This window comes from Homo sapiens, chromosome 13 (assembly GCF_000001405.40).
Source record: "Homo sapiens chromosome 13, GRCh38.p14 Primary Assembly".
In the NCBI taxonomy this organism is placed as follows: Eukaryota; Metazoa; Chordata; class Mammalia; order Primates; family Hominidae; genus Homo; species Homo sapiens.
In genome coordinates this window covers 59411472-59483560 of record NC_000013.11, presented here as the reverse complement: position 1 = coordinate 59483560, position 72089 = coordinate 59411472, and the positions used below count along the sequence as shown (strand labels likewise).

The 72089-nt window shown below is 39.6% G+C and overlaps 1 pseudogene, besides 3 other annotated features; it reads right to left on the bottom strand.

The window, feature by feature from the left end:
• RNU7-88P (RNA, U7 small nuclear 88 pseudogene) lies at nucleotides 3429–3491 on the bottom strand (annotated as a pseudogene).
• Nucleotides 4213–5030: an enhancer, noted in NCBI's record as "OCT4-NANOG-H3K27ac-H3K4me1 hESC enhancer chr13:60052665-60053482 (GRCh37/hg19 assembly coordinates)". NCBI's record gives its function as "activates a minimal SCP1, AML or CMV promoter by ChIP-STARR-seq in naive H9 embryonic stem cells {active_cell/tissue: H9 hESC(naive)}" and the evidence as "EXISTENCE:reporter gene assay evidence [ECO:0000049][PMID:30033119]".
• Nucleotides 34527–35040: an enhancer, noted in NCBI's record as "OCT4-NANOG-H3K27ac hESC enhancer chr13:60022655-60023168 (GRCh37/hg19 assembly coordinates)". NCBI's record gives its function as "activates a minimal SCP1, AML or CMV promoter by ChIP-STARR-seq in naive and primed H9 embryonic stem cells {active_cell/tissue: H9 hESC(naive and primed)}" and the evidence as "EXISTENCE:reporter gene assay evidence [ECO:0000049][PMID:30033119]".
• Nucleotides 35041–35554: an enhancer, noted in NCBI's record as "OCT4-NANOG-H3K27ac hESC enhancer chr13:60022141-60022654 (GRCh37/hg19 assembly coordinates)". NCBI's record gives its function as "activates a minimal SCP1, AML or CMV promoter by ChIP-STARR-seq in naive and primed H9 embryonic stem cells {active_cell/tissue: H9 hESC(naive and primed)}" and the evidence as "EXISTENCE:reporter gene assay evidence [ECO:0000049][PMID:30033119]".

Genomic DNA, 72089 nt, shown 5'->3' with positions numbered 1-72089 from the left:
GTAATGTGTATGCTTAAGTGAAATTTTTTTGTAATGTTCTAGAGAAGGAGGGTTGTTTGCTAACTTTTGTGGACAATAGAGAAAGCTGAAGATTTATGAAAATTAATTTTATAATCTGAGACAAGACAAAAAATCCAATCAATGTAATTAAATTTGATGCTGAATTTACGAAAAGAGACATATGAAAAGATATATGTCAGAGTTATAATGCTAATTTGTTATCACATCCTGGGATCTCTGCTCCTTTAATATGAGACTGCCTCTTGCTTTTGCTTGAATATCTATTGTTAATTCAGGAGAAGAGATGATAGGTACCACCATGCCAAGAGTCTTTTGGGAAAACGTGTCCCATTCATTATGACATATCTGGAGGGAAGGGGACCCTAGAGCTATTTTTTATTTGAATATGGTCAGTGTATTAGGGTTCTATAGAGGGACAGAACTAATAGGACACACACACACACACACACACACATATATATATAGAGAGAGAGGGGGGAGTTTATTAAGTTGTATTAACTCACACAATCACAAGGTCCTACAATAAGTCACCTGCAAGCTTAGGAGCAAGGAAACCAGTCCGAGTCCCAAAGATGAAGAATTTGGAGTCTGATGTTTGAAGGCAGGAAGCATCCAGCATGAGGGAAAGATGTAGGCTGGGAGGCTAAACTGGTCTCTCTTTTCACATTTTTCTGCCTGCTTTCTAGCTGCACTGACAGCTGATTAGATTGTGACCACCCAGATTAAAGGTGTGTCTGCCTTTCCAAGCCCACTGACTCAAATGTTAATTATCTTTGGCAATACCCTCACAGACACACCCAGGATCAATACTTTGCATCTTTCAATCCAATCAGGTTGATGCTCAGTATTAACTAACAGTCACAGTAGGTCTTTTTGGTTGAGACGGAGGCTACATCAGACATTTTTTTCACCCCCATAGGGAGGTCATCTCATCCTTAGAAAAAGTAGGTATTACCTAGAATAAATGCTTCAGCCACCCTGTCTTGAGAGACATTGAATTAGGGGCCTGCTGACACTGACATTTACCTAACATAACCCGTTCAAAGCACTTACCAAGGGCCAAGCACTATTCTAAATACTATAAAAATATTAACTTATTTCTTTCTCATAACAACCCTATGAGGTAGATGTGATTATTATCCCCATTTTTCAGATAAGGAAACTGCGATATAGAGAGGTTGAGCTGAAAGTCAAATATCCAGTAAATGGGAGAACCAGGCTTCAAACCTAGTCAGTCCAGCTCTGGAGTCCTTGCTTGTTCCAAGCTGCTTGATGGTGATGCATTCCTGACTAGTAAGACTTCCCCAATAAACCAACTACAGATTGCCTACAATGTACTTAGTACATGAGGATTTTCTAAGGGGGCCAATGAGTTCGTCTTCATGTCAGATTTTAAGCTTCTTTGAATTTGGTAATGTGGTTCCATAATAACTTGTTTTGTGTGTGTCCCTCATCATTCTACTTAAATTCCTTAGTCAAACTATAAACTCTTAAAGCTGGTTAACCCTGACTAAGCATATCCAGGTCTACCAAAACCTGCATCCGAAATAACTTCTAAGAATGAACTCTTGGAGGGACATTTTCCCCTAGTTGGTCAGGAAGCCATTCCTGACCCTCAGTAGGTAGCTGCCCCTGTTATATTAATAAATCTGTATTATGATTATTCTTTCTTTAATTGTCTCCCTCGTAAATACATCAGCTGTGTGAGATAGAGTTTATGCCTTATTTGTCCTCTTGTAGCCACTACCTAGCAAGGTGCATGATAGGTAGTAGCTGTGCAAAGGTAGTCAGAGAGGTCTGTTGATTGAGTGAGGCCGGTTGACCTTTGCTGCCTACTTTCTGTAGATCTCCAGGCTGTGTTGATGGACAAAGACTCTGTCTCCTCTCTACCTTGGAAGAGAGTTTTGTGACTGGTTTTATGAAGTGATAAAATAGCTTTACTTGAACTTGTCCAACAAAATTTAATGATTATTGGAAATTCTGAAATAGAAATGGGGAAAGATGGGATTTTTATTGGGAGAAACTCCCCAAATAGCTATTAAACACCAATTTCACAAAAGAAACTAGAGGGACTTTAATTGCCTCTGGATCCATTTTGCCAACTCTAAGGTGCCTTAAAAAATTAAAATTGTACCAAATGAGAGGTTATTATGAAAGCAGAAGCAGCCATGTTAAGAGTAGGAAAGCTTCCTTCATATTTATCCTGTTTGTGATTTGCAATATCTAAATTATAGGACATGGTATAGTAACAGACCTTCCTTGATCTAATACCCCACATTTCCCAAATAGTCTAACCTCTTAGCCTTCACACGACACTCCTACTCACTCTAATCATTGCTGCTCCCTGGAGTCTTCTGTCTCTTCTATTTTATTGTCATCTGGGGTAATTTTCAATTTTTATGTGATTGTCTCTGTCTCCCTCCCACAGAGCTACACACATACACACACACCCTCTTACATGCACACACACTCACACAGTGTGGAGAGATTTTAATCTCGTTTTGCTCTCCTCTCCCCAGTTTTATAGTAAAGATCATTAGATAGCAGGGCTGTTTTTATGGATGTGGAGGGAGGAGATAATTGAGGATGAAAATCTGCTACTCTTCACCTTCTAGATGTGCTGCATTTTCCTATCGGCTTGTAGGAGAGGGTTAAGGTTTACTCAGCCAGGAAGGAGTTATTTTCAGGAGTCCAGAGGATTTTCCAACACGAGTGGGTTGGACTGTTTGCTGAAGCAGTGAGATTACAGGCAACCTGGTGAGGGTATTTGTAGCACTGACCTCTAAGCAGGGATGCGTATGTTAGATCCAGCCTCCCTTTGAGGTTTCTCAGGCTTGACTATTTCTACATTTGGTGGGTACATCACTGTTTAAAAAATAAACTCAAAATTTGAGAATAACCGTATCCTTGACAAGATGTATCCTTTTCTAAGGAGGATTGCTGCAGCTGCCTAACAATGAATTACAACATTCCACAGCTGTCTGGGCAGGAAATGAAGAAAATTATCCTGGCTATCTCAAAATGGGTGTTTGGGGAATGGGGGAGAGTGTATGAGTTGCTAGAGAGTATTTTGGAATTAGGGCGCTGGGCCAGCCTGATCAATCTTATCTTGGATTACAGGGTCCTTGGCCATCAGATTTCAGAGAGTATTAAAAAAATTGAACAATCTAAAATCAAACAGTATGGTTACATAGATTCCAGATAGTGAACTAAAGTGAAAACTGTTATTTTTGGCCACAACCTGATTTTACTTCCTTATCCTCCCATCTGATGAATAAATTGCATTTAAAAATTAATATCCTAATTACCTTACAGTCAAATATGATGGAGCTATGAGTACAGGGGTATCATTTATTAATCATCCTTCCAATAGAGGACTATTCATATTATTTTCTATTTTCACTTTCTATGGTTTTTCTAGTGCAAACCAGAAAACCTGCTAGACCAATTCTAAAAGAGCTGTAACACTTAACATTCATATTTTCAAAAGACTTTGTTGGTTGAATAACTGTTCATTCATTTGGTCATTCTGTGTGCCCTCTACTGTGCTTCCTAAAGTTGCATTTCCCAAGCACATTTAAGAAGAGATTACTCCTCTCACCCAGGGACCTCCAATGGCTCCCCATTGTCTGCAGCAATGTTTCTCAAACATTCATGTGCATATGAGTCACCTGGGGATCTTGTAAAAATGCAGATTCTGATGCATTTGGTCCAGGGTGGCGCCTGGGCTTTTTGTATGTTGAAGTTTCCAGGTGTTTCCGAGGATGCTCTGGCTTTGACCTCACTTTGAGTGGCGTGGGTCTACAGGATGGGCCTGTCCCTCTACTCTCTGGCCTTCCCAGGACATTATTGTTTTTCCAGATACCTGCACAACCTCTGCTTCTATGCTTTTGGGATGCTAGTATTCATCCACATCTTACTTGCCTCTATCCACAGAGCCCATACTCTCCACAAGCTTTTCTCAGATTTGTCTCTACCCTGCCCAACAATCAGAAACACTGTCTCCCTCTCTTGTTCTCCTCTTGCATTTTGGTTGGAAATCAATTTTCCAACTTAGTACTGTCTGCTGGACTGTACATATTGGATGTGTATCTGTCTCTACCAATGAACTGTGAACCTCCGGTGGAGAACATCCCATTCTGTACATTTTACCTTCTTCTGCCGCATTCTGCACAATTCCTACATAGAGCAACTATAAATAAAAGTTGAATTGAATAAAATTCACAAATTGTATAAAATCTCTTTTCTAGATGGATTTCTCTTGACTGGGTGAAACTTGCTGACATTCAGATAAATCTCTTCAACGTTCTTTCCTGAAAGGATGTCTTACTCCTTGGTAGTTAGGGATCGCTCCTGGGTGTTTTTAAAAGAGATTTTGACTTAGAAGATCTGTGAATGTGACTATGTGGGCTAAGCTTCTTAAAGGGGCAACCCAGCTGAGAATCACAAAAGAAAGCGGAGGCTGCTACTTTTGCCGACCGACCGTACAAGCTGGGTTTTTATTGTTGCTAATGAGAGCCACTCGTGTTGACTGTCTAACAGGAAGTACCTTAATCCTTTCTCATTAGACTTCTAAAATTAGCCTTGCTTTGCCCTGCTGGAAGAATCATGAAATGTGCTACCTTTTCAGATTTAGGTGGGATGATAGAATTGAAGGTCCATTCCTAGAAGCTGGACAGATATTCCTAGCTGGGCAGTATTAATGAATAAGCTTTTTGAATCAGAGTGACCTGGGCTCTAATTTTAGTGCTGCAATGTGGTAACTTTGTCATCTTGAACAAATTAGTTAGCCAGTTTGATTCTCGGTTTTCTCATCTTTTAATGGGGTAATCATACCGCTTTGAAGGAGTATTAAGATTAAATGGAAGAATGTGTATCAACAAATAATGGTGAATGTTATTGCAATCAGAGCTCTCGCATGTCACCAGCCAATCTTTCAGGGCTGTAAGGGAAAACTATTTCCTTCTCTCCACCAACTAAAGGAAAACTGTTTTTTTTTTTTCCTCTACTCTCTACTACCCTCAATACTTTACTTCTGACACCAGATGTGTGGGTTTTCCACACCAGGCAATTCTCCAATTCTCTGTAGACACCAACTGTGTGTCCTACAATTTAAGTCAATTCTGACACGATCTACTTGGAGATAGCATCAAATCCCACAGGTTACGGGATCAGTCCCATAAGACTGGCCAGGTGTGGTGGCTCACGCCTGTAATCCCAGCAGTTTGGGAGGCCGAGGCGGACAGATCACAGGGTCAGGAGATGGAGACCATCCTGGCTAACACGGTGAAACCCCATCTCTACTAAAAATACAAAAAATTACCTGGGCGTGGTGGTGGGCGCCTGTAGTCCCAGCTACTCGGGAGGCTGAGGCAGGAGAATGGCGTGAACCTGGGAGGTGGAGCTTGCTGTGAGCCGAGATTGTGCCACTGCGCTCCAGCCTGGGCGACAGAGCGAAACTCCGTCTCAAAAAAACAAACAAAACAAAACAAAACAAAAAAAACGGCCTCTACTTCAGGCCGCTGACAGGTCCAGGTTGTCACCTGTGTTTCTGACTGGCTGGTTATAAATCAGAGGGTCCTGTGACATCCTCCTTGGGTTTGATAATTTGCTAGAATGGCTCACAAAACTCAGGAAAACATTTATTTACATTTACCAGTTAACTCAAGAACAGCTAAATGGAAGAGATGCAAAGGACAAGGCATGAAGGAAGGAACACAGAGCTTCCATGCCCACTCTGGGCATGTCATCCTCCTTAATCACCAACCCAGAAGTTCTCTAAACCCTGTCCTTTTGAGTTTTCATAGACATTTCATTCTGTAGGCATGATTGATGAAATTATTGACCAGTGATGATCAATTCAGGCTTCAGCTCCTTGCCCCTCGGAGGTTAGGGGTAAAGTTCCAACCTTCTAATCACATGATTAATTCCTCTGGCATCTAGCCCCCATCCAGTGATTTTCTAGGGGCTTTTGAAAAATCACCTCATTAATATAAACTTGGGTGTGGTTGAAAGGGGCTTGGTATGCATAACAAGAAACACTCTGGAGCTATTTTAGGAACCTGGGACAAAAGACCAAATATTATAACCAAAGATACTTCCGTAACTCTTATCACTTAGGAAATTACTAGGATTTTAGGAGCTGTGTGTCAGAAATGAGAATACGGACCAAATATGTATTTCTCATTATAAATCACAGTATCACGGGACTTAAAGTCTATCATCAGTGTTTGTTGATCGCATCTCAACTATTAAAAGCTGGGATGAGAGAAGGGCTCTTGACACACAGGTTCTGGCTGCTGTGTTGTACCCACTCACTGCCCCCACTAGTGGCAGAGGCAGTAACTTCATCAGTGACTTGATTCTATTCCAAATCCATCAAAATTGAGACTTTTTAATCTTTTCTGGATCATGGACTTCTTTCAAAATCTAATGAAAACTATTAACCTTCTCCCAAGAAAAGAAATGCAGGTATTTATATAATTTTGCTTTTATTTTCTGGAGGTTGATGAGCCCCAAGGTAAAAACCACTGCTTCCTCTATGTGCTTACAAACTTCTGGTCCCTCATGAGGCGAGAAGCCAAGAATAACACAACGAAGTTGAATTGGCACAATTAAAGATTAGGAAAGTTAGTGCAAGGATGGAGAGAAGCACTCACTTCTCCCCCAATTCATTTTTCCTGCTCAGGAAAACCTAGAGCCAAGATTAAGACTTGAAGGGTAGAGGGAGAGTGGTTTGATAATCTTTCCTGTTATATTTTGCATTGGGAATTATGGTCATTTAATTGTATCTGTGCATTTTAGATGGTTTCTGATATAATACGTTAATCTCCACAAGGTTTGTGATAAAAATGAGTAATATCCCAATTTAGGAAAGTTACTCTGTTTTAGACATGGAAGGAAAGCTGCCCAAGCAGCAAAGTATACTGCTCTTGGTCCAGGTGGTAGATCTCTGTGCAGGGCTGACTTGCATTAACAAACATGAACACAGTAGATGTGGAAACATGTCCAGGCCTTGCTCATCAGTTCCCATTTTCATACTTCCTGAGTAGTCTGGGAAACGTGGAAGGACAGCATGAATTCAATTTAACAGTCCAATAAGTGCCAAAGAAATGATCACATCTCTGAAAATAAGTGTTTTAGACAAAATTTTTCAGATGGTAAAAAAAGACAAATCCTTTGTTTAGTAAACAGCAAACACTTGATACATTAATCATCCAGCTGACATTAAGTGTAATCAAAGGTTCCGTTTTAGTTCAAATACAACTTATGTTCCCCAATTAATTACTTACAGGACTACGTAGTTTGCATTTTAAAATAAATGTTCTGCTTCCCAGATGTCTTCTTATAGGCATGCTGTGACCCTTCTTAGAGAGGCAGATTCTCTTATCACAGTGATTTCAAGGCCTGCTGGGGTGTGAAAAAACTGATATGGTTTAAGTACCACCTGCCATATTGGACCTAATAAGGAATTTGTGGAGCTGGAATGCAGTTCCTACACTTAAGTAGGTTATATTCTTGGCAAAGAAGCTGTGAATTGAGATGATGTCATTCAAGTTTGATTTTTTCCAGAGAAACATTATTATAATGGAGTTGTCTTCCTGACCAAGGGTTAAGTTTTAGTGGATTCACAAAAATGAGGCTATCATACTGGTAAGGAACCTCAAAGGAAATGTGGGTCAGTCCTCTTTCCTGAGTCAAAAAAGTGTTATCCTCACTTTTTCAGATGAGACAAGTGAGATTTCTTTAGAGGCTGTGTTCTGCTAATATGCTAATTATGAGTAGGGATTTTGGAGGGTAAGGGTAGGATCTAGTACAGAGCCATCCAATAGAACTTTTTGCAATGATAAAAATGTTCTCTATCTGTCCTGTCCAATACAGTAATGTAGCCACATGTGGCTGTTGAGTGCTTTAAATGTGGCTAATGTGACTAGGATACTAACATTTAGATTTTATATAATTCTAATTAAATTTAAATATGTGTAGTTACATGTGAAGAGAAGAGGTAAATTGAATATAATTCCTGGCATTTGAAAGGCAAGGCCTACGTAACAAAGTGAAAAGTATAACCAAGAAAATAAAATCAGATGAGATAACTACCTTGCTGGCTGCATTGGTTATTTTAAAATGAAGTTTGTTTTTGTTTGTTTGCTTGTTTGTTTGTTTTAGACAGGGTCTCCCTCTGTTTTCCAGGCTGGAGTGCAGTGGTATGATCTTGGCTCACTGAACTTCCCCTCCTGGGTTCAAGTGATCCTCCTGCCTCGGCATCCTGAGTAGCTGGGATTATAGGCATAAGCCACCATGCTGGGCTAACTTTTGTATTTTTAGTAGAGATGGGGTTTTGCCATGTTGCTCAGGCTGGTCTTGAACTTCTGGCCTCAAGTGCATAATGAAGTTTAAGGATCATCAATCTGCTGGACAATACCAAGGAAAGTCTCAGAGGCATTTAAAAAAAATATTTATGGTATAAGGAAGGAAAAGCACACACACACAAATCCCAGGGATATGGACAAGTACTAAATAAAATATTTAAACTTAAACAAATGCTGTATTTAATGACAGAGTTAGGACACATTTAAAGAAAAATTTCCTAAGGGTAATGGAGGAAGTTGCCATGGAAAATTGTGGAATATACTTTGAAAAACAAAACCAAAAGCAGTTTTGGACTGTGGCTGGCCATAGGTCTAGAAGCAAAATTTATACTACTGTAATTCTTTCCACTTATTTGGTTCTTACTTTCAATTTTAACATATCTACTTTCTCTTAATTTTGATACAAAATACTTAACACGAGATCTGTCTTAGCAAATATTTAAGCATACATGACAATATTGTTAATTATAAGCACAATGTTGTTCAGCAGACCTCTAGAAGTTTTTTCATCTTGCATGATTGAAACTTTGCTCATCAAAAAGCAGCTCCCCATTTCTTGTCAGCTCAGCTCCTGACAGCCACCATTCTATTTTCTGCTTTGATGAGCTAGACTCCTCATATAAGTGGAATGATACAGTATTTGTCCTTTTGTGACTGGCTTATTTTGCTTAGCATAGTGTCCTGAAGGTTCATCCATGTTGTAGTATATAACAAGATTTCCTTCCTTAAGGCCAAATAAAATTCAGTTATATGTATATGTCACTTTTTTGTCCATTTATTCATTGATGAACATTTAGTTGTTTGTACATCTTGGCTATTGTGAACAATGCTGCAGTGAACATGGGACGGCAAATATCTCTTTGAGATCCTGATTTCAGTTCTTTTGGATTAAAACTCAGAAAGCTGGATCATATAGTAATTCTATTTTTAGATTTTCGTCATAGTGGCTTCCACCATTTTACATTCCTCAGAGTGCACTAGGGTTCCAATTAATTTTTCCACATCTTTGTTTACCCTTATATTCCTTTTTTTTTTTTTTGAGACAGAGTGTCGCCCAGGCTGGAGTGCAGTGGCATGATCTCAGCTCACTGCAACCTCCACCTCCTGAGTTCAAGTGATTCTTCTGCCTCAGCCTCCCGCATAGCTGGGATTACAGGCGCCTACCACCGCGCCCAGCAATTTTTGTATTTTTGGTAGAGACGGGGTTTCACCACATTGGCCAGGCTGGTATCGAACTCCTCACCTCAGGTGATCTGCCCGCCTCGGCCTGTATTCTTTTTTAAAATTTATTTTTTACAGATGTGAGATGATATGTCATTGTAGTTTTGCATTTCTTTGATGATTGGTGATGCTGAACACCTTTTCATATTCCTGTTGGCTATTTGTATGTCTTCTTTGGAGAAATGTCCATTCAACTCTTTTTCTTATTTTTTAATAGGATTGGTTTTTGCTATTGAGTTGTTGGTCTTCCTTATATATTTTGGATATTAACCCTTTGTTAGATATATGGTTTGCAAATATTTTCTCCCATTCCATAAGCTGCCTTTTCACTCTATTTAGATTGTTTCCTTTGCTGTACAGAAGCTTTGTAAATTTGATGTGGTCTCACTTGTCAATTTTTGCTTTTGTTGCCTGTGTTATTGGTGTCACATGCGAGAAACATTGCCAAGACTAATGTCATAAGTCTTCCTCTCTGTGTTTTCTTTTAGGAGTTTATAGTTGCAGGTCTTACATTAAATCTTTAAACCATTTTGAGTTGGTTTTGTGTATGGTGTAAGATACAGGTACAATTTATTTTTGCATGGGGATATCCAGTTTTCCTGACACCATTTGCTGAGGAAATAATCCTTTCCCCATTGTGTATTCTTTGTGTTCTTATTGAAGATCAGTTGACCATATGAGTGTGGATTTATTTCTGTGCTCTATTCTGTTCCATTGGTCTATATGTCTGTCTCTGTGCTAGTACTATATCATTTAAATTTCTGTAACTCACAAAATGCTTTGAAATCAAGGTAGTGTGAGGCCTTTAGCTATGTTTCTTTTTTCCTCAAGATTGTTTTGGCTCTTCAGGATTCTTTGTGGTTTCATATAAATCTTAGGATTATTGTTTCTACTTCCGTAAAAAATGCCAGTGGGATTTTGATACAGATTGCACTGAATCTGTAGATACCTTTGGGTAGTATGGACATTTTAACAATATTGTCTTTTAACCCATGAACACGGGATGTCTTCCAATTTATTTGTATCTTTTTAAGTTCTTTCAGCAATGTTTTATAGTTTTCAGTATATAGGTTTTTCCTCTCCTTCATTAAGCTTGTTTCTAAATATTTTATTCTCTTTGATGCTTTTATAAATGGTATTGTTTTCTTAATTTCCTTCTCGAGTTGGACATTGTTAGTGTATAGTAACACAGCTGATTTATATACGTTGATTTTGAATCTTGTAATCTTACTGAATTAATTTATTTAATAGATTTTTGTGGGATCCTCAGCATTTTCTACATATAAGATCATGTCATCTGTGAACAGAGATAATTTTACTTCTTCCTTTTGGATTTGGTTGCCTTTTGCTTCTTTCTTTTGCCTAATTGCTTTGGCCAGGACTTCCAGTACTAGCCAAATTATTCTATGTTAAAAAGAAGTGGCAAGAGTAGGAATCCTGGCTGTGTTCTTAATCTTAGAGGGAAAAATTTCAGTTTTTCACCATTGAATATGATGTTAACTGACAGTTTGTCATATATGGTCTTCATTATGTTGAAATATATTCCTTCTGTGGCTAATTTGTTGAGAGCTTTTATCATAAAGGAATGTGGAATTTTATCAGTGCTTTTTCTGAGTCTATTGAGATGATTTCATGGTTTTTGTCCTTCATTCTGTTGCTATGATGTGTCACATTTATTGATCTGTGTAAGTTGAATCATCCTTGCATCCTTGGAATAAATCCCAGTTGGTCATGGCATATGATGCCTTTAATGTGCTGTTTAATTCTGTTTGCTGGTGTTTTGTTGAGGATTTTTGCATATACATTTATCAGAGTATTGGCCTGTAGTTTTATTTTCTTGTGATGTCTTTATCTGAGTAATGCTGGCCTCATAAATTGAGTTTGAAAGTGTTCCTTCTCTTTAATGTTTTTGAAGACTGTGAGTAGAATTGGTATTAGTTCTTTAAGTGTTTGGGAGAATTCAACAGTAAAGCCACCAGGGCTTTTCTCTGATGAGCAACTTTTTATTAAAGCTTTAATCTCATTATTCATTATTGGTTTATTGAGGTTTTCTGTTTCTTCATGATTCATTCTTGGTAAGTTTTATGTGTCCAGGAATTTATGCATTTGTTGGACTATAGTTGATTGTAATAGTCTGTAATGATGTCTGTGGTCTCAGTTGTTATGTCCCCTTTTTTGTTTCTGATTTTATTTATTTAGGTCACCTCTTTTTTTTAGTTTGTCTAGCTAAAGTTTTGTCAATTTTGTTGGTCTTTTCAAAAAACAACTCTTAGTTTCATTGATTTTTTTCTATTATGTTTCTATTGTTATTTTATTTATTTCTGCTCTAATCTTTATTGTTTCCTTCCATCTGGTAACTTTGTGCTTAGTTTGTTTTTCTTTTTTTTATTTCCTTCAGATCTAGAATTATGTTGTTCATTTGAAATACTTCTTGATTTCTAGTATAGGCATTTATTATGATAAACTTTCCTCTTAGTCTTGCTTTTGCTACATCTCATAAGTTTTGGGAATGCTATGTTTCCATTTTCATTTGTTTAAAGATATTTTCTAATTTCCCTTTTGACTTTGTTTTTCCACCTATGGGTTGTTCAGTAGTGTGTTAACTTCCACATATTTGTGAATTTTCCAGTTTTACTTCTGCTTTTGATTTCTAGCTTCATTACATTGCGGCTGGAAAATAAACTTGGTATGATTTCAGTGTTCTTACATTTGTTAAGACTTCTTTCTTGACCTAATGTGTGATCTATCTTGGAGAATGTTCTGTGTGTGCTTGAGAAGGATGTGTATTCTGCTGCTGTTGGGAGGAATGTTCTGTATATGTATGTTTGGTCAATTTGTTCCTTACTGTTATTCAAGTCCTGTGTTTCTTTATTGATCTTCTGTTTTGATGTTCTATTTGTTATTTAAATTGGGGTATTGACATCTCCTACTATTATTGTGTTGTTGTATATTTCTCCCTTCAGTTATGTCAATGTTTGCTTCATAGTTTAGGTGCTGTAATGTTGGCTGCATTATATATTTACAATGTTTTTATTTTCCTGGTAAATTGACACTTTGCCATTATATAATGTCTTTCTTTGTCTCTTGTGACAGTTTTTGACTTGCAGTATATTTTGCCTAGATAAATATGGCCAGCTGTGCTCTCTTTTGGTTACTATTTGCAGGAAATGTCCTTTTTAAAAATCTTTTAAAAATCCTTTTACTTTCAGCCTATTTGTGTCTTTAAATATAAAGTGAGTCTTTTGTAGACAGCATATAGTTGCATCTTGTTTGTTTGATTTTTATTCATTAAACTACCTTATGTTTTCTGATTGGGGAATTTGATCCATTTACATGTGAAGTAATTAATGATAAAGAAAGCCATACTACCACATGTTATTATTTTGTATGTGTCTGATAGCTCTTTTGTCCTTTTTTTCTCTCTTGCAATATTTTGCGTTTTGTTGATATTTTTGTGATAAATTTTTCATTCCTTTTTCATTTTATTTTCTGCCTTTTTATAGGTATTTTCTGTGTGGTTACCATAGGGCTTACATAAAACATCTTATAGTTATAACAGTCTAGTTAAAGCTGAAACAAATTAAGTTTAATCACATACAAAAACTCTGCACTTCACTCCTTCCTCTCAACCTTGTGATATTGATATCACATATTATTTTTTATATTGTGTATCCATTAGCATATTTTAGTATAGTTATTTTTTATACTGTTGTCTTATAACTTCCACCAGAATCAAAAGTCATTTATGTACCACTATTACAGTATTACAAAATTCAATATTTATTTATATATTGGCCTTTACCAGCATGCTTTATATTTTCATATGCATTTGTGTTGTTGTTTAGCATCTTTTTGTTTAAATTTGAAGGATTCCCTTTAGTGTTTCTTGTTAGGCAAGTCTAGTGGTGATGAACTTCCACAGCTTTCACTTATCTGGGAAAGTCTTCATCTCTCCATTTTTGAAGGACAGTTTTGCTGGATATAGTGTATTTTATTGTCAGTTTGTTTTCTTTCAGCACTTTGAATACATAACCCTACTTCTTTCTGGCCTGTGATGTTTTTGCTAAGAAATCTGCTAATAGTCTAATGGAGTTTTTTTGTATGTGATGAGTTGTTATTCTCTTGTTGCTTTTGAAATTCTCCCTTTGTTTTTGAATTTCGACAATTTGATTATAATGTATCTCAGTGTTAACTTCTTTGGATTCATCTTATTTGGAATTCACTGGGATTTTTAAACCTGGATGTCCATTTTCTTCCCCAAATTCAGGAAGTTCCCAACCATTATTTCTTTACATAAGTTTTCTGCTCCTTTATCTCTCTCTCTCCTCTTATGGAACTCCTATAATGTATTTGTTGGTCTGCTTGGTGGTATCCCATAAGTTCCTTAGGCTTTCTTTAATCTTTGTCATTCTTTTTTCTTTTTGCTTCTCTGACTGAATAATTTCAAATCACCTGTCTTTTAGTTTACTGATTTTTCTCTTGTACCTGATCAAGACTGCTGTTGAACTCTTCAAATAAATTTTTCACTTCAATAACTGCATTCTTCTGCTCCAAATTTTTTATTTGCTTCTTTCTGTAAAAAAATGTATATTTTTGTTGAAATTCTCATTTTGTTTATGTGTCTTTTTTATCTTATTGAACATTTTATTGACAGTTATTTTGAATACCTGTCAGGTAATTTATGTATCTCCATTTCTTTAGGGTTGGTGTCTAGAGATTTATTTTGTCCCTTTAATTGGGACTTTTCACCTTGTTTCTTCATTGGTTTTGTAACTTTTTGTGGGTATCCTACACTTGAAAAATAGCAGCTCTCCCAGTCTTTATGGACTGGCTTCATAAAGGGAACAACCTTCACCAATCAGCCTGGCTAGAGATTTTGGGACCCCCTCAAATCTTTTTTTGCGTTTTTGTCTTCTCTGAACTTGTGCATGTAGATTCCCAATTAGAGAGATCAGCTGGTTGTTGTTTCTTCTTTTCCTTCTCCTTCTTTTTCTTCTTCTTTCTTCCTTCTTCTTTCTTCTTTTTTTTCAGAAGCTCATACTTTCTGGCTTCCTCTGGTATCTGTCTGCTGTAGCATGTGTTCTTTGAAATTGAAACATGCCTCCTCACTCTTTCTTGTCCTCAGTGGCATCTAGACTATGTTGGGTCCCCTAAGTACCCCAAGGCAGGCTAGACAGAAACCAGTCCCTTAGGTAGCCCCCTGAAAAGCTGGAACATTAGACCTATGTTTTACTCTTCTCTTTCTCCCTAAAGGAGAGGTCACAGAGCTGTATCAACCTCTGTCTGCTATACTGTGGGTTCTCTGGAGCAGCAGCTGACTACCCAGCTCTTTTGTTATCAGTGTTTCCCAGGCATCTAGAATATGCTGGGTTTCATCAGCACTTCCAGACAGGCGAAACCAAAACTGGTCTCTTCTGCAGTCCCCTGACAAAAGTCAGAACATTGGATGTATGGTTCAGTCTTTCCTTTCTCTACCCAGGAAGAAGCCAGGAGATAGGAGTTTCACCGTGCAAAGGGGAAGGAACTATAGTGAGATGATGCCACCATTTTTAGTTCTTCCTTCAATATGGGCTGGTTTAACACTCACCTGAGTTTCAAGAGCCTCTTAGCTCATTTCTGGATTTTACATAGAGAAAATTTGTCAAGTATTGTTGAATAAGTGTTTTTATGGGAAAAAGGAGGCTCTGGGGCTTCCTGTTCCACCATCTTAATGAGGTTGCTTCAATATACCTACTTTTGATTGTGTTTAGTGCTCTAATATAGGCCTAATGATTGCAAAACACCATATTCAAAATCTATAAATGATTTTACTTCATACTTACATTAGTCAGGGTTCTCTGGAGAAACAGAACAAATAGTATGTATATATATCTACATTTAAAGGAATTGCTGCTGGCAAGTCTAACATCTGTAGGGTTGGCATATTGGAATCTCAGTTAAGAGCTGAGGCAAAATTGCTTTTTCTCTGTGAAACCTCAGGTTTTGCTCTTAAGTCCTTTGACTGAATGAGGCCCACCCATATTAACAAGGATATTCTCCTTTACTTAAAGTCAACTGAATATAAATGTGAATCACATCTAAGAATTATCTTTATCACATAATCTAGACTAATATTTGACTAAATAACTGGGCACCATAGCTTAGGTTAGCCAAATTGACCCATAACATTTATCATCACGTTACTCTATACAACTAACCTAAGGTCACAGAGAATCAAAGATTGTCAGGGCTAGAAAGGACATGGGAGATGATCTAGATAAGGTCTTTATTTTACAAATGAGAAGGCTGAGAATGCAGTTAGGCAGGACGACTTCGCAGAGGCAGTGTTAATTAGTGAAAAGGACTTTGTGGTTTGAAAGATGTAAATATGATGGCTAGGTTCATCTTTTATCACCTATCAATTTTATAGAAGTGGAAATTTTATATACCACCCTTATGGCAACATTTTGTAATAACAGTCTCCCACAGAGAGTAATTACTCAATAAATGGAAATTAATTATTAGATTATCATCATTGACAACATTATGGGCACTTAAAATGCAGCTTGTAACTCACTCAAGAACTCACTGGTAAAATGGGAGAGTTCCCTTACCCCCCTTGCAGAGGATGTGAGACAGGGGTGTGGCTCGTCTATTCAGCTGCCATTGGCATTCAAACCCTCTACAGGAGGGGGAGCATGTAGATGGGCAGGTGCAGGAACTGGAGTGAGCACCGCTGGGCTCCAGCCCCATAGGAGTATCTAGGGGTGGGAGCCTGAGACTCCTGAAGCCCAAGTGGGCATGTGTTACAGTGTTCTCTTTTAGCCTTGCCATACATGGACAGCTTAAGTGTTAACCAGCTCAATGCCCTCTTGGTACCTGGGTCCTTGTCCAGGTGTCCAGGAAGAATCAGGTCAAACATGGACTCGAAGGATGAATATGAGGATTTTCTTGAGTGGTGGAAGTGGCTCTCAGTGGGATGGATGGAAAGCTGAAAGGCAGATGGAGTGGGAAGATGATCTTCCCTGGAGTTTGGCCATCCAGCGGCCAATCTCTTCTTCGACTGTCCCCAGCCAAACTCCTCTTGACATTCAGATGCTCCTCCTCTTCTCTCCTTCTCTGCTGCTCTTCTGCTCCTCCGTTTGCCTGGTTATCTGCTTGTGGAGCCTGGAGTTTGGGGTTTGTATGGGTGTAGGATGGGGGCAGCGTGGCAAGCCAAAAGGCAACATTTGGGCATGAAACCAGGAATGCCTATTCCCATTTAGGGTTGTGTGTTTCCAGGCTTGAAGGTTGGGGCCTTTAACAGAGAACTGCCCTCTTCTACCCGGTATTTCCTTGCTTCCTATCTGTATCACCGGGAAGTTATTAAGACTGTCACCATTCTTGTTATTTAGTCTCTTTTACAGTGGTGCTATCACTAATAACCTAAAATTACATTACTTGTAATATAGTATTCAATCAACTGCATATACTTTTTAATCTACATATTTCTCACTTACTTATACTGAAATAAAATCAGAGGATATTCTGTCAGTTGCTGATTCTTATCAGGGTTAGTGGATTCAGTAGGATAGTCCCAGAAAGATTTTGAAAAATATTTTGAGGACTGTTGTGGGTAGACCTAGGTCCATGTTGGATAGACTTTTGAGGTGTTGATCCAGGGCTGTTCATTTTGTGGCTCTCGCTTTCTTATTATGAATGCCCCTTCGCAGGCATAGGCCTTAGAGATCATCCTGCTGTCCTCTCTGTGCTTGGAATCAGAATGTCTGTTTTTGCTGCCTTGAGCCGCCAGCTCACCAGCTTAGTAGTTTCTCTGTGCTTGCTGATGTTATGCAGAGAATACCTGTGTTGGCAGAGGCCAAGCTAACCCCGACATGCAGAGAATTCTCCATCCTTTGATCTTTGACTATGTTGTTGCTTCATAATGTCAAGAGCCTAAAAGCTTTGGTTTGAATGGTGGCCAAATGCAAAGGCATTCAGAACCGAGTTTGATCCTTAATCCACGAAATCAAAGGTTCTTCTCTCTCAGCCACAGGTCCTGATTGTTGCCTTATAAAATTGGATTACTACTGTCACTAGAGCACTGCATTTTCCTTTTATCCATCATTTTAAAAGCTTGACTATGGGCGTGCTGATAAAATAATGAGATGTCCCCACCCCCCACAAACACAGCAGAGAAACTGCCAACTAAATGTGTCTTTGGAAATCATTTTTCTTCAAACATTTCTGTAACTCACATTTTAGAACTATTTTAAAAATGCCTTCTTGTGACAATTTTACTGAAAGAAAAAAATTACTTTTTCATATTATACTCATAAGGCATTCTTCTGGGCTCTACTATATTTTTTCCCTTCATTTTTTCTCTTTCTTTCATTTTTTTCTTGAGGGTGAGAAGTGGGGTAAGGAAAGGTAGCGTTAAGGCTAGAAGTCAGGGAGAAGCCGGGGGACCTGGATGGGGAGCATTCTAGAAGGATTGCATAGGGTAATACTTCCCAAATTTTAATGTGCAGAAATTTGGGGGGATAATGTCCAAATGCACATTCAGATTCAGTGGGTCTGGGGTGGGGCCTGGGAATCTACGTTTCCAACATGTTTCCAGGTCATGATGCCACTGCTGCTCCATCCACCATGATTTGAGTAAGAGGACTTAGGAGGAGGAGGAGGAAGCCAAGGTATCAGGAGCGCTCTGAATGAGGCATTTTACAAGTTTGCTCAGTCACATCTCAAAACAGCCCTGTAAGATTATTCTTCCTGTGTTACAAATGAGTTTACAGATTTAAAGAGGTTAAGGAAATGGAACCAAGCTGGAGTATAAATGCGGTTTGGGGTGACATCAGGGGCCACAGGTGGCTTCCCCTCTGCATTCCCTCTTGTTGATATGAGTGCTTCCCTCCTTCCTGCTGTTGCTCAGTGTCCTGGCAAGGTGCACACGTTCTGCTCCAGGGATGTTTCTCACGGCAACTGCCCCTTTCCACTTTCACTTGTTCAGGGTCTTTGGTTTGACTATTGCCCTCTTCCCTGTCCACAGACTTTTTTTCTCTTCCAAGCACCCTAAATGGTGCTGCCAGAGTGAGTTTAAAGTGCAGCTCTAACTAAATGCTCTTTAGTTCCCAAACCTTCTGAATCTATGACATGCTTCTTGGCTTCACATTCAAGGCTCACCATAATATCATCTCCCCTTTGCAGGTTTCTCCTGCATATTTCTTTGGCCACAGTGAACCAAAACCAACCAAATGGAGCTTAACTGTTTGTTTGAATAGACCCTGAACTTCCTGACCTCCCTACCTTTGCTTATGTGAGCTTTTCCCTGCAGTGCTCAACTTTCCATCTCAGCACAGTGAGATCCTTTCCTATACCTTGCCTGTCCCCTCAGCCAGATACCAGTGCTTCCTTCTTTGGAAACTCCCCAGGCTCTTTCCTAACAGCATATTTTTTATTCCATCTCACATGATATGAACACATTTATTTGTACTCATCTTATTATTAATAGCCTATGAAAAATGTGAGACAGTCTTCCCAGGCTATTATCATTTAGTGATGTATAGTCTTCCCTCACCCTACATATCAATAGCCCAAATAGCAAAACAAACAGTAAATAATGTTTCATGAATTAAGTTGCATGACACTGTAAGGTTAAGAATAATAAATGAGATTCAATGTTAAGTGAATTGTAACTTAGGTACTCTTAGAGTATTAATTTTTAGGGTTTTTATTTTATTTTTTTTGAGATTCTAATGAGCGAAATGGACCCCAGAATAAAACCTATGCAAAAAACATTAAGTAATGTGTCCAACAGTAATTCTCATCATCATCTAGAAAATGCAACAAATAAACTTTGCCTGCTAGAACTGCAGTGGAAACTTTCTGAATCAGTAGCAATAGAATAACTGGAACAGTGACCAGTATGAGGAGAGGCTCACTAAGTGTTGAATTCCATCATTTTGCTCCTTAACTTAATTTTATAGGACTGCTGAAGGGATTTCTTTGATCTAGAAAGCTTGCACAGCAGTAAGAAAAAAGCATTTGGTTTTCAGCATTTCATTTAACTGCCAGGTGTAGAAACATCTTGTGAAGGAGAAGTGGAAAGCCACATCTCCTTGGAAACCTTTTTGATATTCTTAGACAAATCAGAAGAGCAATGAATAGCCACTGATAGTACAATAACCCACTAGGCACCATGCTCCTTTGTCTTGGATGAATAGTTTAAAATGATTGCCAGTCTTGGTAGTTCTCCTATAAAGCAATCCTCTTGTTATGATTCAGTTTAAGGAAAGGCTATAACTTCTTCATCTATGATGGAGGTTAAAGACAGAAGACAAAATATAGCACAAATGTCAACTTAGAGATTGTTCCAATTACTGCTCCTCTTTTTGGCATTGCTAGAACTGACGCACACATCACTAGCACTGACGTTGACATAGAAAAGACTGTTCCTTACATTTATTGACGACAGTGATTCAAATGAAAATGTACCTAAGCATCACCTGGGAAGCTTGTTAAAAATGTAAACCTCTGAGAAATTCTGATTCAGTAATTATAGGGTAGGACTTAAGAATGTGATGCAAGTGACTCTTGGATCACTTTACACTTTTCATATACAGTTGAGGGAATTGAGGGTCAGAAATGCAAAGTGATTTTCCAAAGGTCACCCAAGTAGAAATAGAGCAGAGCCAGCCTAGGTCTTTTGATGCCAATCCATGCCTATTTCCTCTATCTCACAGCTGTTTCCAATTATCTGGAGATGTGCATCTCAAATTAATGTACATGTGAATTAACCATAAGACTTGTCATAATGTGGATTCTGCGACAGTAAGTCTAAGGACAGGGCAGAGATTCTGCATTTCGAACAGGCGCCTAGGTAATGCTGCTGCTGGTCTGTGGACTGCATTTTGAATAACCAGAATCTAGGACATCACTGGGCATGGATTAAAACATTTAAGGAAACAAGAGCTGGCCATGGAACTCAAATACATTGGCCTTTTGTGACATTGTAGCCTCTACTGTGGATAACACAGGACTGAGCAGATGAAAGGCTATTAGAAACATAAAAATAAAATTTAGCTGTTGAAAGTCCCATGGGAGTAAGTAAGACCCAGATCAGGTGGTGGTCTCAAATTAGTCTTGCCTTGACTGTTTTTCCTCTTTGGTATAGTTTTCACGGTGATCTGTTTCCTTGGGGAGTTATTGAGATAGTCTAATGAAGGCAAATGCTTGTTCCTAGAGTTATAGACAAGGTAGGAAGAAATGGAGAAGATGCACAGGAGAAAATAGAATCAAAAGCATGGCTAGGGTTCATGTGGATTTTTTAGCTTATGAGATGACCTAAAACCAAAAATAAAATGGTAAATATTTAAGTGTGTTCATTAGTATAGTTAACATAGTTAACTATAGTTTAAATATAGTTAAAATTGTTTATGCTATTTTAAAAATAGCATAAAATTGCCAGGCGTGGTGGCTCACGCCTGTAATCCCAGCACTTTGGGAGGCCCAGGCGGGCGGATCACGAGGTCAGATCGAGACCATCCTGGCTAACATGGTGAAAACCCCGTCTGTACTAAAAATACAAAAAATTCCGCCAGGTGTGGTTGCGGGTGCCTGTGGTCCCAGCTACTCGGGAGGCTGAGGCAGGAGAATGGCGTGAACCTGGGAGGTGGAGCTTGCAGTGAGCTGAGATGGCACCACTGCACTCCAGCCTGGGCGACAGAGTGAGACTCTGTCCCAAAAAAAAAAAAAAAAAAAAAAGTTTGAGGTCAGCCTGACCAACATGGTAAAACCCCGTTTCTACTACAAATACAAAAATTAGCTGGGCATGGTGGCTGGCACCTGTAGTTCCAGCTACTCGGGAAGCAGAGGCACAAGAATCACTTGTGCCTGGGAGGTGGAGGTTGCAGTGAGCCGAGATCACACCACTGCACTCCAGCCTGGGTGACAGAGCAAAACCCTGTCTCAAAAAAACAAAAAAACAAAAACAAAAACAAAAAACCCCAGAAAATTAGATTATCAATTGAGTTATTTAACCAGGAAAAGAAAAATGGACACATACAATTACCTGATATTTTTTTGGAAATTTTCAAAACCAGTTGTATACATCCTCAGAAAAGAGAAAAGAAATAAGAATTTGCATTGAAGTAGCAGTATTTTATTTGGTATAAAGAAGAGTTTGGAGTCTCTAAAGTCTGAGAATTGTGTATGGGGGAAGGTTACAGAATAACATATCTAGACATTTTTATAAAATGAAGCACCTTCTTTGAAGGACTTTAATCAGTCAAGATTTGAGTTCCTATTATGTTCAAGGCACTGGGTGGGTGGGTACTGGGACTGCTGCAGTGGCAAGATATGGTAGCTACACATAAGACAGGAAACAGATGTGCAAATAGATAACATAATACAATGGAATGAGGACAAGAGTGGAATTGTGATCTCAATGTGGGAGATCAGAGGAATTCACTTTGTCCTGGGCAGTTAGGGGAATCTTCAGAGAAGACTTAATATGAGCGTCGAAGGATAAGTAAGAGATGGCCTGAAGAAGTTTGCTAGCATTCACTTTAGCGAGTGTTATTTACCGTTACATGATAAGGGTAATAAAAGAACATGCCCTGTGGAATCTAACACTCCTGAGTTCAGTTCCTTGCTCCACCACTTTCTTCTTCTTCTTCTTTTTTTTTCCCTTGAGAGACAGTCGCCCAGGCTGGAGTGCAGTGGCATGATCTCGGCTCACTGAAACCACCACCTCCAGCGTTCAAGCGATTCTCATGCCTCAGCCTGCAGCGTAGCTGGGATTACAGGCGCGCACCACCATGTCTGGCTAATTTTTGTATTTTTTCGGTAGAGACGGGGTTTCACCAAGTTGGCCAGGCTGGTCTCAAACTCCTGAGCTCATGTGATCCACCTGCCTCAGCTTCCCAGAGTGCTGAGATTACAGGCGTGAGACACCGTGCTCGGCCGACTTTCTGATGGCATAGTTTGGGCATACTATTTAATCTCTCTCTGAGCCTATACTTTCTCTTTTGAATAACAACATGGTATGCTCCATGAGAAAATAAATGAGATAAATGAGAAAACAGTAAACACATGCCTTTGAGTCTTATAGATATTTCTGTACATAATGTCAACAAATTTAGGGTCTAACTGATATCATAATTACACTCCTGAACACATTATTTGGAACAAAGCCGCTCCTTTTATAAGCGCCCACATTCTTTGCTTGATCCCACTGTTCAAAGATTTTTGTTCATTTTCTGTTCTAGATTTTCCCTTACAACACTTGTACTGGATTGAATTCTGTCCCCTACAAAATTCATGTCCATACAGAACCTCAGAATATGACTTACTTTAGAAATAGCGTCTTTGCAGATATAATTAATTATATTAAGATGAAGTCATGCAGAATTAGTGTGGGCTCTAAATCTAGTATGACTTGTGCCCTTATAAGAGAGGGGAAGACACACAGGGTCACAGGGAAGAAGGCCATTTAAAGAGAGTAGCAGAGAAAGGACCCAGGCTGCCACAAGTCACAGAATGCCAAGGATTGCTGACAACCACCAGAAACTTCAAGAGGCAAGGAAGGACTCTTCCCTAGGCTCTGAAGGGCCTTTGGAGGTAGCATGCCCTTGCTGATGCTTTGATTTTGGATTTCTAGCCTCTAATACTATAAGAGAATAAATTTCTTTTTTAGGCTACCCAGTTTTTGTTACTTTGTTATAGCAGCCCTTGGAAACTAATACAACATCTATACGCCATCTACCTTCCATTTAAAGTCATGACTTAATTCTGAAGGCATGTAGTGGCTTTGTAACATGTTGAACTGACAGGGCTGTGCTGCATTTCCTAGAACCCCCTTCTCTGTCTGTTTCTAATTAAGCTGTGCCACAAGATACATTTTTGTGCAAGCTTTGGGGGCACAAACTCTAACAGCAGCCATATTTTTTTTATGCTTAGAATATTGAGGTAGGGCCACCGGGTGCTTTTGTGGTTCAAATACCTTGCTCCTCATCTGCCTGCTCACCTCATTGGTGTTTAAGGCAGCAGCCTCACCTGCAATTGCTGTGCCTTCCCCTGCATCCTTTTTCAGCTTCTTTGACTCCTGGCCCAGGTGTGTATTTACCTCAGTGAAGAAGAGTCCATCTTCTCCTGCAGGAGACAGTGAGAAACTGACATGGTTTGAGCTTTTCCTTGTTCTCTCTACTTGATTTACATCCACCCATTCCTTCCAGACTGCCTGCCCAGCAGACATCAAGCTCCAGCATCAAATGCAAAGACAATGGCCTTGCAGACACTGTTTTACCAGCTCCCTCAATTTTCTAAAGTCAAATCTCTATAATAAATTGCTTCTCTAATTAGACCCTCACAGATGTAGGTACTCAGGGCCCCATAGCTTGGTCCTAAGTTTTCAGACAAGATCATTTCTCCCTGTCTACAGATGAGACAGCTATAATTTAAAAATCCTTGCACCCAAAGTTCTCAAACATACCAGGTGAAATGCCAAGTGGTGTTTTATGTGAACTTACTTTTGTGGTTTTCAGCCTCCAGTGAATTTAGTGGCTCAGCATAAAGATCTCTCACTTCCTCTCCCTCATGTTTGTGACACTTCTTTCCCTTGCTCTGCTGCCACAGACAAAGAAAATTACAGGCAGCTCCTACTGTTCCCTTCTTCGACTCCCACCAGGAGCAGTAGGCTCCAGGGTTCACATTCTGTTTTACAAAGGCTTTTTCAGCCATCGTTCGGGAAGACCTTGGCTCGACTGTCAGCAGGAACCGTGGCTATCTGCAGCTGGAGCCTCAGAGGAGAGGCCCTGACTCCACAGTGGCAACCCTTCCCTTCAACCTTGTCGTAGTTCTCTTTCCCGAGAGCCAGACAATGTAATCTGAGACATCCTGGTGCTGATGGGAAGAAGATGAATCACAATGCAATGGGCGTTGGATTTTTTTTTTTTTTAAAGCTCTCATTTCCTTTGTGCGTAAAAGCTGGACATGACATTTGCAACTGGCTCTACCAGGCAGTTCTCCTTGTGCCAGCACCAAGTATACTCTCATAATATGGCCCACAGTGAAAGCTTCATGCAATTGTAATGAAGATCCTGTAGCCAGAATGAATGACTCCATTCACTGCAAACATAGAACTTGCTATGGATGTTCAATTACATTTGATGTCTCCTGGATAGCGTAGAAGGGGAGGTGAACAGTGATGTCAGCTTGGACGAAGACAGGTTAGAATAAGCAAAAAGGGGACTTGCTGTTCTCATTTCTAGTCAGCATGCCAGTAGAATGGTGTCTGTAACCTGGCACTCTGTTCTTAATAGGTTATTGATAATGGTCTTTATTCATTTTTAGAGGACTCTTCCATAGCTCCAGTTGTCCCCCAACCCAGCCCCAACTCAATGTCTCTAAGTTGCCATATTTCTGTGACTTGATTTACCCTATTCTTTCTGCAAGGATATTTCTTGCCTTTTCTGTACTTCAAGAACTCCTGCTCATGTTTTGAGAACTAGCTGAAACATTCTATCATTGACATCTTCAGAGAAACGGAACTTTTTCTACTGTGTTCCCAGCATCTTTTAAGAATCTTTATTATAATCCACAGTCCAAATCACATAATTATTTACTTACCTGTCTAGTATCTAAACTTCTTGTGGACTTGACTGATTCATCAGAACCTAGAACAGTTCCTGGAACTAATGTGGAACTAATAGCTTTTCTTTTTTGAAGAGAATTGGATAATATTGAGAAGAGAGTGATTGGCTTGGCTAAAGAACATTAAATTAGCATTTTGAGTATCTGGATTGTAATCCCCAATTCTGTTACTATCCATATGACCTTAAGGGTTTTAAATGGCTGGTCAGGGTTGAGTGACACTGACTAGTGAAGCAAGTCTCAATTTCTTTTGCCTTGATGTCTTCATTTGCTAATTGGTGGATATGATAATCACCCTTGCTAACTCATGGGTTTGTCTTAAGAATCAAATGAAACACAAAATATAAAAATGTCCCTGTTCCCCCCATCAATAGAGCATAGAGCAATGCCAGTTATTTTCGTTAACGCTTTTATAAGATCTTCAGAGGTTCAGGGATGGACAGGCTCCTTGTAACCTGGGGCTCTTCTCTCTGATGCTGGGCTGTTAGAACAGGCTGACCTGGACTAAGGACTTGTTCCTCTGACCTGTGATTGGTGGAAAGAGTCCCAGTGAAGGCCATTGGCTTCTGAGATTTAGGTGAATGAACTTTGTTATGTGGCTTGTTTGTTGTGGGCTTTCTGCCTGCCTCCCCAGGCTCCTAACAGGTGATATACACAGTAAAAATACTAGTGACCACTTGGAAGACACGAGTTTGAAATCACGAGTTAGTGAATGGGCTGAATTCCCTGGGAACAGTCATTCAATCAATAAATATTTCTTAGGCAGCTATGGAAAGAGCTATTGAGGGACATTATAGATTTTTCAGAGATCTTTACAAGGAAAGAGATTCTCATTGGTCTGGGATGGACCAGGGCTTCTCTTATTTGAGGCTGTTTTTACCTCCTCCTCAGGTATGAGCTGGCCTAACTCTTTTCTTTGGCAGTTATGTTCGCTATAAGCTGGGCAAAACCAAAAGCCAAGTAAAAATGGCCTCTGGTGTCTTCACATCTCCCTTATGTACTCGCTCCGACTTCCTAACCAGCTCTTTTCCTTACCTCTAAGGGTGCAGGGGCCTCATTTTGTCCCTTAGCTGTCCAAAAATCACTGCTTCCTTTTTGCCTTTCCCCAAACGTAGAAAAAGATTTAGTAGCTTATCATTCTAATTATTAAAAAAGAGCTCTTCCTTTATAGATTGATATATCTTTCTTCCCTGTGTCTTCAGATGTTTATTGGGGATAATATAGTACAATTTCAAAACAGAATATAGTGATACAAACTACAGAGGGACATTTTTCTCTGATAAACTCAGCACCTTTGCTAAGTAATAGTTGTGGACATCTGCACATTTGATTATGATGTGCATTGTCAGAGTTTTAGTGATTTTCCCCATGTCTATGAAGGAAAGGTGAGTTTCAACAGCTCTCGAAATGGGGATTCTTAAAATCAGCAAACAGTTCACACTGTTTAGAGAAGTCACGATAAGACTAGATTTTGGAGGGGCAAGACAGTGGAAGTAAGAATAAAAGCAGATTTTGTTTTGCTTTTGTATTAATAACACAGATGGTCACACTACTGAAGACAATCACATCTTAATAAATTATAGTTACACCAGCAGCAGCGAAGACACCAGCAATGTATACAAAGTGAAGATACCACACTTCTTAATGAAGTTCAGTGATAAGAATTGTCATTAATGTGATGTGTGTTTACTGGTCAGGTAAAAATAAAATTTGTTAATGAGATACAATGGCCTTAAATAAGACACAGAGAAAGGATTTACATATTAGTATAGAAAAAAAAAGAATTTTCTGGTTGTAAACATAAGATATTTGTATCTCATTAGCAAAAAATAAATCGAATAGGTGATAGCCTTGTTGTATCAGGGACATCAAGAGTGCCTTAATAGTTGTAATTCTGCAGAAGTGCCTTCTATGCATGTTAGCAACGTACACTAAAAATATCCCCTGTGAAAATGAATGATTTATTGCTGTTCCTGAGACAGGAATGGTTTCATTTAGAGCAGTAATAAATACCTGGCATTTGCTCATCTCTGTCTTCTCTTTTTGTCCAGCTTTTCTCTCCATTTCATAGACTCTTAGTTGGGAAGAAACAGGAAATGTCACCTTGTTCATCCACTCATCTGATGCTTGGATCTTTTCCAAAGAAGAACAAACAGAAGGGCTTGAACTGCTCTAGTGAGTGACCTCCTGAGGTCACCTGTTCTGTCTTTGGATGCACCTAACTGCTCAGAAGTCTCTCCTCTGTGCGTCTTCTTCACACTGGCCCTGGCTCTGCTCTCTGGACCTACACAGAATAGTGCCAACTGCTCCCAAAAATGACACAGTCATAGGGTCATGTGAGGGCTTTTCTTTTTTCTCAGGTTAAACATTCCACGTCCTATCATTCCTCACATGGCGAGGTTCAAAATCCCCTTCACTCTTCTGGTCACTTTCTTCTGAGCATATTTCTCATTGTCCACATGCATCTTAAATGTGGCTTCAAAACTGAATGCAACACTCCAGGTGTGGTCTAACAAAACAGGACAGGACTATAATTGTCCTTGCTCTGTGTTAAAGTCAACGTATATAAATACTGCTTGAACTCAAATTAACCCTTTCAAGTCATATAAGACTTTAATTGGAGTCAGTGATTGTTGTTTAATCATACAGTTGCTAAGTCTTATCTTCACCCCATCCTGTTCTTGTTCGGTTTATATGAATCCACATGTTGGACCTTTCATTTATTCCTTTGTTTTAGGTTTGATTCATTATTCCCACCTATCACAATTTTTCAAATAACTTTCAGAATATGAGAGAAACTAGAGATCATCTAGTTCAATCTGAGTCAAAGGCATAGAATTGTTGACCCCAGTGAGAAACTGAGTTAGATCTCCTGAGGTTTTACTGCATCTCCTTTATAGCATCTCTCGGTTCTTCTTCCCTTGCAGTAAACTCTGTGCTTTCAGCAATATTGTCTTTCCCCTTTGGGTTGTTGAATTTAAGAGCCCATTTACTTTCGGCCAGCCATGGTGGCTCATGCCTGTAATCCCAGCACTTTGGGAGGATGAGGAGGGCAGATCACTGAAGCTTAGGAATTCTAGACCTGCCCAGGCCACATGATGAAACCCCATCTCTACAAAAAAATACAAAAATTAGCTGGGCATGGTGGTGCATGCCTGTAGTCCCAGCTACTTGGGAGGCTGGGGTGGGAGGATTGCTTGAGCCCAGGAGATTGAGGCTACAGTGAGCCATGAAGACGCCACTGCACTCCAGCCTGGGCAACAGAACCCAACCTTATCTCAGAAAAAAAGAAGAAAAAAGCCCATTAACTTTAGCTTGGATAACTGCAATAAAGCATTATTGTGGAATATACTTTCTCTTTTCCTTTATGGAAGAAACCTTGAAGTGCTGTCCATCTGCTGTCTGAGATCTGGTCTGCCCTTGCCTCTTTTTGGGAGACAAAGTTAATCATCATGTCGATTGGTCAGCACTTACCTCAAACCGCAGCAGCCTTCATAATAAGAAGAATAAGAAAGATGAAGCTGCTTGCAATGTTGAGATTTGAGAAATACTAGTTCTAATTCTAGCGGCATCTTCTTGGGCAAGTGAGTTAATCTCTCTGGGCCTCAGTTGCTGAAATGAAAAGAGTGGGATTGTGCTTTGTGGGCTATTTATAGAAATGCCACAGTTCCCTTATTAGGAAAACAAGCTTAAAATTTCATCGTTAGAAATTGAGGCTGGGCATAGTGACTCATACCTGTAATCTCAACATTTTAAGAGGCCGAGGCAGTTGGATCACCTGAGGTCAGGAGTTTGAGACCATCCTGGGCAACATGATGAAACCCCATCTCTACTAAAAATACAAAAATTAGCCAGGCATGGTGGCATGCACCTGTAGTCCCAGCTACTTGGGAGGCTGAAGCATGAGAATCACTTGAACCCAGGAAGCAGAGGTTGCAGTGAGCTAAGATCGTGCCACTGCACTCCAGGCTGGGTGACAGAGTGAGGCTCCATCTTGAAAGAAAGAAAAAAAGAAACTGAGTCCTCTGTGCTAAGGAAAGACTTTCCCATTCAAATCCAAAAACTCCATGGGAAGGTTAATGCATTTAAATTAGTTGCTAGTACTTTAGGGCACTTCTTTCTGGAAGGTTGCCAAAGGGATGGCTCGCTGAAGCAGGCTCTGAATCTGATGAGATTCATGGTAGAAAACTGCAGGTAGGAGAGAGCTGGGAAGTCCCACCCTGGGGAGCTGCCTGAAATCAGAAGGTCTAAAAATATACTTTATGGAGGTACCTCGCTGCTGGACATGGACTTAGAGGCCAAGAGCCCAAGTGTGGAAGGATGATGACAAATTATTGTAGGAACTGGAAGGGAATTAGAAAAGAGTCCAATTCAGTCCCCTCATTTTAGGGATGAGGAGATTGAGGCTTAAGTGCCTTGCCGCAGGTCACATAGCTGGTTAGTCGTGGAGTCAGAGCCCCATTTCCTGTGCGGTACTTTTCCTCTACATCATGAAGACAAATGACAAAATTTTGCCTAAAATGGCACTGCTCTCCGGTTCCGGCACCATGCAAAGTGAACAAGATTGATGAAGTGCTTGAAGCAGTCTATTTGGGAGTAGACAATGCCTGTTCCTAAGGCTGCATAGCCGTCCTCTCGGTAATGTTTGAGTAAATGGATCAATGTGGTCTGTCTCTGCAGAGATTGGCAGAGACCACAAAATAGAGTCCTCGCATACTGTTATTCCATGGAGGCAGACTGGACTGATTAATAGGACTCAAAGTTCTGGTTGAGGACATTCGCAGAATAATCTGATGCTGAACATGTAGTCACAGGTGAAGATAAATACCACAAGTCAAACAGATCCTAAATGGATGGAGAATGTTCCTGCAATGATGTGTGAAAGATGAGTTTATGGAGGAACCCAGCCACATCATCTCTGCTGTCTCCCAGGGCACATGCTGGGTACTTTGAGTATTAACATTTTAGGATTCGTTCCTGAAGGGTTGACTGCTTGGGATTTCTCTTAAAGCATCCAGTTTGCTCATTATGGCTGAGTAACTGGTGGTCATCTTTTGGATACCAGATTTGTTCTCATTTTCAAGGAGAGCTTGGAAGGGCAGTCCCCACACAGACTTAGCTTACTTAGCATAAGTTGGCACCAAGGGTAGCCTTCTATCTTGAGCAGGCTTGTATTTGAATACAAAGGTACATATGAATCACTTGGGTACCTTATCATGATACAAATTCTAATTTAGTAGGTCTGGGGTAGGGCCCAAGATTCTGCCTTCCAAACAAACTCCCAGAGGAAGCCCATGCTGCTGGTCCACAGGCCACACTTTGAGTAGCAAGGCAAAGTTCCAGATTAGCCTTCAGCCTGGCACGGGGGAGGCTGGTGAGGTTCGCTTAGGCAGGGCTTTCCCCACTCTAATCCTAGAAAAGTGCTTAACCAGGACCTTCCTGGGCCCAGAGGGAAGATTATTGAACCTATTAGGCATTAGCAATGAACATGGATCTTTGCACCTAAGCCTTCTTAATCAAATCTGCAATATTTGTGGGTGGGACTGTTTGCTTGCACAAACACCCTACACTTGCCCACAGTAATTAGGTAATTGAATTGCACACAGTAATTAGCTGCCTAACTGCCTGCTTGTTCATGCAGGTATCCAATTTGCTTTTGAAATGTGGGCTTATACTGGTGAAAATGGAAGCTGCTGTTAAAGACTGCAGACACAATTAAGAAGGCCCATTGAAAACCTGGCCCCTGAGTGAGCGGCTGGTGTATACTTCTCCCTGATATATTTTCTTTCCTCCTATTTTAGCTACTCTGATTACATTTTCTTTGTGACTGGGAGAATCTCAGTTCTATTACGCTACTTAAGAGAAATGAGAGGTGGTATTGGACTTCTGCTTTCCTGTCTTTGGAATAAAATTAAAAACTAAGTGTTGTGCAATAGAGTGACAGCTGGTCTGCCGCTTCCTTAGTGAACTGACAAGCTTGTTTGCTTCCCGAGAGCTTGTCTGCCTGCGCCGCCCATCATGAAAACAGGTGAGGGCTTCTGCTGCCGTCTCTCCCATTACACTGGCATGCACGCTCAAAATTGTGGCCCAACACATGCAGTTCTCTTTTAACCTGTGATCATTTTCATAACAAAGAAAAAAACAGAAATCGTGAATATCTGCTTCTCTGGTGAAGGAAATTTGTGTCCAAGCTTCCCAAGAAGCTTCAGTGAGAATATTAGATTATTTCCCTCACTCTTTAGGAAACTGTTAATTCTTTCAAAACATGTCTCACAGTTTCACAGTTTCCTCTTCCTACCTATCTCAGATACGTAACATCTTGACTCTCCTGTATCCCTGGCTTTGGGTCCCAGAGCACCAGGGCACCAAGCTCTGCTGAGGTCAGTACATATATCTAATTCACATCACACCCTGGGCTCTTCTGAAGCCACTTCTAAAGGATGACCTTGAACCTGCTGACCTACAAAACAGTGCTCCACTGAGCTACCTCATCCTTTCTAACAGGTAAAAATCTTTGGAACACACAATTATCTTGAGCACGGATCAATGGAGATTTTTTGTTAGCACAGTGCAATCTTTGTAAATTATGATGATAGCGTTCATTTGTTAATCCTGCATGCTGCATGGATCCTTTAAGTTCTTGCACATGACAATAGTTTTGACTGGATTTTAACATTAGAGCTACATTTTTAGGGAAAAAAGTATCTTGCAAAATCTCCCTCCCCCTTTTTTTTTTTTTTTTCATAACAGGCACAAAGACCATTGTGTAGTCTCCAACTTTAAAGGATGTCTATACAAGAGGACTTGGAAACATATAAACCCAATCATTGAAATCCATTTAGTTTTAATTTCATTATGAAATGTACTAAAGGGCTGGTGGTCAAGTCTGTTACTGGAGCTTTCAGAGGCAGAAATCTGAGTCATGATTGGGGAAAAAAAAGGAACAAAAATTAGGGCATTTTTATGTTCAGCATATAGGAATACATTAGGATGCAGAAAACTATGGCTTTTTAAAATAATAGGGAAGCAACCTCCATGTAAAGATGAGAAATTATAATATTAAAGACTGTTGTCCTATAAGATAAAGAAGTCAGGGGTATAATTTTAAGACCTTTTAAAAGAGCAATCTTCAACAAGCATATTTCAAGTCTCCTTAATATTGTTCCTCATATATAAGGGGCTGCAAAAATCCAGAAAGGGGTTTCTCAGGGAGTTTACTCTTGCATTGTTTCCTTGAAGTGAAGGGAGTCATTTTTCCCATTGTATAAATCTAACCACAAAATTGAACTGGGTCCTTGCTCTCCACCCCTCTCAGAGTCTGGCCTTCATTGTCTCTCTGCCAGACCATGGCAATCTCACCCAATTAGTCCCCCTCTCATCCTTTTTTTTTTTTTTCTTCTTGTGCATACTGTTCATTCTATCACCAGAATTATTTCTTTAAAACAAAATTCATCACATTATTCTCAAGGCTTCCTGATGCTCAGAAGATAAAATTCATACCATAGCATGCAAGGCCGTTCACACTCTGCCTCCTGTCTCTTTAGGCAGATCTCTCAGCAGCCCCTGCCTGACCATGCACCCAGCACCCTTGTCACATTAAACTTCTCAATATTCCCTGAATGTCATGTCTTCTCACTACACTATCACTTGGTCCTGTGGATGGGGAATTAGAATGGGGTAGAAACAGGGATCAGTTGGAGGATATGGTGAAAACTCAGATAGAAAGGGAAGAACAGATAATTGGGAGTGATTGTACTTTAATCCTTTCAAAGGTTTATTGAGTAGAAAGAACACTTGTCTAAATAAGCTCAGTGCATAGCAGTCATCCATATCACATTGCTTTATAACCAACATTCAAGGAATTATATTAGCCTCTGGGCTACAGAGCATATGGAAGTCCAGATGGGTGTGTAGATTTTTTTCTCTTTTCATTTTGTTCCACTTGTGCTGACAGTATCAGATTTTCCACCTCCACAGTCATAGCTTGTACTTGTAAACATAGTGGGTTCAGTGGAGGAGTGAGGGGGAAAGACAAAAATGTGTTTTATGAAGACAGAACGGAGTTCACCTTCCTTCTTAATGTCTAGCAATAGACAGGTGTCCTTGAAGATTAGTTCCTCTCTAGCAGGAAAAATTTCAGGTTTGGTGCTCTTTAGGAAAGAGTCAGTTTATAGCATCTTTAGCTTCATGGAGCTGAACGAATTTTTTGGTTGAGTTAAATTTTCCCTTTAGATAATCTATAATCCAAGAATGAGAACAAAACTTTTGAAAACAGCATCCAATTTTTCGTTTTGCTGCTTATTCCACTCTCTCCACCCTGGTGCTCCACAGATCAGGTCAGGGACCCTTAGTCTTCTAACAAAGAGGAATGACCTTCAGTTGCAGGAAGCTGGGGAGGGAAGGAAGAGAAAGAACAATATTAGATGATGCTGATATGGAGATTCCACTTGTAGTTGGGCGCTATCTCTAATGACTGTTACATGCTTCCTTCCTGGGAATCTTGGCAAATGAGAGGATAGAGGAATCCTTGCACTAGGAAATTGAACCGTGCAAGTAGACAGACTTTACATTTGCATAGACCACAATAAAGATACACCTGGACACAATCTCCTTTCAGTCACATGATGGAGATGAGCACATGTTCATTCACCATCTAGGAGGACACTTTGTGTTTGGATCACTCTATTGAGAAATGTAATACAATGAATAATGTCAGATATTTGATTAGAGGAAACAAAAATTACTCCATACTATGTAAAAATATAAAAAGCAGCAAGATTTCAGTACATGTGCCCTTGCTGACAGATGCCATCTTGTGAAGGCTCTTCCCTGATTGGGACGCACATGAATCAAACCAAAAGTAAATGCTATCAAGGGAAGGTTATTCATATTCAGAGTTATCTCCTTCAGCTAGGTAAAAAAGTATTGTAACTAGATTGTATAGAGTGGTAGAAAAAAAGTGCAATACCCATGATTTATGATAACATCAAACTGCCTTTCTCTTAGCTAGAATGGGCAGAAAATCTGAAGCAAATTACTCAGAAAACCCAAAGGCAGTGATTTTTGAAATCATACGACTTATCTCACCTATGACTGTGCTTGCTCTAGAACTTCTCTCTTTTTTTTTTTTTGAGACAGAGTCTCGCTCTGTCACCCAGATTGGAGTGCAGTGGCGCGATCTTGGCTCACTGCAATCTCTACCTCCCGGTTCAAGCGATTCTTCTGCCTTAGCGTCCGGGTAGCTGCGACTAAAGGTGCCCGCCACCATGCCCGGCTAATTTTTTTGTATTTTTAGTAGAGACGGGGTTTCACCATATTAGCCAGGATGGTCCCAATCTCCTGACCTCATGATCTGCCTGCCTCAGCCGCCCAAAGTGCTGGGATTACAGGTGTGAGCCACCATGCCTGGCCACTCTAAAACTTCTCTAAAGGAGAAGGTAAGCTCCTTCAGCAGGTTCTAACTGAATGATTGCTGTGTGTCTGCTACCGTGCTGGGAATGGGGAAACCATGTACATGTGGCAAATCCCTGCTCTTATAGGAGTCACTGATGAGAGGTGCAAACAAGAAAGGGGTATGATGGCAGCCAATATTCTAAGAGATGTACTACTCAGATAGCTCCTAATTGTTCTAGACCCTGTACTAGGCAGGGCTTTGAAATCTGCTAGTAGATCCCATGTTCTAGCTTGAGATTTCTAAAGTTTTGACACTTATAATCCACACTGCACTGAGGTATGTAGTCATTTCTTCTCTATTCCCAGGGTAGAAGGGCGAGACCAGAAACCTTACGAGGGGTTAGGCTACCTTAGCAGTCCACATTGTTTTGCTAATTTTTCCTCCATTCAGGCAAATAACAGAATTCAAGCTTTTACAGCTGAATAAGACAAAGCCTCCATTCATCCTTTGAGCAGGAAGAATGTGAAAAACTTTAGGAATGGAAGAGTCATTACCACTGAACCCAACAGACGATTCCCACATTGCTTGCTGGTATGGGCAGAATTGTCCTCCCCTCCCCTCCAATTCATATGTCAACACCCTAATCCACAGAATGTGACTGTTTTTGGAGATAGGGACTTTAAAGAAGTCATTGAGTTAAAATGAGGGCATTAGGGTAAGCTCTATCCAATCTGACTGGTGTCCTTGTTATAAGAAGAGATCAGGAAACACTGATACACATTAGAAACAGAGATACAAGGGATGCTCATGCACAGAGCAAGACCACGTGAAGACACAGCAAGACGGTGGCCATCTGCAAGCCAGGAGGAGAGGCCTGGAAAAGATCATTTCTTTATGGCCTTCAGAGGAAACCAACTCTGCTAGCACCTTGATATTGAACTTCTGGCCTCCAGGACTGTGAGAAATAAGATTCTGCTGTTTAAGCCATTCAGTCTGTGGTATTTTGTTTTGGCAACACAAGCAAACCAACACATATGCCTTTGCATCTTTCAGATATTCTGTGGCTTAGTAAGTTGATGGACTAACCTCCGAAAGGAGAAGAACCTCACCCTTTCCTAGTTCACATTCAGACAAGGAAAGGTGCTTGGATTATTCTGCTACCACTTTCCATGGCCACCAAATTGGACACCTTATGAATACTTTCTTTGCTATTCGGTCATCTCTCAAGTCCACAGAGGCTCTATTCACTTTGTGGATTAAGACTCTTTAAGAGTAGAACCTGAAAAGTCTCCCAATATTTGATATTTTAATATTGACATGCTTGAAGAGAGTGCTCAGAAATAAATGACCACTTCAGATCTGTTCTGGCTCAGTGATCCACAAGCATACCTTGAAAGGACTTTGGTCTTCTCTAAGGCTTTATAGAAATTCAAAGTAGTTAGTGTTTCGAAGATATTATCTGCGATTGAAATTTTTTTTCTATTGGATGCAGTTGAAAATCACATAGATAATATTTAATAATCAAGAGATTGACATGTAAATCACCATTGTTTGAAAAAGCTCACTGATGCAAAGATGTAATTTTCTCTCTCCTCCCCAAACCAGTAAGGAAGCAAATAACAACCTTCTTATAGTCCTGTGGTTAATAGATTGAGGATTTGTGTTGGGAGATAACAGAAATGCTTTTTTCTAGAGCTTCCTGGTTGATAAAGTGCTAGATAAAGCAGGCTTTTTACTGAAATTCATTTCCTCTGCTTAATGACTAATTGCAGCAAAATAGACATGGCTTCAAAATCATGTCTTTCCTATTTGCATTTTTTTCTTCTGATTCTTAGATTTAAAATTCCAGTTGTGCTAGAAATCATGATATGTCTAACACTTTTTGAAAATTATATAGATCAAAAGAGAAAGCATGTTCATAAAAAGCTTTGATAGTCTCCTTCTAATAAACTCCCTTTTAGACATTTTTAATTTATACAGAAAAGTAATGTTCAGTTGGGAAATGCTCAGATATTATGCTTTAAAGCCCTAATTTATGTGATCAGCTTGATCCACATGGTGCACATTATCCCTAACTTGTTGGCAACGGGAAAAATTTAGCTCAATAATATTTTCTACCCTTTGTGAAAAGAAAATATGATTATTAAGAAACCAGGGAGCCGAGCCCATTCTGGGCTGCTACTAGCACAGGTACCAGCCCAGTGAATGCAGAGCTGTTCTGGGTGGGCTAAGGACACCTTGGCCTGTCTAATTTTCTTTTGCTCTGGTTCCCAAGAGATTACTAATTCCTTTCTTATTTTATAGCCAAAGCCAATAGTAACGGACGACAACATCTGTGTTCAGTAGGTATATTTTTGCCAGCTTGCATTAAATAATTCATTATGGATGTTTATAGGGCCAAAATTAGCCTTTATTAAATATAGAAGCAGGCATCACCGCCATTCCCTAATGAGAGCAATCAATCCCTTTAATGATTTCTCTCCCCAAGTGGAATTGTCAGGACTTTAATTTTTTTTTTTTTTTTTGGCGTTTCTTATTTACCAACTGTTATGGATTGAATTATGTCCCCACCAAAAGATGTTGAAGTCCTAATCTCCAGTACCTGTGAATGTGACTTTATTTGGAAATAGAGTCTTTACGATGATCAAGTTAAGATGAGGTTATGGGTTGGGGGCGGTGTAATTCGGTATGTCTCGTGACCTTATAAAAAGGAGAAATTTGGACGCAGAGACAGACATGCACAGAGGGAAGACAGGAAAGCCTGAGGCCACCAGATGCTGGGAGAAAGGGATGCGCAACTGATTATCTCCCACAGGTCCTCAGAAGTCCCTACTGACACTTTGACTTCAAACTTCTGGTCTCCGGAGCTGTGAGACAATAAAATAGCTTTTTGAAGGAGCCAGCTTGTGGTACTATGTGACAGCAGCCCCAGGAAACCACTGCAGCAACTGATTAGGCCTGCTCTACCAGGGTTAGGGTATTTCCACTCATTTGAAGACTTTGGATGGATGACATGGGCTCCCATGTTAAATGATCACCTCATTTAAAATTGCACCCCCAGACACTTTTTATCTCCCTCTTTTGTATTTTTCTCCTTACTTATCATTGTTAGTGCACATTCTATATTTTATTTATCTTTTTTGTCAGCTTTTCCTCTCACCAAAATGTGAGCTTCACAGAGGCAGATTGTTGACCGTTCTTGCTTATGTTCCCCAGCAGTAAACAACGTTGATACTCAGATATTCATGAAATGAATGAATTGCTTCATCTTTTTTGTCATCATATTTTATTCCACATAAACCTCAACACCTCTCTTACTTCTGAACACAGCCACTAAAAAAAGGAATGAAAAGGGGTTCTGTAGAAGATCCTGGGAAATTTGCCTAATCTAAGATGTATTTTATTCGAAGTTGCAAGTAGTAGGAGAGTAAGATTATTATTCTTTAGGATAGATCTTTTCATCTTTCCTTTCTATTGATCTCTATACCTTGGTATCAGCCCATTTCAAGTCCATGCGATTTTAATAATTTTTGAGTAAGTAACATTTATTTCCTAAAGGATAGCACCGTAATTTTGAATGTCCATATTTTACTTGAAATCTCTGATTTTAGATTAACTACTCATAGAGAAAAGCCATGAATTTATAATATGCTTAGGTTCAGATTTTCATCCAGTACACTTTGGTAGGCACTATGCATGAGTGGACGAATTATCAGCCCCCTGTTAAGGTTCTGAGATGGCTTTCATGCCTGTGAAATTACTGTCCCTGGAGAGAATAAATAATACTTCATAATAATGGCCCCTGTGGGCTGGGCATCCTATTGTTTGTATGAGGTTATGATGTCCTAGGCTGGATCCCTTCCTTTGTCTCTTCTAACCTGGAATAGTATGCTCTGGGCTTCCCAAAGGTTTTTCATTTAATTTAGGATTAGCCCAACATATAGTTACTACCTAGTTGATGGCCATGTTTTTATGTTGCTGAAATCAAAATTTACAATTCACTTGTGTGTTCTAGTTCCAATCCCAGAGCAAAGTAGAGCGATGCTTTGGGATCAAAAAACGTCTTGCTATGCCTGTGGCCCTGGGCAGATTATTTAGACTTTTGAGGCCTATGAAAAAGAAATAACAATAGCTAACCCTACATAATTATTATTTAGAGAACAAAATGAATGTAAGGCTCTTGAACATGATAGATGTTCTGCAAATGGCAGAGACTGCTATTTTCCCTTGTAGGCTGGTATGTTTGATTCAGTATTTACTTAAGCTAAGAACTCCAGGCTGCTCAGATTTCAGCAGAAATATTAACAGCGGCGCTTTCCCCACAGGTGTGGGCAGTGCGGGATGCCTCTGATCCACTTTGATTCTTCCACATTGTAGATATGGATGTGATTCTGTGCAGAAAATTCAGGTTGCGGGTGCCAATGGGAAAAGGAGGGGTGTGTGTGAGTGCTCAGAAAGAGCCTTGAGGACTCTCTAACAAAGTCCTCTTTAAAATTCCACTTGGAAAACTTCCCAGTGACCACAACCTCCTTTCTTTGATAGTTGCTATGATTGTCCGAAACCTTCTGGGAGATCTATGAGTCCACTGCTGTATCACTCAAGCAGAAACACTTAGTAAGTCCTTCAGCAACAACCTCACCTGTTTTTCACAAATAACTCACTCCCAATTCCACTGAGGAGGTGTAGATGTTCGTTAAAGCATTTCATGAGCATAGAGAGAAAAATAAAATCAACCTGAAAGATAATTTATGAGCAACTTTCTTCAGTTTGAAAATATACCAACAAACCTAGCAGAAGCCACTCTGGTTTTTATGTTTTTTTTTTTTTTTTGTTATTGCTGTTTGTCATTTTCGTATGATAACCACCTGTGGTCGTTAACACTTCCTATTTCTAACACAGGGTCTCAAACATCTGCTGCTGCAGCCAAAATGTCCCTCAACACACTTAAACTTTATGTCTCTGAAATGGGAATTTCATATCCCACTGTTGGAATTACGCACATGCCTTCTTTCGCCTGCAGTCTGGTGATTCTGCACTCTAGCTCTGCGTTCCTAAAGTAGTTTGCACCATCCTGTTCATCCTCACAACTGTGTTTAGGTATCCCCACAATTGTCTTACCTTTCCTGCTGGATTTCAGGCTCATTGAAGGCAAACATGAAGTCTCCTACGATTTTATGTCTCCCTGTGCACCTAGCAGAGTGGGGGCTCAGTAAATGCTTAGTGTATATATTTTGCATGCAATTCTGTAAACATAATAATACAGAGCCAACAGAGAGAGTGGCATAAAAGATGAGGGAAAGGAAATGGAAAAACATCACTTTGGTTGTTTTTTTTTTTTTTTTTTTTTTTTTTTACTGAAATGATTTTATAATATATAGTCATGAATTAGGTCCTAAATTCAAGGTCCTAAATTATGCCAACACTTTAAAATAGCCAATGTTATCATAAGGATTGAAAACTCCGTGTTTGTATATGTTAGAGGTTTTTTTCTTCCATCCTGAACATAGGTTCTGAAAATAAAGAAGCTTAGATTGAATTTTCCCTGCAAATGGTTTATCCTGGAAATCCTTTTCTCCTAAGCGCAACTCTGGGTATTAAATGGTTGCTGCAGCTCATCAGTCTCATCTTCAGTAAATTATCCCGAGAGAACACAATATCGAGTCTTGGAGGTTTTAAAGATATTAACATTCTAGTATGATGCTATTTTTTTTTTTTACTGGAAAGAAACTGATGTAATTTGACCTTAAAATATGAAATGTGATCTTCCATTCAGACCAAACAGAGGCTCTGTATCTCGTGGACCACATTTCCTGTAAATGCCCTATGTGTGTTCTAAAGGATGTATTTTTTTCATGGTCCCTAAGTGAAACTTAAATTATGTGTGCTCAAAAATGTTGTTTTGCTTTCAAGAATTTCATGACGCTTTAAAAATAATTTTCAAGTATGAACCATAATGTGAACATAATTTACCATCCAGGTAGCAGTTATTTTCACTAAAGAATAAATGTTTTCATTTTGTTTAGATACAGGCATATTTTTCTTATAAAAAGAGAATATTATAGTTGTGTATTTATGATACAAAAAAAGTAAAACTAGAAAATTAGACATTTGCATAAAGGCAAATGCAGAATTAAGCCCACATAGAGCTGTGTGATATCCTTTACTGGGTGGGAGTCACTATCTCGGCCTGGACACTGACATTGTCCAGGCTTAACACATACAATTTCTAAATAGAAAATCAGATGAAACCAGGGAAAGCAAAATGTATTGTTTTTCTTAATTTAAGGCATAAATGACGAGGATAGCATCTGCGGAATTGAGAACAATGCTGCCTAAGGACCCTTTTTAGGCTTTCAAGATAGCTCCCCTGGCAGGCTTATTGAGCTCAGAAATATCCAAATGAATCTGGAAAAGAAAAAGTCTTTCTAACGTTGGGTCATTAGAAGTGGAAGATGAAGATGTGTAACATTCCTTTCCTGCAGGCTCAAGTTCCTGGATAATGTCTAGTCTGTGTTCAGGGAGGCAGAAAATATATGATATAAAGAAATCTTAGTGAACATTATGTTTCTGAGTTCATTTACCTCATGATTCAGGCAAGGGAATGCATGTGTATGTGAGTATGTGTATGTGTGTATGTATGTATCGTATATGTAGGCAATGTGTGGGTGGTTTATATGTAGTATGTATGCATGTGTGTGGCATGTTTGAGTATGCATGCACATGTGTGTGTGGTATATGTGTATGGAGTGTGAGTGCATGTGGTATGTGTATGTGTGGTGTATGTGTGTATATGTGTGTGGTATATGAATGTATGTAGTGCATATTTGATGTGTATGTGTGTAAGTTGTATGTATTCACATGTGTATATTTGGGGTACACGTGGTATATGTTTATGTGTAGTGTGTGTGTGTAAGTTTTGTGTGTGTGTGTGGATTACTTGTAAATATATTTTTATTGAAAGAAAAGTGGCTCCAGCTTTCATCCCTTCCAATCCATGCTCCTCTTTGCTCCAGGCTTATCTTTCTAAAACACAAAGCTGAGCTTAGCTTATCCCTGCTCCAAAACAAAAACAAACCCCGAAACACGGCTCTTCAAAGCCTGAGAAGACAATTGGCAGCACTTGTTAACCTGACCCCAAGATACCTTTGTCAGGTGTTGGTTGTCTGGCCCTGCCCCACCCATCCCTCCTGAATTTCATATGCAGTCTCTGCAAGGGTGGCGCTTGCAGGGGTCAGGAGAAGTTAAGAACACAGGCTCCGGAGCCAGATCACTTGGGTTCGCTCTACCATTTACTAGCTGTTGCTTGCATTTAGGCTGGTTACTTGATCTCTCTGAGCCTCGTTTTCCTGATTTATACAGTGGGAATGATAATAGTGTGTCTGGAATTGGTGGGTTCTTGGTCTCACTGACTTCAAGAATGAAGCCGCAGACCCTCGCGGTGAGTGTTACAGTTCTTAAAGGCAGCGTGTCTGGAGTTTGTTCTTTCTGATGTTCGGATGTGTTCGGAGTTTCTTCCTTCTGGTGGGTTCTTGGTCTCGCTGGCTCAGGAGTGAAGCTGCAGACCTTTGCAGTGAGTGTTACAGCTCTTAAGGTGGCGCATCTGAAGTTGTTTGTTCCTCCCGGTGGGTTCGTGGTTTCGATAGCCGCAGATCTTCACGGTGAGTGTTACAGCTCATAAAGGCAGTGTGGACGCAAAGAGTGAGCAGTAGTAAGAGTTATTGCAAAGAGAGAAAAAACTAAGCTTCCACAGCATGCAAAGGGATTCAAGTGGGTTGCCACTGCAAGCTCGGGCAGCCTGCTTTTATTCTCTTATCTGGCCCCACACACATCCTGCTGATTCGTCCATTTTACAAAGAGCCGATTGGTCTGTTTTACAGAGAGCTGATTGGTCCGTTTTGACAGGGTGCTGATTGGTGCGTTTACAGCCCTTGAGCTAGACATGAAAGTTCTCCATGTCCCCACTAGATTAGTTAGATACAGAGAGCTGATTGGTGTATTTACAAACCCTGAGCTAGATACAGAGTACTGATTGGTGCATTTACAAACCTTGAGCTAGATACAGAGTGCCGATTGGTGTATTCACAATCCCTTAGCTAGACATAAAGGTTCTCCAAGTCCCCACCAGATCAGCTAGACACAGAGCGCTGATTGGTGCATTTACAAACCTTGAGCTAGACACAGAGTGCTGATTGGTGCATTTACAAACCTTAAGCTAGATGCAGAGTGCCGATTGGTGTATTCACAATCCCTTAGCTAGACATAAAGATTCTCCAAGTCCCCACCAGATTAGCTAGATGCAGAGTGCCGATTGGTTTGCATTCACAAACCTTGAGCTAGACACACGGTGCCGATTGGTGTATTTACAAACCTTGAGCTAGATACAGAGTGCTGATTGGTGTAATTACAATCCCTTAGCTAGACATAAAGGTTCTCCAAGTCCCCACCAGATCAGCTAGACACAGAGTGCTGATTGGTGCATTTACAAACCTTGAACTAGATACAGAGTGCCAATTGGTGTATTCACAATCCCTTAGCTAGACATAAAGGTTCTCCAAGTCCCTACTAGACTCAGGAGCCCAGCTGGTTTCACCCAGTGGATCCCACACAGGCTGCAGGTGGAGCTGCCTGCCAGTCCCGCGCCCTGTGCCCACACTCCTCAGCCCTTGGGTGGTTGATGGGACCGGGCGCCGTGGAGAAGGGGGCGGTGCTCGTCGGGGAGGCTCCGGTCATGCAGGAGCCCACGGTGGGTTGAGGGGAGGCTCAGACATGGCGGGCTGCAGGTCCGGAGCCCTGCCCCACAGGGAGACAGCTAAGGCCGGGCGAGAAATCAAGCGAAGCGCCTGTGGGCCGGCACTGCTGGGGTACCTGGCACACCCTCCACAGCTGCTGGCCAGGGTGCTAAGCCCCTCACTGCCCAGGCCGGCAGGGCTGGCCGGCTACTCCAAGTGTGGGACCCGCCAAGCCCATGCCCATCCGGAACTCTAGCTGGCCCGCAAGTGCCACGCACAACCCCAGTTCCCACCTGCGCCTCTCCCTCCGCACCTCCCAGCAAGCTGAGGGAGGTGGCTCCGGCCTCAACCAGCCCAGAGAGGGGCCCCCACAGCACAGTGGCAGGTTGAAGGGCTCCTCAAGCACAGCCAGTGTGGGCGCCGAGGCCGAGGAGGCACCAAGAGCGAGCGAGGGCTGCGAGGGCTGCCAGCATGCTGTCACCTCTCAATAGGACTTTTCCTCATTGGAGATGTAAGACTTAGCTGTTATTTTCCCTGTCTCGGACTCATGCCGTAGCCTCCATGTATCCTTTTCTTCTTCTGGAATGCCTGTCTCCCTCTTAAACACTTTAAAATCCTGCCTGGTCCAGCTAAAATGTCATCATTGAAGTAAACTATAATACTTAAACTAGGGAAGTATTACAGGTTAGTAGTTTAGTGTTTAGGTTAGGAATCAGAGACACCTAGTGTCAAATCCGGGCTCCTTTTTAAAGTGTAGCTTTCTTGTCAGTGAGGTGGAGGTATTGTCAGTGTTAAATGAGCTAATGTGTGGGAGGCCTGTAATGAAGCAGTTCCCTCCGATTTGTATTCCCTTGCATTTTGTTGTCTTCTGAACATGTACATCCAATTATGTGCTTTGTGTTATCCTGATGTTGGTGCCTGTCTAGACTGCATCAAGTATTTTTCTCTCCCTCCATTGCCTAGCACAGTGCTATGTTCATAATGCATCTTCAAAAAAACATTATGAAATAAACAAATACAATAAGAATGAAACATGAATCAGAAAGTGAATCGTGAGCTTCTAGGATCAGCCTAAAAGCCATTGCTGTAAGAATATACAACAATATTGATAAGCATTCAAAGAGCTGCCTTTAAAAGTTTCATAGCTCAAAGATACCCTTAAATCTTTAGAAGGCAAAAAAGACTTTTAAGAACTTTAATTTGTTTTCGTCCTCCATTTCTTTTGTTGTCATGTGGTGAAGAAGGCTGATTCTCAGGGTCATTGCAAATTGATTTTGTGCTGTGCACTTAAAAGAACTGAAGTAGGTTCTTAGAGTTTTGTTCACTATTATTGCTCCTAAGAATTCTTATTCTGATCATTGATTTAATTTTTTTCATTTGGTAATAGCTTTTTGAACTACAGTAAAAAATTATTTTAGCAAAAATATTAGCCCTGTGGATAAGTGGCATAGGATTTTTTTGGTGTTGTAAAATATATATACAGAAATACCATAACTCATATGATTCTCAAAAATCGAATGCAACAAAAAGGATGTATTTCTGGTAGTTAGGTTTTTAAATGCCATTAAAAGTCTTTAGATAATTTGTTTTGGAAATGTTCATGACCTGTAATGGTAGTCAAAATGTGGAAGGTAGGCGGGAATGTGTGTAAAATATCGTATTTATCATTTTGTTATTTGTATATTTGTATATCTCAAAGAAGATATTCTTAAAGCTGATATTTCTTTCTTAATTTTTCTCATTGTACTTGAGATAGACTTTCAGGTTGCCTGTTCTAACAGTTTATAGCAGAATCCAACAGTCACCTTTGTAAATATCAGAACTGGTACCTAAACTCCAGAGGGACCCAATCTTTAGCAGCCTGAGTTGGTAACTGGGAGATTGATTTTATGAACTGGTATTCAAAGTGTTTCTTGCTTTGATAAAATGTAGCTTCTTCCTCTATCTGAATAGGGTTCTATAATCCACCATTTGTTTTTTTTTTTTTGTTTTTTTTTTTTTCAGATTTTTCAGCTGTTTTTTCAGATAGTATTCTGCTGAGATGCTGTGTCCAACCATTCTACAAAATAGTAATAAATAGAATGCTTGCCCTTTGCTGTGGTTTTAGTCAACACCTTGGAGAGCAGAGGTTAAACCATAAAGAAGGAAGTGATGAAAAATAAAAGGGGAAGTTTCACAAGGTGATAAAAAAAATCATTCCAATTATAAGTGGGAGATGTATACGAATGTTCCATTGATGAAATGGCTTTCCTCACGATGTGAAAATTAAAGAATCCCTGGACCCAAACCCCTTTAAAACCCCCAAACAAGACTCCTGCCACTGCAGGAAGTCAATTATCTCCATGGCAACCAAAACAAATAGTGAATATTGCCTTAGCAGACAAGATGGATAAAAGGTGCATCTAAAATTAATTTATGTCTTGGGATCAAACACTTGAGATGAGAGAACTGGTCCATAAAGTACCCAAGAGAAGCTATTAAAAGAGAAACAAAATAAGTCCCTTGTTGAGTTCCCAAGGGAGCTGTGGTTGAAGCATATAAATCCTGTTTGTGTCTGCCTTTAAGGGGGAAAGTTGTCAATATGTCCCCATTTACATGGCTGCTTTGATGATGGCCCCCTGTAAATCTCAGGCCTGCCAAAGAATGTTTAAGAAATGTCTTAAAGGGTGATCTCTTAATCCAAACTTTCGTATAGTTGGGGACTTTATTATTATTATTATATACAACAATTCTGAGATGTGGAGATGCCCCCAGAGTTCAGATTTGAGTCTATAAAAAACTTGCACTAAAAAATAGGAAGAAAGAAAAAGAAGATAACACACACAATCACGCAGAAGTTTCAGAGCAACCATGGAGCTATTAATTTTTCATTAAGTTTAGAAATTAAAAACACTAATTAAACCACTGTTTGGAAAATAACTCCAAATATTAAAAGGAACTTTTCAGAAGGAAAAAATGCCTCTGCTTTTCTCTTCCTGGAGATGTGGCTTTTGAAGTCAGGGGGATTCCGGTGGGGAGCCTGCTTTGTGGAGGAGTCCATTTCTTACCTTTAAATGGAAAGATGGTGGCACATGAAGGCTGAGCAGGATGGAGACCCCAGCTGTTCCTTTTTAGGGCAGAGCTGTTCTCTCTAGACTGGAATTGCATTTACTGCTTTACCTGACTCAGGCTTCCTCTTTGTAGCAGATTTTACCCCATTCCTCCCGACCCCTCTTTTTCCAAGATCACAGTTATTCTCTTTCATGTGCAACCTTCAATCAAGCCATACTCCAGCTGTTTCTTTCTTCCTGGAATCTCTCACCAGTTTCCCTTCCTCTGTATCAACCTTATTATTGGACAACTGGTTGATTATAATTTACTTGGCTATCTTCCACCCACCTCACTCCCATCTTTCCACATACACTCACTGGATTCACTTCCGCGGATCATTTTAATTTTTCACTCTTTCACTCAAAAACCTAATGATTTCCTGTAGCCTGTAGAATAAAACCCAAATTCCTCTATGTGGCACTTATGGTTCTCCACTGGCTGACCTTATCTGCACTCTAACATATCATTCCTCTAATTGTTCCCACAAATTCATCATTCTAATCATCATCACTCATCACAAATGTCTTACACTTTCCTGTGTCTCTACGTGTGTGATTCTTGTTGCTTTTCTTAGCAGCTTCTCCCATAGGCTTATACTTCTTCCTCCCCAACACAAGGAGGACCTTGTAATACCTTATGTATCTCTTAAAATCCAACTGAATTTTACCTCCATGAATACTTACTAATCACCCGGCCTATAAAAATGTCCACACCCTAATCCCTACATCCTATGATGTACTCCATTACAGAGTAACAGGGAATTTGCAGGTGTAACCTGCAAACCTTAAGAGAAAGGGTTACAAACTTTAAGAGAAAGAGGTTATCCTGGATTATCTGGATTTTCCCAATTAATCACATGAGCCCTTAAAAGCAGAGAAACTTCTCTGGCTGCGGTCAGAGAGATGTGGCAGAAAAGGAGGCAGAAGAGGTGCGGCAGAAAAGAAGGTTAGAGATTCTAAGTGTGAGAAGAATTTGAGGCACAGTTACTGGGTTTGAGATATATATATATATATCTCCTTATGTAGGCCTCTAGGAGCCAAGGGTGGCCTCCAGCTGACAGCCAACAAGAGAATGAATCCTTAGGCCTTTGATTGCAAGGAACTTAATTTTTCCAGCAAACTGGATGAACCTGGCCATATATTATTCCTAAGCCTCTAAGATAATAACTCAGCCTTGATTTAGCCTTTGTGAAACCTGAAACAGAGAAACAAGCCAAGTGACTTCAAACTTCTGACCTACAGTACTGTGAGATAATACATTTGTATTGTTTTAAGTCACTAAGTTTGTGGCAAAGTGTTATGGCAGCAAAAGAAAGCTTGTATGATAACCTTACTGTACATTTTATGAAGTATGGTGATCAAGAGACTGGGATTCGTAGTTTGACTGGACCTGAATCTGCTTCGGCATCACAGACTGTATGACCTTTGGCAAGTTACTTAACCTTTTATGTAGTACAGTTTCCTCATCTCTAATAATGACATTTATATTCATTCATGGTCATTCATAGAATTATAATAAATGCTTAGATGTTACATATAAAGCATTAGCTGGCATATGTTGGCATTCAATAATGCTTTGCTTTATGGTGATTTGTATTTATGATGCAAGTGGTGGATTAAAAATGATCATGAACTCTTCACAGCTCTTTCCTTGAGGAGATGATGACTTTTTTTCCCAACACTTGCACCTAGGGTGTACTTTGACTTTCATTGACCCGTAGAACACAGTAGATTGGGAGAGAAGAGGAAAATGGTGGATAAGAGGCAGGACTAACTTGCAGCTCCCACTAGGAGGGAGAGAGCAGTGTGTGGAGACCCATATAGTGAACTTTTTCTCCAAGAACTACCACAGGAACATACCAGGAAAGCTGAGAGAATCTACAGACCTTTGAAGGAGGTGGATTGCCACTGCAGGCTCCATGGGACAGCAGAGGAACTGTGAGTGTGCTTGCTTTCTCAGCTGGGAGGCTTGTAGCCTGGGGCAAGTACTCAGTCCTGCTCAAGGGCTGTCTGGAAATAAACTCAGTGCTGTTGGGGGGAGACAGTGGGAGTGAGACTGGCCTTTCTGGCTATGGGCTCTGTGGGAGCTGGTAAGGCCTATGGTTGCTGCCTTTACCCCCTTCCTTGGCGACCTGTGTGACGCAGCAGAGACAGCCATAATCCTCCTGGGAATATAACTCCATTGGCCTGAGAACCACATCCCCTTATCCCACAATGGCCACAACAAACCCTGCCCAAGGAGAGTCTGAGCTCAGACATGCATAATCCTGCCCCCACCTGATGGTTTTTCTCTACCTACCCTGGTAACCAAAGACAGAGGACATAATCTCTTGGGAGCTCTGTGACCCTGCCCAATGCCCAAGAAACCTGAATACTCATCCAAAGGCAACCCTAGGGCAAGCATGTATCCTCCCTATACAATCACAGCTGATGTGCTCTCGAAAGCACCACCTCTTGGCTGGAGGCCAGTTAACACAAAACCATCACACTTAACAAAAATACAACCAAGAACCATCACAGAGTCCATTTCATTCCCCTGCTACCTCCACCAGAGTAGGTGCTGATATCTACAGCTGAGAGAACTGAAGACAGATCATATTACAGGACTCTTTATAGACACTCGCCAATACCAGCCTAGAGCCCAGTAGCTCTGCTGGGTGGCTAGATCCGGAAGAAAAATATCAATCACTATAGTTCGGCTCTCAGGAAGCCCCATCCCTAGAGGAAAAGGGAGAGCACCACATCAAAGTAGCACTCCCATGGGACAAAAGAATCTGTAAAGCAGCCCTTGAGTACCAGATTGTCCCTCTGACATCATCCACCCAAATGAGAATAAACCAGAAAAACAATTCTGATAATATGAGAAAACAAGCTTTCTTAACATCCACAAAAGATCACACTAGCTCACCAGCAATGGATTCAAGCTAAGATGAAATCTCTAAATTGCCAGGAAAAGAATTCGTAAGGTTGATTATTAAGTCAAACAAAAAGGAACCAAGAAAGGTGAAGTCCAACTTAGAGAAATCAAACAAAAATGATACAGGACATGAAAGGAAAAATATCCAATGAAATAGCATTAAAAAAATCACAACTTCGGAAATCAAGGACACATTTAGAGAAATGAAAACTGCACTGGAAAGTCTTAGCAATAAAATTGAACAAGCAGAAGAAAGTACTTCAGAGCTCAAAAACAAGGCTTTCAAATTAATCCAACAAAGCTGAAGAAAAAAATTTTAAAAAAATGAACAAAGCCTCTAAGAAGCTTGGGATCATGTTAAGTGACCAAATCTAAGAATAATTGGTGTTACCAAGGAAGAAGGGAAATCCAAAATTTGGAACACATATTTGAAGGAATAATCAAGGAAAACATCCCTGGCTTTGCTAGAGATCTAGACATTCAAATACAAGAAGCTCAAAGAACACTTGGGAACTTCATTGCAAAAAGACCATCATCTAGGCATATAGTCATCAGATTATCTGAAGTCAAGACAAAGGGAAGAATCTTGAGAACTGTGAGGCAAAAGCATCAGGTAACCTATAAAGGAAAACCTATCAGAATAACAGCAGATTTATCAGCAGAAACCCTACAAGCTAGAAGGGATTGGGGTCCTATCTTTAGCCTCCTTAAACACAACAATTATCAACCAAGAATTCTGTATCCAGCAAAAGTAAGATTCATAAATGAAGGAAAGATAACAATCTTCAAACAAACAAATGCTGAGAGAATTTGCACTACCAAGCCAGCACTACTAGAACTGCTAAAAGAAGCTCTAAATCTTGAAACAAATCCTTGAAATATGCAAAAATAGAATCTCCTTAAAGCATAAATCTCACAGGACCTATAAAACAATAACACAATGAAGAAAAAACAAAAAACAAAAAACAAAAAATCAGGCAACAAATGGCATGATGAATAGAATAGTACCTAACATCTCAATACTAATGTTGAATGTAAATAGCCTAAATGCTCCAGTTAAAAGATACAGAATGTCAGAATGGATAAAAATTCACCAACCAAGTATCTGCTGTCTTCAAGAGAGTCACCTAACACATAAGGACTTGCATAAACTTAAGGTAAAGAGGTGGAAAATGATATTCCATGCAAATGGACACCAAATGCAAGCAGGAGTAGCTATTCTTATATCAGATAAAACACACTTTAAAGTAACAGCAGTTAAAAAAGACAAAGAGGGACATTATATAATGATAAAAGGAGTAGTCCAACAGGAAAATATCACAATCCCAAATATATATGCACCTAATGCTGGAGCTCCCCAATATATGAAACAATTGCTTACTAGATTTAAGAAATGAGATAGACAGCAATGCAATAATAGTGGGGGACTTCAATACTCCACTGATAGCATGAGACAGGTCATCAAGATAGAAAGTCAACAAACAATGGACTTACACTATATTCTACAACAAATGGACTTAACAGATATTTACAAAACATTCTGCCCCAAAACTGCAGAATATACATTTTATTCATCAGCACATGGAACGTTCTCCAAGATAGGCCATATGATAGGCCACAAAGCAAGTCTCAACAAATTTACGAAAATCAAAACTATAGCCTGTAGTCTCAGACCACAGTGGAATAAAATTAGAAATGAACTGCAAAAGGAACCCTCAAAACCATGAAAATACATGAAAATTAAATAACCTGCTCCTGAACAATTGTTGGGTTAACAATGAAATATTCTTTGAACTGAACAATAATAGTGACACAACTTATCAAAACTTTTGCTGGATACAGCAAAAGTGGTGCTAAGAGGAAAGTTCATAGCATTAAATGCTTATATCAAAAAGCCTGAAAGAGCACAAATAGACAATTTGTGCTTTTGAATTAACCCAATCCAACAAAGCCAAAGAAAAAAGAGTCACCTAGGGTCATGCCTCAAGGAATTAGATAAACAAGAACAAACCAAAGCCAAATCCAGAAGAAGAAAAGAAAGAACCAAGATCAGAGCAGAACTAAATGAAATTGAAACAAAAAATACAAAGATAAATGAATTAAAAAGCTGGTACATTTAAATGATAAATAAAATTGATAGAACATTAGCGAATTTAACCAAGAAAAGAAGAGAGAATATCCAGATAAGCTCAATTAGAAATGACACAGGAGATATTACAACTGATACCATAAAAATACAAATGATCATTCAAGGATACTGTGAACACCTTTACACACATAAATGAGAAAATCTAGAGGTGATGGATAACTTCCTGGAAAAATATAACCCTCCTAGATTAAAACAGGAAGAAATAAGAACTCTGAACAGAGCAATAACAAGCAGCATTTTAAATGGTAATTCAAAAGTTACCAACAAAAAAAAATGTCCAGGACCAGATGAATTCACAGCTGATTCTATAAGATATTCAAAGAAGAATTGGTACCAATCCTATTGACACTCTTCCAAGATAGAGAAAGAGGTAATCATCCCTAAATCATTCTGTGAAGCCAGTATCACCCTAATACCAAAACAGGGAATACTAGCTAACAGAATACTAGCTAAGTACTAGCTAACAGAATCCCACAGCATATCAAAAAGATAATCCACCATGATCAAGTGAGTTTCAAATCAAGAATGCAGGGATGGTTTAACATACGTAAGTCAATAAATGTAATACACAACATGAACAGATTTAAAAATAAAAGTCACATATTCATCTTAATAGACACAGAAAAAGCATTTGACAAAATTCAGGATCCTTTATGATTAAAACCCTCAGCAAAATTGGCATAGAAGGGACATATCTTAAGGCAATAAAAGCCATCTATGACAAACCCACAGCCAACATTATATTGAACAGGGAAAACTTGAAAGCATTCCCCCTGAGAACCAGAGCAGGACAAGGATGCCCACTTTCATCACTTCTGTTCGACATAGTACTCTGGGAGTCCTAGCCAGAGCAATCAGACAAGAGAAAGAAATAAAAGGCATCCAAAGTGGTAATGAGGAAGTCAAAGTGTCGCTATTTGCTGATGACATGATTGTATACCTAGAAAACCCTTAAAGCCTCATCCAAAAAGCTCCTAGAAATGGTAAATCAATTCAGCAAAGTTACACGGTACAAAATTAATATAAACAAATCAGTAGCTCTGCTATACACCAATAGCGACCAAGCCAAGAATCAAATCAAGAACTCAACCCCTTTCACAATACCAAACCAAACAAAAACAACAACAACAACAAACTTAGGATTATATGTAACCAAGGATGTGAAAGGCTTCCACAAGGAAAACTACAAAACACTGCTGAAAGAAATCATAGACGACCCAACAAATGTAAACACATCCCATGCTCATGGATGGGTAGAATCAATATTGTGAAAATGACCATATTGCCAAAAGCAATCTATAAATTCAATGCAATTCGCATCAAAATACCACCATCGTTCTTCACAAAACTAGAAAAAACTCCCTACAATTCATATGGAACCAAAAAGAGCCCGCATAGCCAAATCAAGACTAAACAAAGGCCGGGTGCAGTGGCTCATGCCTGTAATCTCAGCACTTTGGGAGGCCAAGGCAGGTGGATCACGAGGTCAAGAGATCGAGACCATCCTGGCTAACATGGTGAAACCCTGTCTTTACTAAAAGTATAAAAAATTAGCTGGGCGTGGTGGTGGGGACCTGTAGCCCCAGCTACTCTGGAGGCTGAGGCAGGAGAATGGCATGAACCCGGGAGGCGGAGCTTAGAATGAGCCGAGATCATGCCACTGCACCCCAGCCTGGGCTACAGAGCGAGACTCTGTCTCAAAAAAAAAAAAAAGACCAAAAAACAAATTCATAGGCATCACATTACCTGACTTCAAATTATACTATAAGGCCATAGTCACCAAAACAGCATGGTACTGGTATAAAAATCGGAATATAGAGCAATGAAACAGAATGGAGAACTCGGAGATAAAGCCAATACTTACAGCCAACTGGTCTTTGACAAAGCAAACAAAAACATAAAGTGCAAAAAGGACACCCTGTTCAACAAATGGTGCTGAGATAACTGGCAAGCCACATGTAGAAGAATGAAACTGTATCTTCATCTCTCACCCTATACAAAATTCAACTCAAGGTGAATCAAAGACTTACAGACTTGAAACTATGAAGATTCTAGAAGATAACATTGGAAGGAACCTTCTAGACATTGGCTTAGGCAAAGATTTTATGACCAAGAATCCAAAAGCAAACACAACAAAAACACAGATGAATAGATGGGATTTAATTAAACTAAAAAGCTGCACAGCAAAAGAAATATTCAGTAGAATAAACAGACAACCCACAGAGTGGGAGAAAATGTTCACAATCTATACATCCAACAAAGGACTACTATCTAGAATCTCCAAGGAACTCAAATCAGCAAGAACAAAACAATCCCGTCAAAAAGTGGGCTAAGGATATGAATAGATAACTCTCAAAAGAAGACATACAAAAGGCCAATAAACATATACAAAAAGCTCAACATTACTAATTGTCAGTGAAATACAAATCAAAACCACAATGCAATACCACCTCGCTCTTGCAAGAATGGGCCTAATCAAAAAATAATAATAGATATTAGTGTGGATGTGGTGAAAAGGGCACACTTTTACATTATTGATGGGAATGTAAACTAGTACAACCATTATGGAAAACAGTGTAGAGATTCCTTAAAGAACTGAAAGATCTACCAGTTGATCCAGCAATCCCACTCTTAGGTATCTACCGAGAGCAAAAGACGTCATTAAAGAAAAATATACTTGCACATGCCTATTTATAGAAGCACAATTTGCAATTGCAAAAATATGGAACTAGTCCAAATGCCCATCAATCAAGGAGTGGATAAAGAAAATATATTAGCCAGGTGCAGTGGCTCACACCTGTATCCCCGCACTTTGGGAGACCGAGGCTGGCACATCACCTGAGGTCAGGAGTTTGAGAACAGCCTGGCCAACATGGCAAAACCCCGTCTCTACTAAAAATACAAAAATTAGTTGGGTGTGCTGGCGGCTGCCTGTAATCCCAGCTACTCAGGAGGTTGAGGCAGGAGAATTGCTTGAACCCAGGAGGTGGAGGCTGCAGCGAGATGAGATCGTGCCACTGCACTCCAGCCTGGGTGACAGAGTGAAATTACATCTCAAAAAAAGAAAATATAGTATCTCTCTTCCTCTCTTTCTCTCTCTCTCTCATATAAAACTACTCAGCCATAAAAAGGAACAAAATAATGGTATGTACAGACATCCTGGATGGAATTGGAAACCCTTATTCTTTTATTTTTTATTTTTCCATAGGTATTGGAGTACAGGTGTTGCTTGATTACATGAATAAGTTGTTTAGTGGTGATTTGTGAGATTTTGGTGTACCCATCACCCGAGCAGTATACACTGCACCCTATTTGTAGTCTTTTATCCCTAGCCTCCCTCCCACCCTTCCTCTCAAGTCCCCAAAGTCCATTGTATTATTCCTATGCCTTTGAGTCGTCGTAGCTTAGCTCCCACATTATCAATGAGAATATACGATGTTTGATTTTTCGTTCCTGAGTTACTTCACTTAGAATAATAGTCTCCAATCTCATCAAGGTTGCTGCAAATGCTGGAAATTCATTCCTTTTTATGGCTGAGTAGTATTCCATTGTGTGTGTGTGTGTGTCACAGTTTCTTTATCCACTAGTTGATTGATGGGCATTTGGATTGGTTCCAGAATTTTGCAGTTGCGAATTGTGCTGCTATAAACATGCATGTGCAAGTATCTTTTTCGTATAATGACTTCTTTTCCTCTGGGTAGATACCCTGTAGGATTGCTCTATCAAATGGTAGATTTACTTTTAATTCTTTAAGGAATCTTCACACTGTTTTCCATAGTGGCCGTACTAGTTTACACTCCGACCAGCAGTATAGAAATGTTCCCTGATCACTGCATCCATGCCAACATCCACTGTTTTTTGATTTTTTTGATTATGGCCATTCATGCAGGAGTAAGGTGGTATTGCATGGTGGTTTTGATTTGCATTTCCCTGATCGTTAGTGATGTTGAGCATTTTTTCATATGTTTTTTGGCCATTTGTATATCTTCTTTTGAGAATTGTCTATTCATGTCCTTAGCCCATTTTTTGATGGGATTGTTTGCTTTTTTTTTTTCTTGCTAATTTGTTTGAGTTTGTTGTAGATTCTGGATATTAGTCCTTGGTCAGATGTACAGATTGTGAAGATTTTCTCCCACTCTGTGGATTGTTTGCTTACTCTGCTGATTGTTCCTTTTGCATGCAAAAGCTCTTTAGTTTAATTAAGTCCCAGCTATTTATCTTTGTTTTTATTGCATTTGCTTTTGGGTTCTTGGTCATGAAATCCTTGCCTAAGCCAATGTCTAGAAGGGTTTTCCAGTGTTATCTTCCAGAATTTTTATACCTTCAGGTCTGAAATTTAAGTCTCATTCCATCTTGAGTTGATTTTTGCATAATGTGAGAGATGAGGATCCAGTTTCATTCTCCTACATGTGGCTAGCCAATTATCACAGCACCACTTGTTGAAAAGGGTGTCCTTTTTCTACATTATGTTTTTGTTTGCTTTGTTGAAGTTCAGCTGGCTGTAAGTATTTGGGTTTATTTCTGGGTTCTCTATTCTGTTCCACTGGTCTATGTGCCTTTATTTATACCAGTACCATGCTGTTTTGGTAATTATGGCCTTATAGTATAGTTTGAAATCAGGTCGTGTGAAGCCTCCAGATTTATTCTTTTTGCTTAGCCTTGCTTTGGCTATGCAGGCTATTTTTGGCTCTATATGTATTTTAGGGTTGTTTTTTCTAATTCTATGAAGAATGATGGTGATATTTCGATGGAAATTGCATTGAATTTGTAGATTGCTTTAGGCAGTTTGGTAGAGACCATTATTTCAAGTGAAGTTACTCAGGAATGGAAAACATTGTATGTTCACATTTATAAGTGGGAGCTAAGCTATGAGGATGCAAAGGCATAAGAATTATATCATGGACTTGGGGGACTCGAGGAAAGGTTGGGAGGGGAGTGAGGGATAAAAAGACTACACATTGGATATGGTGTACATTGCTTGGGTGACGGGTGCACCAAAATCTCAGAAATCACCACTAAAGAACTAATTCATGTTACTAAACACCACCTGTTCCCCCAAAATTTACTGAAACAATTTTAAAAAGATCAAAGTAAATTGGATGCTGTGGGTTCTCAAGGGGGACTCGTGGCTTTGCTCTTGCTTTTTTGGAATGCTTCTGCCATAACATTAAGAAACCTGGGATAAAAGACCAAATGGCCAGAGGCTTGGCCATCTCTGTCACTTTAGACACCCCATCTTAGACCCGAGATATGTGATAGCCCCAGCATTAGAGCATTCAGCACCAACCAAGCTGCTTACTGAAGCCACAGAGTCCAGGTGAGACCAACAGAACAACTGCCCAGTCAGCCCACAAAATTTTGAGATCAAATCACTTGTTGTTTCTCCTGCTGAGTTTCATTTTTGTTTTATTTTGCTCCTGCAGTAATACATGGCTGATACCTGAGGCTCTCCTAAATTGGTTTTGTATCCTCCTTAAAACATAGATTAAAGCCTTGTGCATTATAAACATTCAAATATTTTAATAGAATTATTCCCCACTCTTTTCTTGATTTTTTTTTTTTTTTTTTTTTTTTTTTTTTTTTTTTTTTTTGAGACAGAGTCTTGCTCTGTCTCTCAGGCTGGAGTGCAGTGGCTCAATCTCGGCTCACTGCAAGCTCCGCCTCCTGGGTTTACACCATTCTCCTGTCTCAGCCTCCCAAGTAGCTGGGACTACAGATGCCTGCCACCACACTGGACTAATTTTTGTGTATTTTTAGTAGAGACAGGGTTTCACCATGTTTGCCAGGATGGTCTCAATCTCCTGACCTCATGATCTGCCCGCCTCAGCCTCCCAAAGTGCTGGGATTACAGGCATGAGCCACCGCGCCTGTCCTCTTTTCTTGATTGTTAATACCTTAATCTGGTTATAAAGAAACCCAAGCACATGTTTGCAAACTAGTTTCATAATTTGGGTAAAAATATGTTTTCTGTAATATTGTATAGTCTGGGTAAGGCAAGTAAAAAAAGTTCTCACTAACTAAAATAACTAGAAAAATTTGGGAGTAATAGAGCTTTAACTCATTGTAGTGATTTTGTGCAAGTCATTTATCCTCGATGGATGTTGGTGAGCTCTTCCGTAAATTAGGAAGTTTGTATCAGATGAGCTCTACCCTTTCTTCTAAATTCACATTCTATCATGGAATCCATTGTAAAGACCAAGCTTAAACAGCTGTGGCCATGGGTGCAGGAGTTGAGTTCCTTCCAAGTTTAAATCGGTCATCAAAAAGGAAAAAGACTGTTGCTTCTGGGGTAGAAGCCAAGACCCAGTGGCCACTGGTTTAAGTGATTCTGTTTCATGATATGTTTTGTCATTTGTTGGGAAGGAAATTAATTGGTGATCTTTGTCTAGCTCCCCGTGTCCATGTCATAAAGTACATCACAATTGGCAGGCGGCTGGCAGCTTCAGCAGGCAGAAGAGAACAGAATCATTTTAAGAATGAGTGGACCTCTTTATACCTCATCTAATGGCAGTTTCTTCCGCATAAACACATGTTGCAGCAGTGCTAGTGGATGCTTAACATAGTTCTATGTTTGGTCAGTAAGGGGAAGTAAGAAGATAATTTTCTTAATCTAAACCAATCTAAATAATGTCTTAAGTCTCCAGGGACACAGTATGAATACAAATAATTTTTTATGATGCAATTATTGCTCTCTCTTAGTAAATGCATGCTGCTGATCACAACAGAATGAAAACAATCTCTTCCCCTTGATGGAGTATCCAAGTACCCACTAAGGGAGAGAAGTAGGTGTTGGGTTACACTTTTACTGTGGCTGATTTCTTTGGTCTCCACTCCATAGTTAAACGCACTTGAACCTGCATTCATCCTTCCCATTTTTACCCCCTCTCCTGATCCTAGGTAAGTGACCTGCAGTCTGAGGGCAACTGTCCCCCCACCTCTGAGCCGAGTTAAGCTCTTTGACCTTGCACTTTTTTCCTGGCTTGAGAAGTACAGATAAAATATCTTTCAAGGTTTCTGTAGCAACAGAAAAAAGTAAACTGAATCTCTCAAAAGTTCTATAGTCTCCTTCATGCAAAGAAAATATACCTCCCTCCACAAATCAATGGAATGGAAATAATTTCTTTATCATTCAAGGAACCTAGCAATTTCCAGTGTGTTTAATCATGAATCATGTTCTAGATAGTCATGTGTCACACGCTCGCACATTTTATAACTTCATTCCAATGTGTTTCACATAGCAATCTTACAAGTCATTGCCAAATATTTTGGACCTTTTTTTTAAAAAGAGCAGCATAATGAAAGAAATGGTCACTAGGCCACTTGCAAAAGTTTAATATAGATTAAAGAGGATAATATTGTTAGAATAATTTTGATAGTCATGTATTTTAAACCAGTATAAATTGACTACATGGCAAAGTGTGCCGTAGTCACTGAGCTTTAAAGATATAAATATTAGAGTTAAAAATACATTTCAAAACTCTTGCAAGTACGTCTGCTTCCAGCTACAGTAAAGTTAAGTGACCAGAAGTACCCTCCTTCCTTAAACAACTGGAAAACTGGACAACACCTATGAAATAATGGTGTTTAGCTACTGTGCCAGAGGTAGAATGTAACAGTGATTCCTGAGAAAAGGAACACAAATAAGGGAGCCCTATGATTGCCCCAGTTTACTGATTGAAGAACACTTTCAGACTACAGCATAGGAAGAAAGAACAGAGCCAGAAGGTCTCACTGACTCTAGGATAGAGATAGATATAGATAATATTTTAATGCAATATTTTAAAAATCAAATTTAATGTAAAAAGTTACAATGGAAAAAATACCAAATGTTAAAATAAAGACAAAAACTGACTCTGCACTTGCACAAATTTGGCTTTGTTTGCCTTCTCCTAATCCTAGCCTTGTCTGAGAATTTTCCTTTGGATAAAGTCCAATTTCTCATTTTTTTCTTTTGCGATTAGTGTCTCTTCAATCCTGTTTAAGAAATCTTTGGCTATATCAAGTTTACGAAGGTTTTCACCTATATTTTCTCCTGGGAATTTTATTGTTTTCATTTCTAAATTTAGATATGATGAATATAAAATTAATTTTTGTGTATGGTGTGAGAAAGAGATCAAAGTTCATTTTCTTCCGCACCAGATATCTAGTGGTTTCAGCACCATTTGACGAAATCAATGTGTTTCTTTATCACATTACCTTGGGGCTTTTGTCAAAAATCAATTGACTATATATGTGTGGAGGTATTTTGGACTATTTTGTCTGTCATTACATCATTATCACATTGTCTCAGTGTGACACAGTATCAGAAAGTGATTACTGTCACTTTGTAGTAAGTCTTGAAATCAGATGGTATAATTATTCTAGCTTGTTTTTTGGTTTCAAAATTGTGTTGGCTGCATGTTATCGGCAGCGGTCCCCAAGCTTTTTGGCACCAGGGGTTGGTTTCATGGAAGACAATTTTTCCATGGACGAGGGGTGGTGGGGGGCGGTTTTGGGATGAAACTGTGTACTACAAGCAGTGCAAGAATGTAAGCCCTGAAAAAGGAACTTGGAATGTGAGCCCAGCTATCTGACTGGGGACAAATTCCTGACTAGAGTGCAGTGAGCTGTTGTCCAAGCTGATCCTGGTACCCGTCTGTGGCCTGGGGATTGGGGACTCCTTAAATCTGAAGAAGGTTTCTTTTGTTTTAAACTGCTAGTCTACAGTTCAATTATTGTGTGATCATCTTGCATTGTGTAACTGTAACCTTAGTGATATACTTTGTTAGGGCAGATATTTGGAAAAGCCAAGGTGTTTTCCAGATCTCTCTAACCTGATGGGACTAAGCCTCTGAACTCTGTCTTCCTACAGATCTTGCTGGGGTTTTGTTTTTGGCTTTGTTGGGTGGGTATGGAATAGGGCACAGCGCTTACTTCTAAGATGCGGCCTTTTGGCGTCTCTGGAGGATATCCAAGGTGTTAACAACATTTTTACAAGCAGAACTTGACCACTAATCTCTTTCCAATGTTGCACCCTGAAGCAGCTTCTTAATCTTACTCTGACCATGCATAGCACAACCATTAGCAAAAGACCCACTCCAAACTTTTGGAGTCCCCTCTCTCTGCAGCTTCCTCCTCTGCAGTCCTGCCCTGTAGATTCCAGCCGCTTCATCTGCTCCTGCTGTGATCTCTGCCTCCTCAGTTGGGATGAACTAACACGATCTGCTTGCAAAGCAACTCATTGCCCTCTAGTCAGGAATTTGTCCCGAGTCAGACAGCTGGGCAGTTGTGAGGCTCACATCCCGAGTTCCTCTTCTCAGGGATCACACTCTTGTACTGCTTGTGGTCCACTGTCTCAACACAGTTGCCTCATATATTTGACCTACTGCTTGTTCATGACAGAAGCACTACTTTGATACCAGTTACTCCACTATTATCAGAAATCATTGCAGTCTTTATATAATATTAATGAAAGGGCTCTTTTCTATTTATTTGGATTAGTAGATTAGTATTTTTTAATCATGCATAATTCCTGTGCATAAATGAAAACTAAAAATATAAGTGAAATAAATTGGGTAAGGTATTCCTAAAGTGTCAAATTCTCCTGAATTACTTCAACTCAGCGTTGTCGGTGCTTGTATTTTTCCCTGCAATAGTGCTCTCTGTGCTATTGAGATCATTGGTGATGCAGTACTCCTCTAAAGAGTGATACACTATTGATTCTGTGTTTTTTTTCCAAGTTGCTGTCACTTCTGAATTTTGATGTTGGTACTTTTTAGAAGTGTAAATGTGCAGACAGTGTCACTGTGTTATGATTGCCACCCGGTCCACTGCAATTATAAGATGTCATAGACAGTAAGAAGGCATTCAGATTTCAAAGATACTAATGTGAAAAAATGTGCATCTTACAATTGGTGTAATATGGTATTTTACTTTTAAACATATGCATTTTAATTTAGAGAAAAAAGAAATCAACTATTTAAAAAATGAAGATATTTTTTCTCATATCATGGAGACCAGCAAGATTCTAGAATTGATTCCCAGTCTTTACTGTTGCAGCAAACACAGGGCATATAATGTAATCACTGATAATTTTTTATTAATGTAGTTAATAGGAGGTAAAAGTTAATTGTGAATATCAATGCACAAAAAGAACATAGAACAAAGAACAGTATCAATCTACAAGTGTCTATTTATTTCCTGACAAGTCAGGAGAAATGAGTTCTAAACTTGTATATTAATAGCTAACATTTGTTCAGTGCTTTATATATGTTGGCATTGTTCTATAAGCTTTCAGTAGAAATTTCCTTAACCACTTGAATTTAAAAGATTACTTGGCTTTCTCCATTCCGTCTGTAAAGCACACTGACATACTTACAGTACCCTGACAGCTCCAGAGAGTGGGCCCACCTCCAGGAAGCTGATCAGTTTTGCTCCTGCAAGTTGAGATGGATGTTGTCAAGAGAGTTGGGGGTGTTTGGACCCAATTTGATTATATCAGTTGTACTTATGAATGCAATTGTGTATTTTCATTAAATATAACAAAATTCAATCAAATAAGAATTTTAATAGCATAAAGATTGTTTTTGTAAGAACTAAGTTAACTATATTGGAAGGATTCAATTAATATAATTTACGTTTTTAATGCTGTTGAATTAGGTAGAGGTGTGCTTTGGTCCAAATGTTTGTGTCCCTTCAAAATTCATATGTTGAAACCTAATCACCAATGTGCTGGTGTTAGGATATGGGACCTTTGGAATGTGTTTATGTCATGGAAGAGAATCCTCATGAATGGGATTAGCACCCTTATAAAAGAGGCCCCAGAGAGCAGCCCAGCCCCTCACACTACATGAGGACAAAGCTAGAAGGCAGCATCTATGAACCAGGGAATGGCCCTCATTAGGCATAGAATCTGATAGTGCCTTCTTGGTCTCAGATTTCTCAGCTTCTAGAACTATGAGAAATAAATCACTGTCATTTATAAGCTACCTTGTTTATGATATTTTATTATAGTAGCCTCAATAGACAATGTGAAACAACAAACTACAAAATTGGAAATTATAAAACTCTAAAAGAATGCTGTATTTTGACTGACTCATCATTGTATTTACTTCTCAAAATTAAAGGGATGGAAGCTTATGGGTATGGTTTATATGAAGAAAGATGAATGCAGGCTGGGCATGGTGGCTCATGCCTATAATCCCAGCACTTTGGGAGGCCGAGGCAGGTAGATCACCTGAGGTCGGGAGTTCGAGACCAGCCTGACCGACATGGAGAAACCCCATCTCTATTTAAAAAAATACAAAATTAGCTGGGCATGGTGGCACATGCCTGTAATCCCAGCTACTCGGGAGGCTGAGGCAGGAGAATTGCTTGAAACTGGGAGGCGGAGGTTGCGGTGAGCCGAGATCATGCCATTGCACTCCAGCCTGGGCAACAAGAGTGAAACTCCGTCTCAAAAAAAAAAAAAAAAAAAGGAAAGATGAATGGAAACAAAATCAGAGGACCCATACTCAAAGAAAAAGCCTTGACTCTACATGAAAATGGGTACATTATGTGCACAAACACACACACACAAAACAACAACACACAGCTAACCCTTGAACAACATGTGTTTGAACTGCACAGGGTTCACTTATACATGGGCTGTACACCAAGTATGCCTGCTTCTCTTGCTTCCCCTTCTACCTCTGTCAACTCTGCCTCTGCCACCCCTGAGACAGCAAGACCAAACCTTCGTCTTACTCCTCCTTCTCATTTCTATTCAATGTGAAGACGATGATGAAGTCCTTTATGATGATCCATTTCCACTTAATAAATAGTAAATATATTTCTCTTCCTTATGATTTTCTTAATATTTGATTTTCTCTAGCTTAATTTTAAGAACACAGTATATAATACGTATACACAATACATGTTAATTGTTTATGTTATCAGCAAAACTTCTAGTCAACAGTAGGCTATTAATAGTTATGTTTTGGGGAGTCAAAAGTTATATGAAGATTTTCAACTGAGTGGGGGAATCAGTGCCCCTAACCTCACATTGTTCAAGGGTCAACTGTATATGTCTTAGGTTAAAAATAAATAATTTAGTGTTAGGCTTTGTGTCCCCACCCAAATCTCATGTTGAATTGTAATCCCCAGGTGTTTAGGGAGTGACCTGGTGGGAAGTGATTGGATATGGGGGCAGTTCCCTCTTGCTGTTCTCATGATAGTGAATGAATTCTCGTGAGATCTGAGGCTTTATAAGAGGCTTTTCCCCCTTTGCGTCTTTCACATGCTGTCTTGCCTGCTGCCATGTAAGATGTGTCTGCTTCCCCTTCCACCATGAATGTAAGTTTCCTGAGGCCTCCCCAGCCATGTGGAACTTTGAGTCAATTAAATCTCTTTTCTTTATAAATTACCCATTCTTGGGTATGTCTTTATAGAAGTGTGAAAATGGACTAATATAGTGTTTGTATGTTTTAATGAGTCTCTTCTTACACTAATGTTTTACTACATTTGTTTTTATTATCACACCTATTTTTCAGGTAAAGAAATTGAAACCCAGATAAAGTAAGGAACATGCTTATGGTAACACAGTGACCCAGTAGTGAAGATGGGACACATATTTAGATAACACAATTTCAGAGCTCCCCACCTCAAACTTACCAGCCTCCCACTAACTTGCTGTGTGTCCTTAGAGAAAACATTCAGCTTCTCCAAATTTATTTTTTATCTGTAAAACAAGGAAGTTGTATCAGATACCTTAGGTCTCTTTTTAATTCTAAAAAAATAACTTCTATGATTTAATTCTCTACCACAAAAGTATGGCTCTGATACCTATGTTCTTCATGGGTATTTTTACTGGAAAAGTCCCTACAAACAGCAGGTGAAGAAAAATACCTTCAATCTTTATTTGAATTATCACTACCTCATACTGATTACAGCATGGTGAAACTGGGGCAATCCTGGTAACAAATAGAGTTTCTCTTTGATGATTTTATACTTATTCTAAGTTCAAAATCGTATTTATTTATTTATTAGAGACAGGGTCTGGCTATGTTGCCTAGGCTGGTCTCAAACTCCTAGCCTCAAATGATCTTCCTGCCTCAGCCTCCCTAGTAGCTGGGATTACAGGCATGTGCTACCATGCTTGGCCTTCAAAATCTTTCTCTCTCTCTCTCTTTTTTTTTTTTTTTTTTTTTTTAGAGTTCAAACATCAAGATGGTGGTGGAGTAAACCAGCTGGAGTCTTACCAGTGGTTGATTGGAGGTATATTGCTGAGTTTCTGGGAGCAAATGGCTCCTGTCCAGGATAACCAGTGCTCATCTTTGGCCTCTCCTGAGGACCCTTTTCATACTAAAGCTTGTTTTAAAATTCCTCTTGTCAGATGTCTTACAACTAATGCCATTCACGTTTTTGATACCTAGATTCAAACATCTTTTTTGAATAAGGTCATACCCTACTCCTTTTGTGGCCTCATTAATCTTTCCTGGCCTTGAATAATGAATGGCCTCTGGTGGACAACTAATATCACAGTCTGATAGCACAGCACTGGTCCTGGAACCCTTCGACAATCTGTCCATGTTGGTCAAAATGTGGTAGGCATTATTATTCATTTTAATCATAACCTTAAAATCCACCCTTTATTTGGTTAACTCCACAAAGCATTTGGTTTTGTTAGTTACTATTGGGCAGTATATCAAAGACTGTATGTGTCTTTATAAGTAGACTTGAACTAAAACTGCATATAAAATAAATGATGTTGATTAAGGGTGTTAATCCATTCAGTGCGGGCAGAGCCCTGACGACCTAATCACCTCTTACGAGTTGTACCACTCAACACTGTTTCACTGCAAATTAAGTTTCCACCTCTCAAACTTTGGGGGGGCACATGCAAACCATAGCAACACTATATAATAAAACAGATATTACCAGGGAAGTACAATCTTGCAAGGTATGGAAAAAAATTATTTTCTCATAATTTATCATTTGATTCAGGTCATGGAATTTTCTAATTAATTCCCAATCAATTTTTGGCAATGTGTGTTGCTTCTACTTCCAGAAGATAAAGCACATAGCAAAAGTAAGCTATTTCTGAATTTTTTCATGGTCTTATATCCTATTACCTCAGCCCTGCATTTATCTCTGGGTGTTCATGTACAATGATCTAAATGAAATTTTTGAGATGAATATTAGTTTTTCACAACATACCAACATCTGTTCCCAATCGAGGTAATAGCGTTACAGTCAACGGGATATAAACAACTTATAGAAACATTCATGTTGAGAAAGAACCTTCTGGGACAATTGAAAGATGGATTTTCTGTTTCCCACATGAGTGACTTCCATTCAAGGGCTGGCAAAGCATTGTGACTGGAAGACAACACAGATTAGGGCAGATACAAAGATGAACCTTGGGCACAATCTAAGATCAGCCACCCACAGAGTTTTGTTTATTTTTAAAATGGATTGTTCAGATATGGCATTCCTCATATAGAAAAATGCAGTAAATGGAAAGACAGGGGTAGAGGGGTGACTTTTCTCAGATAAGACTGACAATTTATTAAACATTGTTTGACCTTAAACATTTCAGCAGAAGACTCCAAGTGTAACGTAGACTTCATTTCAGGGTGGAAACTGGGGAAACTAAATAAGCATATCTCAGAATATTTATCTTTAAATGGATTCTTATTTTTTTAAATTTTACTTTAAGTTCCGGGATACATGTGAAGAACATGCAGGTTTATTACATAGGTATACATGTGCCATGGTGGTTTGCTGCACCTATCAACCTGTCATCTGGATTTTAATATCCACATGCATTAGGGATTTGTTCTAATGCTCTCCCTCCCCTTGCCCCCCTACCCCCCTAAACAGATTCTTTAGTTAACAAAAAAAAAAAAAAAAGAAAAAACCCCACAGCACTGTGTTCTGATCCATATGAAAATTTTAGGTTTCAGAAACAAACGGAACTATGTAGAATGAGATACTAGTAGAGAGAACAGAAGTAATTATACACCTCCTTGCCTTTTTTATGTTTATTAGCCTTAATTCAATTTTAAAGAGTTTTTGTGTCAAATGGCATATTGGCAATAAGTTTCAACAAAACCCAAGCAAGAGTGAGGCAATGTATTCTGAGCTGCCTTTGTCTCAGAGACATTGTTGCCTTTCCATCCTGAGAAAAACACTGTGGAGATGCGTGCATTTGTCTTCCCAAACTCCTCACTTTCTAACAGACAGCACGCACATTGCCTGAGGATCTTGTAAGTGCTTGCCCAGGTCTTGGTGAGCTTCCTTGGTCACAGCTGCTCTGACAGTGTGACTGGCTCAATTTCCTCATTATGTGAAAGAAAAAATGTTTAGTCTATACTTCTTGAAGCATGCATAGCCCCTGGGAATATTTCTGAATAAATAGTTGCCAGTCAGATGACTTTTTCCCCTTTAGTCCTTTGTTATTCTAGAGGATTGATACCCTGGAAAGCTTTGAGGCTCTTCTAGGCCAAGCATGCAAGCAATGCCACCCAATTTAGGTGACCCAATTTTGGCTACTTAGTTTGGCCATTTACTTAACAATCTCTAATCCAGGCAACTACTGAAAGAACTGTCCTCCATATTAAACATATACAAGTCTTTAGAAAATAAATATTCCTTCCTTCTGCCTTTAGCCACTCCTGTCTAAACTTACAGATCACATCCTAAATACAAATGATCTACAGGTTTTGAGATGGCACCTCCTGTGTTGCTCTCCTCTCTTTTTCTCTCACTGTCTCAAACCCCTTTCAAGCTCTTTTTGAAGCTGGGATCGTCCTTAACCAGAAACCTTTAAAGTGAACTCTACAAAGTGTGTATGTGTGCATGCATTTTCAGAGATGGAAGGAGAATAATACCTTTTAAGGACTTCTTACAAAAAAACCTGTTAATTAAAAAATTTCAGAGTTCACTTAGGGTCCTAGGGGGAAGGACTTTGACAAAAGCAGGCCTGAAATAGTTGGGTTCGCCTAGAACTTAAATTATTCCTAGGAGTTTATCAAATGGTTTTATCCTTTAATTAGAAGAACAATTTTTGAACATTGGGTAAATCCTGTGAGGTGCCACTTAGTTCATTGTAGTAGTAATTTCAAAAATGGCACCCTGGTGACTTGACAGATTTCATGCCATTTTCAAAAGTGCCAAACTTAGACACAGGAAAAATCTGGAATGTTATCTGCATAAACCTTAATCAGTGATTTCTTCACAAAGAGACTACAATTACCAGTGCACTACACAACCAGGGTTTCTGTAGGTGTTATCAGCGCCACCTCGCCGAGCTCTCAGGAGCGGTGACCTCTGTTCACCTTAAAACTATTATGCCTCAGCTCTGTGTTTTACAAGGGTTTCACCTCCACTGAGCTATTTCACTGCCAGGCTCTTATCTCAGTGGAGAGAGTCAGTGCCAGTGCCCCCACTAACATTTCAAGAGGGTAAAGGAAAGAACTCTCAGCTCAGGTCACAGATGTCAGGATTCACAGACCTTAACACCAGGCTCAAGGCTGGAAATCTGATACGAACATGACAAATCAAGACAAAATGGTGAAGCATTGGAATATAATCACCTACTAAGTCACTGCTATTCAAAAGTCCCTTTAGAGAACAAATTGGCGTAACACTGAACAGGAAAACATCATGTTTAAGGAGAAAGTATAGAAGGGGCAACTGTTGCATTGTCAGAATTTTTGGCACAAATTTCAACAATTTAAAGGTTGTGAACTCTAATCCTACCTTCAAAGTTTTCTTATTCCTCGTGATTTTGTTCCCTCATTTATTGTAACATCCTCCTCATGGGATTATGGTGATAAATAATGTATGTTTTAAGGGGTTTTCTCCACTTTCCATTTGTTTAAAAAAAAGGCAATAATTCTTTATTTCAGAAATTATTTTTCTCCATCTGAGGTGTTGAACAAGTTGGAAACTGAAACTATCAACCCACTAAAGATCTAACCAAATAACACTCACCCTTCAACGTGGGTTGTCTATTCAGAGCTAATGCCGAACTGATAGCCAAATAGAAATACTCAGGTTTCAAATTGTGTAACACTCAGCTAGTGATCAAATATTTTTAAAAGCAGTAACTAAAAGGAATTTCTACTACAGGCCAGGTGTGTGGCTCATATCTGTAATTCCAACATTTTGGGAGGCCAAGGTAGCAGGATCACTTGAGCCCAGGAGTTTGAAACCAGCCTGGGAAATATAGCAAGATCCTGTCCCTACAAAAAAATTCAAACAAAAAATCGAGTGTGATGGTACATGCCTGTCTTCTCAGCTACTTGGGAGGCTGAGGTGGGAGGATCACTTGAGCCCAGGAGTTCAAGGCTGCAGTAAGCCATGATGGTGCACTGCCCTTCAGCCTGGGTGACAGAGCAAGACTCTGTCTCTAAAAAACAAACAGACAAACAAAACCCAGAAAAGCAAAAACTAAAGGACATATAGCAACATAGCAGACATTTTAACCCCTTACATTGGGAACTAGCTGACCTTTGGGTCTCTTTCTGTAGCCCAGGCTACAGGGTAGTGGTCCAGTTGCAACCCCAAACTCCTGGGCTCAAGCGATCCTCCTGCCTCAGCCTCCCGAGTGGCTAGGACTACAGGGTTCACTACCATGCCCAACTAATTTTTGTTATTTTTTGTAGAGACAGGACCTCACTATGTTGCCCAGGCTGGTCTCAAACTCCTGGCCTCAAGCCATCCTCCTGCCTCAGCCTCCCAAAGCACTGGGTTGTAGGGGTGAGTCACCATGCCTAGTCCAACTAGCAGACCTTTAGATTACTAGATTTCCAGAAAGAATGATTTCTGTAACTACATGCTTTCTGTGTGCTTGAGAGTGGAATACATACAGAATCAATGAGTTCATCCCCACAGTATGAATGATGCATCATGTTATTCTTCATACACTATAACTCCCATTGCCTAATTATACACAATGAATGTTTCAGTGATTTGGATTTCCTCCCCCAGTCCTAACAAAAAAAAAAAAGCACAAATTTTCTAGTGTTACTAGCATGCTCCGTGATCTTTCTTCATATCCATTTATGGAAATTTTTGGTCACAGGACAGCCTCCATCCAAATCCCTGTAGCCAAGAGCTTGGTGGTAAAATCTCTGAAGGAAATGTTTTCGGCTGGAGCTTTGTCATAGGGCCATAGGACTTTTTTTGGGAGTCTAGGTATTCATGGAGTCTTAGTATTGGTGGTCCATACTGTCTGGAACTGTCTTTTTCCCCAGGAAAACAGATAGCCATGACATAGGATGGTTTTGCGGTATTAGGTTTACTATTGAGTAGGATAATTCGTTGTCGTGAGGAGCTGTCCTGTGCCTTGTAGGACATTTAGCAGCATCCGTGGCTGTTTTCCAGTAGATGCCAGTAGTACCTCTCCCCTTCCCTCAGTTGTGACAATTAAAAATGTTCCCAGACATTGCCAAATAACTCCTGGTGGCAAAATCTCCCACCTCCACAGTGAAAACCAATAGATTAAAGGAATGTTCCGCAGTGTCCTGCTGTTAGTACTTGGAATTTCAATCTCATCTTAGTTAACACATTAGTAACAGTGTGTTGCATTTATAATTTGCAAAGAGCTTTTCACATAGAGCACTATATTTAACTCTCATAACAGCCCTGAGATACATTTGTTGATATCCTTCTTCTAAAGACTTAGAAACTGGCTCTCTAAGTGACAAACTCTTAAAGTGACAAGTGACTAAGCACATAAAGTGGGGTTTCTGGGACATTCACTTTGGCCTTCAGCTTCCTCATTCCTGTGGTTCAGTTTGTCTGATATTACTGTGCACTAGACTACCCTATTAATTTCTCTTACATTAGGGCTGGAAGAAATCTTAGAGGTTTTCTCTTCCTTCTTAGAACAAACTGGATTGCAGAGGAATTAAATGATTTGCCCAGATAACCAAGTCTACATTGGTTTAGAAAAATTATTCATAACATTTGTTAAAGAATGCTAAGGCAGACTTTATTCAGGACCACCATGACAGGTATAGAGACCACTGAAATAAGATTTTCCAGTAGGGAGAGAGACTGGGCTCAACTTTAAACACAAGGAAAAATGGGAATTTATAGCCAAGAAGGAGTAAGGTGGGGGTCAATGGATGGAAAATTACTAAGAGGAAACACCAGATGTAAGGGAGAGGGAATTCTACCAAAATTGACCTGATAGGATTGTTGCTGAAGGCAGGCCAGGGTGATCATCCATCATCTGAGGGATGATGGAGGAGGAAGAACCTGATCAGACGTCAAAGGTGATCAGATACTAAGGATGGGAGATTCTGGCTAAAGTGACTTAGCAAGATTCTTGTTAAAGTTGAACAATGCAGAGACTAACACCAAAGGCTGAAAGTCAGGTCCTATTGAAGAGAAAGTTAAGAGGAGCCTGATTAGTTTGGTCAAGGAGAGACTCTGTTTGACTTGAATCCAGCTCTCCAAGCTTCCTAACCAGTGCTGTTACATAAGCATTACATGAATGAATGATAAAATGGGTACAAATTAAATACATTTTGGGGTATGTGTGTGTGTGTATGTATGTATGTATGTATGTATGTATGTATGTATGTATGTATGTATGTTGCAGAGAGTAGATTTAGGGGAAAGTGGATTGAGAGGAATAGGTGCTCTCAGAATAGTCAGTAATATCAGTGGGGCCAAATAATCAGGAGAAAAACAGGATGTGTTTGAGAGCCACTGTGTTCCTCAAAAAGCCTTTACCTGGTCAATTATAACTTAACTGAAGTAGCTAAGGGTTGTGGGGAGCAGTAGGGATGAAGGAGGAAATGATAAGTGTCTGCAAGAGTCAAAACCACTGTGTAAGAGTTGGTTAAGGTGGCCCTATCCTGTCCTATTTAGCACAAGGATGTTCAACTTCATTTTTTTCCCTATAGATCCTTTGGTCCTGGCTTAGGCATCTCCTCCCCTGAGATGCTGTCCCTCCCTCTCCATTCAGCTGGTTGCTGGCTTAGTGCTCCTTCTTTATTCTCCCAGCACACTGTTTGTATTAGTCTGTTCTCATGCTGCTAATAAAGACATACCTGAGATTGGGTAATTTATAAAGGAAAGAGGTTTAATGGACTCACAGTTCAACATGGCTGAGGAGGCCTCACAGTCATGGCGAAAGATGAGAAGAAAGGAAGAGCAAAGCGACATCTTACATGGCAGCAGGCAAGAGAGCTTGTGCAGAGAAACTCCCATTTATAAAACCATCAGATCTTGTGAGACTTATTCATTGCCATGAGAACTATTGGTATGGTGGAAACCAGCCCCATGATTCAATTATCTCCACCTGGTCCCACCCTTGACACATGGGGATTATTACAATTGAAGGTGAGATTTGGGTGGGGACACAGCCAAACCATATCACCATTGTAGCACTAAACACACTACATTACATTTTTGTTTCCCCCACTAGCCTGGGAGCTCCTTGATGGCAAGAACATTGTTTCATTCATTTTTATAACCATAAACCCTCAGCAATCATAGGCATTTGAGGAATCAAGGGAGTTAACGATGGTGGAAGAGCAACTCATCCCAGTGCCCTTGATTTGTAAACAGGGGCCTCAGTTTTAAAACCATATTTTAATCACCCACTA